Here is a 72,089-nt window from a genome sequence, read left to right as displayed (position 1 = left end):
AAATAACTGACCAACAAGAATAATTTCTTCCTGATTTACCAAACGGAGCAAATCCATCAGCACATAGACATAATCTAATATTTCTAGTCTCCTTTGCAAAATCTGGATATGTTCTATCAAAATTTTTCCAAGCATCTGCATCTGATGGATGACACATTAAACCCTCTTCTGTTTGATGAGTTGCATGCCAAGTCATGTGTTCCGCAGTTGCCTTTGATGCATACAATCTTTGTAACCTAGGAGTTAAAGGTAAATAAAACAATTGGCTGTATGCTTTACGTCGGTGTTGACTCGGTTGTCTTATACCTATCTTGATTACGAATTTACAAACCTCTGCATCATCTCCCCAATATAACATACAACCATCTCTGCAAACATCAATTCTTTCAACTGGAAGACCTAAATCTTTCACCGTTTTTTCATACTGTAAAAATCAAGAGGCAAACTGTGATCACGTGGCAATGTATCGTCAAACGCTTGAACAACATCATTAAAACAATCTTGCGACATATTATGATCCGCCTTTATATTTAATAATCTGGATGTGAGAGATAATTTAGTCGATTGTCACAACCGGAATATAATGGTTCATTTGCAGCACTCAATACTTCTTGAAATTTGTAATATATTTCATCCAGACCTGGTACATCAGGCTCCTCCAACGGCAATGTATTAGTGGCAAACATTTGTTCACTTGTTGGAGGAAAACTAGAACTTGCACCAAGCGTCTCGGGAATATAATTCTGACAACTTGCATCAATTACCATCCTCTGATATGGATTGAATTGTTCATAATAACTCTGATCCCCACTAGCAGAGGCTTGAAAATTCCGTCCATAATCCTCATCAGATATGAACGGTTCGCCATGACTTGTCCAATTATAATAATTCGGAGTAAAACCAAATCTACAAAGATGTTCTTCAACTTTATCGGTGGATAAAAATTTCCCATTGTGACATTTTCTACACGCGCACCTTATCTTCTTGCCATCCATATACATAACTTGAGTAGATGCAAAATTTAAAAATTGCCTCAGTCCAGTGATAAACTCAGGAGTTAACCCCTGACGATTAGGCAAATTTTTGTTATACATCCAACTTCGCTCATTCTGCATTTTACCTGAATTCAACTGTTTAGTTAAACATTATTAAAAGTTACTATACATAAATCTTATCATTGAAGACAAAACAAAAAACAACAGCTAATTAAAAAGACGGAACGCAATTAATCAACTATAATAAAATTATTTAAAGCTAACTTTATATACAAAGTAAATGCATAATAACGAACTTAAGAATACCGAAAAGAAGTCAACAAATACAGGTCTTCAACTACACTGAGATCACGCCAAAATGAGACCTGCACAAAAGAACATTATCAATTCAGACAGTAATTTTTGAATATTAACTTAAACAACTGATAAAATGGTGCACGGCGACAGGCATAAACAGTCCAGCCAACTGCCAAAATGGTGCACAGCGGCAGCCATACGCCGTCCAGCCATCGCCTAGCAGCGGGCAGCCACACGCCGGCCAGGCAGCGGACTGCCGGAGGCCAGGCAGAGGCTACCGGAGGCAAGGCAGAGGCTGCCGGAGGCAAGGCAGAGGCTGCCGGAGGCAAGGCAGCCCCTGCCGGAGGCCAGGCAGTGGCTGCCGCCGCTGGCCAGGCAGCGGCTGCCGCCGCTGGCCAGGCAGCGGCTGCCGCCGCCAGCCATGCACAGTGCCTGGCGGCGGCCAGGTTACCAAACGAAAACCTTCCACCGCCGATCGTCGTAGATCACGCCGGCATCGGTCGGAGATGGGGCCGAAACCTGGAAAGCGCAGATGGGAAGAAGGGGAACGGGGGAGAGAGAGGAAAGAAAAGAGAGAAGGGAAAAAGAATCGGGTTGGGAATTAGATCTAGGGTTTTTAGGAACAAATATTTTTGTTCCCAATTTAATCCCTATATTTGGGACAAATTTCTGGATTCGTCCCAAATTTTGGGACGAATCCAAGATTCGTCCCAAACTTTGGGACGAATCCAGGATTCGTCCCAAACTTTGGGACGAATCCAGGATTCGTCCCAAAACTTAAATTAATTTAAAATAAATTAAATCAAAGACCGAAAGCTTATATCTTGACCTAGATACATCGGAATTTGATGAAACAAATTTCTATGCGTTCGTATCATTGCCTTGATCATAAATATGTCACCATCCATAATTTTTAATTAATAATTTATTTTATTTAAATTTTTAATACCAAATTAGGTCAAATTGGAATTAAAAAATTCCAAAAATAAATATATTTGGTAAAAAATATTTTTATGGATATATTTACGATCAGGACAATGATACGAACGCATAGAAATTTATTTCATCAAATTCTGATGTCTCTAGGTCCGTATATGACGCGTCCCATTTTGTTTTTTTTTTAAGATAATTAAATTTTTGGGACGAATCTCTGGATTCGTCCCAAAACTTAAATTAATTTAAAATAAATTAAATCAAAGACCGAAAGCTTATATCTTGACCTAGAGACATCGGAATTTGATAAAACAAATTTCTATACGTTCGTATCGTTGCCCTGATCGTAAATATATCACCATCCATAATTTTTAATTAATAATTTAATTTATTTAAATTTTTCATACCAAATTAGGTCAAATTGGAATAAAAAATTCCAAAAATAAATATATTTGTTAAAAAATATTTTTATGTATATATTTATGATCAGGACAACGATACAAACGCATAGAAATTTGTTTCATCAAATTCCGATGTCTCTAGGTAGATATTTTTTAATACATATATAGGTTGCTATTAACTAAAAAGGTGTTGTGCAGTGAACGGTTGTAAATTAGTGTCTGAAAACTTAAATATGGACCTAGAGACATCGGAATTTGATGAAAAAAGTTTCTATGCGTTCGTATCGTTGCCTTGATCATAAATATGTCACCATCCATATTTTTTAAATATTATTTTAAGTGATTCAAATTTTTAATACCAAATTAGGTCAAATTGGAATTAAAAAATTCCAAAAATAAATATATTTGGTAAAAAATATTTTTATGGATATATTTACGATCAGGACAACGATACGAACGCATAGAAATTTATTTCATCAAATTCTGATGTCTCTAGGTCCGTATATGACGCGTCCCATTTTGTTTTTTTTAAGATAATTAAATTTTTGGGACGAATCTCTGGATTCGTCCCAAAATTTGGGACGAATCCAGATATTCGTCCCAAACTTTGGGACGAATCCAGATATTCGTCCCAAACTTTGGGACGAATTCCTGGATTCGTCCCAAATTTTGGGACGAATCCAGGATTCGTCCCAAAACTTAAATTAATTTAAAATAAATTAAATCAAAGACCAAAGCTTATATCTTGACCTAGAGACATCGGAATTTGATGAAACAAGTTTCTATGCGTTCGTATCGTTGCCCTGATCGTAAATATGTCACCATCCATATTTTTTAATTAATAATTTAATTTATTTAAATTTTTCATATCAAATTAGGTTAAATTAGAATTAAAAATTCCAAAAATAAATATATTTGTTAAAAAATATTTTTATGTATATATTTACGATCAGGACTATGATACGAATGCATAGAAATTTATTTCATCAAATTCCGATGTCTCTAGGTCCGTATATGAGGCGTCCCATTTTGTTTTTTTTTTTAAGATAATTAAATTTTTGGGACGAATCCTGGATTCGTCCCAAAACTTAAATTAATTTAAAATAAATTAAATCAAAGACCGAAAGCTTATATCTTGACCTAGAGACATCAGAATTTGATGAAACAAATTTCTATGCGTTCGTATCATTGCCCTGATCATAAATATGTCACCATCCATAATTTTTAATTAATAATTTAATTTATTTAAATTTTGTATACCAAATTAGGTAAAATTAGAATTAAAAATTCCAAAAATAAATATATTTGTTAAAAAATATTTTTATGTATATATTTACGATCAGGACAATGATACAAACGCATAGAAATTTATTTCATTAAATTCCGATGTCTCTAGGTCCGTATATGAGGCGTCCCATTTTTTTTTTTTTTTTAAGATAATTAAATTTTTGGGACGAATCCTGGTCCCAAAACTTAAATTAATTTAAAATAAATTAAATCAAAGATCGAAACTTATATCTTGACCTAGAGACATCGGAATTTGATGAAACAATTTCTATGCGTTCCCCTGATCATAAATATGTCACCATCCATAATTTTTAATTAATAATTTAATTTATTTAAATTTTGTATACCTAATTAGGTAAAATTAGAATTAAAAATTCCAAAAATAAATATATTTGTTAAAAATATTTTTATGTATATATTTACGATCAGGACAATAATATGAACGCATAGAAATTTATTTCATTAAATTCCGATGTCTCTAGGTCCGTATATGAGGCGTCCCATTTTGTTTTTTTTTTTTTAAGATAATTAAATTTTTGGGACGAATCCTGGATTCGTCCCAAATTTTGGGACGAATCCAGGATTCGTCCCAAAACTAAATTTAATTTAAATTACATTAAATCAAAGACCGAAAGCTTATATCTTGACCTAGAGACATCGGAATTTGATGAAATAAATTTCTATGCGTTCGTATCATTGTCCTGATCGTAAATATATCCATAAAAATATTTATTACCAAATATATTTATTTTTGGCATTTTTTAATTCCAATTTGACCTAATTTGGTATTATAAATTTGAATCACTTAAAATATTATTTAAAAAATATGGATGGTGACATATTTACGATCAAATTAATGATACGAATGCATAGAAACTTGTTTTATCAAATTTCGATGTCTCTAGGTCAAGATATAAGCCTTCGATATTTGATTGTCGTTTTTTAAAAATAATGTCATTTTTGGAACAAATCCTGGATTCGTCCCAGATTTTGGGACGAATCCTGGATTCGTCCCAGATTTTGGGACGAATCCTGAATTCGTCCCAGAATTTGGGACGAATCCAGTATTTGTCCCAAAATCTGGGACGAATTCTGAATTCGTTCCAGATTTGGCGACGAATTTAGCAACGAAATGTTCTATTGTTGCAAATTTGAAACAAAACTTTTTTGTTGCAATTTTCGTTGGTTATTTGGGTCGAAATTTTTTTTCGACCCAAAATTTGTCGCAATTTTGGGACGAATAATTTTCGTTCCAAATATTTGTCCCCAAATATATGTTTTTTTGTAGTGTCTATTTCTCTATTTAAGAAAAATATGTAATTGCTCCGGGGTAGCCGGGTAGGGTGTCTTGTAGGACTGTAAATAATTAATTGAATATTCGTGAATAAGTTTGGTATTCAATTTGGTAAGAATTTATTTATATTCATTCAATATACGCAAGATCAATTAACCGAACAAACTTGAACAACTAGTTTAACTAAACGATCAAATTTTTATATATATATATATATATATATATATATATATATATATATATATATATATATATATTCAGCTCATTAATGTTCGTGATTAAGTCCATGAACAACATTCGTGAACAGTGTTCATGAATTATATTCATCAATAAAACTCTTATCAACTTGCTAAATAAATAAAGAAATGTTTAAAATGAACAAATAAGTTTGTATTAGAAAGTTCAATATTTAATCAAATATGTTTAAAATGTAAAAGTTTCAAATAATTAAACCAGCTTGAATTAAAAGCTCGATAACATTTAAATAAATTAAGTTCAAGCCAAGCTCAAACTAAACTCAAGCTCATCAAATAGAAACCAAACCAAGTTTGAACAATCATTTTAACGGCTTAGTTCATTTTATGATCGGTTTGACTTGACTCGGTTATATTATCAAACAAGTTTGAACATCCTAAAACTCAACTCGGCTTGGTTTGTTTTCAACCCTAATATCTTGGTTATACCCTCCAATGATAAATCAGGCTGATCCTATCCAGAATCTGAGTCAGACGAAGGTCGGATGAGCTGTTACGAGTGCTGACGAGGAAGCGACTAGGACACCCTTGTCGTATATGTCCTAGAGAATGGATCCCCACGTGGTGCTGACGGACGACGGTAACTAAGTTGGTGGTACTTGAGCTTTGTGCACACTCAGACAAGCACACGGAATGTTAGAGGTCAGAAGCAAAGGAAAAAGTCTCCGGAGTAGGTCCTCCGACGCTCAAATCAAGTATTTTTTTCTCCAGAAGAAAGGTGTACAAAGGAAAAAGAACTATAAAGGACAAGTGCGAAAATGTGTGTGTGCGTACCTGCTCAAGGGAGAAGACCTCCCTTTTTATATGACCATGCGTACCTCTGGAGCTAGATCGATGTCAAAGGATGTCGAGTGTCAGGATCTGTTGGGTGGTGAAGGACTGGGAGAAGGTTCCACTCACAGATGACCGCAGACTATTGGAATATTCCATGACATGTAGTAGTTATTCTCTGACAGACAGTTACGATTCCCTGACCTTGTTGTCGCCTAGGGTCTTCTGTCTCGCCCAGGTCTTCCTAGGGGTAGCTCGGGATGATCGTTCGGGTATAATACCTGGCTCCAGCCTTGAGGAGAAGGATGAGTTGTAATGAGGGGCCTTATCTTCCTGTTTGGACTCCTAAAGAGCCGACCGGGAGTTGCCAAGTGAGACTGAAAGTATCAGACCTGTATATGCAGATCGGGTTAAGGAAAGTGTTGGAACCCCAAGGTTGTTTTGGTGTGATCAACAAGTTAAATTAGGTCATGTGTTGTTTTAACCTTGTGTCTAAGTGTGCAGGAGCTTAGGAGCACAGGTACTCGAGCAGAAGACGCAGCTAGCGAGAATGACGACACGCGGTGCGTCCGAGGGACGAGGTGCTGCGGAAGAGTACCCCGGTGGACGAGAGGAAGCGTGCGGTGGTTCCGAGGGACGAAAGCCGGAGTGGAAGATTGCTCGGGGAGCAAGAGACGCAGCTAGCGAGAAGGTCGGCACGAGGTGCGACCGAGGGACGAAGACTGCGGATGAGTACGCTGGTGGACGAGAAGGAAACACGCGACGATTTTGAGGGACGAGAAGCCGGAGCGGAAGGCTGCTCGAGAAGACCGGAAGTCGGGTTCAGGTGAGCCCTTTTCCGGATGGCAGAGATCACCCAAGTGAGCGGATCCGGAGCAAAAGACTCGGACTGAGGCAAAACTGAACTAGAGAAGAGGTCCCGGACAAAAAGTCAACAACTATTGACTTTTTGCTCCGGGGCGTCCGGAGTAGTCCGGGGTGCCCGGAATGGCTCCGGGTGCCCGGAATGGCTCCGGGTGCCCGGAATGGCTCCGGGCGCCTGAAATGGCTCCGGGCACCGAACCATTATTGTTGACCAGAACGCGTCATTCGCGTTCTAAACATTGGGGGATAAAGCTTTATCCCCCTAGGGCGCCCGAAACCCTTCCAGGCGCCCCGATCAAGGCTATAAATATAGTCTTGGTCCAGAAGCTTTTCAACAATCACGAGCATTTCATTTCCAAACACTTGTACGCTTTAGTTGTAGCTAAGCTTCTGTTCCTGCGCTTCAACGTTGTAAGAGGCTTCTCCGCCTGAAGGAGTTTTTAGTGCTTAATCTTCCTTGGATTAACAACCACATCGGTTGTAACCAAGTAAATCCCTATGCCTCGTTCTTTATGTTTTTTACTGCTTTGCTTACTTTAATTTACAAGTGTTAGCTTAAAGACTTCGAGAAGGGTTGTTTGTCTTTTATTTTACAGGACTATCCAACAACCCCCTCATAGCCGACCGCAACGGTCCTACAGAAAGACCCAGACCAATCGGGAAAGGTAAGACCTTATTCCAGGTCGCATCTCATATTCCAGAGTTGGTACCCTAATCTATCGATACCCAACTGGGAATTATGCGGTTGACAACATCCAACCACTTAACTCCTTCTGAACTTCTGACTGTCACGTTCCCTTGACTTCTGACCGCCACGTCTGTTTGACTTCTGACTATCACGACCCCTTGACTCCTGACCGCCGCGCTTGCTTGACTCTTGACTGCCACGTCTCTTGACTCCTGACTACCTGACCTTATTGGACTCCACCTTTATGCACTGTATCACAAGCATTTGAAGTTTAAGACTCAACTACGACATATTATTATAGATTTTTCTTCTTAATGGATAATGTGTTGATACAGTCTGACCTGGCTGTTGTTTTGATGTTGACACTGATTTAAGTTTGTATCAGATGTTAATTGAACTCGGATTGATTACTGATCAAGGTTGATCATGTGGAAGGGAAAAGTCCAAGTTGGAAACTTGGCACGCGAAGTCGGAGGGGGCTCGGTAGCTCGTTCTCCGGACTAGGTCGGAGAGGGCTCGGTAGCTCGTTCTCTGGACCAGACGAAGTCGGAGAGGGCTCGGCAGCTCGTTCTCCGGACTAGGTCAGAGAGGGCTCGGGAGCTCGTTCTCTGGACCGGATTAGGTCAGAGAGGGCTCGGTAGCTCGTTCTCGGACCAATCCTAGTATCACATAGGCGTTGGATCGGTCAACAGACCGATCCAGTGATACTTTGGATGACTGATCGGTCCGCAGACCGATCTAGTGAAACTCAATTTTCTGATCGGTCTGGTGACCGATCAGGAAACACTCAGTAGGGACCCACTCCCCAGATCTACCTAACCCATATGGGGCTCTGCAACCCATTATCTACCTTTTAGTTACCATTGAGCAGACAGGGTCGCAAGAGGCCCCAACCCCGATCTCCTATTGAGGATCCGCTCCCGCTCTATACCGATCGGCTATTGTCGATCAAATCGTCCCGACCCCAGATTTTTAGATTGCATGGCATGCGCTTTCTCTGATATTTTCTGATTCGCACTTCTTTTTGCCCATCTTTGTTTAACCTTCTGCTGTGAGTCTTTTGGAGATACAGGTTGCAGGTACCATACCAGTGCTTAGTTTCAAATTAAGCCTCATCAAAGGAATGAGACAAAGTGATCTTTCCACTGCTTTCTCTGCGTCAAATGCATTTGAAGCAGCAACGGCTACAGGTTGCGATTGGCTGTGTTTCTGGCAGTGATCAGGCGGCGATTGGCTTAACTCCTGGTGATTGGTTCGAGCTCAGAGGCACCAGTGAAGACCGTGGTTCTATTGGTGTGAGCTTAGAGAATCAGAAGAGGAAGAGAAGCGATTGGCGATGCCGTAGCTTGCAGCAGGGATTCGGTGCAGGTTGGCAGCGATCCGGTGCAGGCTGATCGAATGCAGAGACATAAGAAGCAGTGTGTGCTGGAAAGAAGAAGAGAACGAGAAGCAAGTGAAAAGCTGTGTGTGTTTCGGTTGAAAGCTTGCTGTGTTCTTGGACTCTATCTTCATCATTTTCGTGGTTGTGAGCTTACTTCGATTTTCTTTGAGCCACTGTGATCTGTAAGTCTTGTGTGCTTCATTTTAAATCTGTTCGAAGACTTTGTGGAGAGGTTTCTCCACCGAAAAGGAGAGCTTCATTAGCCGGAGTCATCCGGGGTGTGATCTACCGAAGATCAAGGGCTCGTCCACCTTACGGACACGGCGAGGAGTAGGGGCAAGTTATCCCCGAACCTCGTATATCTTGTGTTAGTGGTGCTTGGTTCTTTTCTCGTATAATTTCTTTTTGTTTGCTTATTTTCCGCTGCGCTAACAAACTCGCTTAGAATTTTTGTGAAAAGATTAAGATTTTGGTGGAGGCTATTCACTCCCCCCTCTCTAGCCATCCAAAGGATCCCAACATAATGGACCCAAGAATATTGACTATCAGGATAGATCCTCACGTGTGCTTCCTGAAAGAGCTGGATAGTTGAGTTACCAAAAAAAAAAAAAAAAAATTTGAAGTATTTTGTTGGTCATGTGCGCTTATTGACTTGAGAGGCAATCGAGAGATATGATATAGCCGTTATTAGTATCAATTCTTATAATTGAAAAGGCGTGAATGAAAGTAAATAATAATAATTATTTATCTGAAAGGAAATTTAAAATTTTAATTCTAATGAGGTTCCCAATTTTACCATTTTAATCAATTTTCTTTTTAAAAAGAAAATAGAATTATTTTTTTTTACTTTAGTCAGTAAAATATATAAGTAAAATGAGTATGAATAGGATTAGTTTAGTTCCAGATTAGAAATTGGCCCAAAATCACATATAATCGAAACTAAGTATATCAAATTCTATGAATTTAAGTCAAGACCGATATTCATTAGATTTGATCTTTTTCTCCGCCTTATATCAACTACACCGGGCAAAACTGTGTGCGTCATGATTCGTTACGTTCATCTTGCATTTGACAAACTCCTTTGTGATTGACACCCACGGCGTCAAAATTTTGTAATTACATTGTTATTATATTATGCCTCCAAGTGAGGACCGATTTATATGTATAGGGCCCAATCCACGTGTAAATTATCTGAACCTTAATAATTAATTAGGATTTAAGATTGTGGTAGGTCTAGAACGTTTGGTATTGATAATGTAAAAATTCCAAACAAGGAAATTAAACCAGAAGATACATGCTGTAATTAATACACGCTGTAATAGTATCTGTAATTAATAATTAACTCTTTTATGGAATTAATAATTCCAGAGGGTTTGTATTTTAAAGTTATTGCGTCAAAGAAAATTATGGCCTATCAAAATATACTCTCTCAATTGTGCAGTGTAGATCCTTTGGCCCATTTTTTCTGGTTCGCTCTTGATTCGATTGTAGTCGGATTTCAACTAGAATTCAGTTATAATTGACTACGATCTCTCATTGGGTTCATCTTCCCACTTAGGTTGTAGTTTAGGTCAAGCCAAGCGGGTAGAGGCCGTCGGTGGTTGTTACAATTTTGATTTGAGGTAGCTAAATTTACTCTCTCCCAACCAAATTACCCCAAACCCCTTGCTACTACTTTCACCATTAATTGTGTAGCACAGATCTTTTAGTTCATTTTTTCCTAGTCCGCTCCTGGTTCGTTTCACAATTGTAGTCGAATTTTGACTTGAATTCAGTCATGATTGACTGCAATCTCTCACTGGATTCACCTTCTCACTTAGGTTATAGTTTTGGTTCAAGCCAGGTGGCTAGAGGCCGTCAGTGGTGGGCGGGTCATCTCCTACTCGGCACCATACTGTCCGCCCATTGCCGGCGGCTTCCGATTGTCTGTCTTGATTCAAAACTATAACCTAGGTGGGAAGATAAACTCAGATAGAGATCGTAGTCAATTGCAGCTGGATTCCAGTTGGAGTCCGACTGCAATTACAGAGCGGATCAGGAAGATCCCTCCTCTTGATTGTGCCACCGTCCATCACCACAATTCGGAATTGATTGCATAAACAGAAAGTTTGTGACCTAAGCTTTCTATTAGTAGTTTAGTATCAAAATTTTGAAGTAATATCACGACCTTGAGACAAGCCATTGACTCCTATTTCGCATCAGCGCTAGCTGCTCGCGAACTTATTCGCCATCATCGACCACCGTGCAATTTGGGACGGTAATTTTTAGAAAGTTCTTCACTTGATTATAACCCTAAATATAGAATTTGGAGACTATTTAAGAGTGAGCAAAATTTTGGACTGATTTGTGGAATTTTTGTTCGATTTTGTTATAAAAAATTGATATTTGTTGTATCTTTGGATATATGTATGAATTTTACAATGATTTAAGGTATCGAATGAATTTTCAAATTTGTTTAGACATTTTATTTTAAATTTCAGCTTATTCAATTGGAGATTTTTGAATTTTTAATGTCATATAATTTGATATTTAAATGTTTTGGTACATTAGAATTGTAAATACCAAGTTTTGAAATCTTGGTTCAACTTTTGAAACTACGTTCATGGTATTAGGAAAAATAATCACTTGAATCTTAGTTTAAGATTATTTGAAGCTAAAAAATAGAGTTTATGATTGATTTAATGTTTGGTTTAATATTATTGTTATTATTTATTTATTTGAAATAATTCGAATTTTTCATTGTCACAAACTTCATATACTGCAAATGAAAAAAATCTATTAAGACTAATCAGCTTTTTCATAAGGAAAAGAGTAAATGAACAGGATGTAGTTACTTCCATAACTTCATCAACAATATCAAATAATAATCATCTTCCATCTAAAATTCCTCATAAAATATTCAAAAATATAGAAATTGAAGAGGTTGATCTCAATTCTATGGATGTCATTGACCTAGGTTTGATGGAGTACGATCATGATTTTGATATGTGTCAAAGAATTTAAGTTATATTTCATATTGGTTTGATATATGTGTTTGAGTTTTGCAGGACTTGGTAAACCACATATGAGAAGCTTGGTGCGGCAAGCTTGGGAAGCTCATCCTAAGGCTCGGGTCCTTGAGATCGATGAACAATGATGTGGAAGGCATTCGAGGAACCATCGGACGAGGAGCAATGAAGTGAAGCCGAAGGAAACAGACTTCAAGGCAATGCGAAGGATACATGGAGAGGAGCAGCGAACTTGAGTGCATCTGAGGGACAAAGATCAAGTAAAAGGGTTTCAAAGGGAAACTCTAGAGAGGATGAGAGTTAAGTGTATAACGGGGAACAGACAACTGATGGAATTGGCAGTTAACTGCCTAGTCGATTGTCAGTCTACTGGGAGTGAATAGAAGCATTCTATTCACTCATCCAGCAAGGACCAGTCGACTAGTATCTTTACCAATCGACTAGTAAGTAGCTGTTGGCGATCATTGACAGAAACCCTGATTCTATCAAGTAGACATTGGCTGTGTCCAACGGTAGTATCAGTCGACTGATGTTATTATTAATCAACTGGTGCACAAGAATCGAGTTGATTAATGATCAACTCTTTTTACTCTATTTATAGGGAGCTTAGGGCATTGAAGGAGGTTACTGTTTTGATCATATACTCCTAGTCTTTGCCTCCAAGCTTCCAAAACCTTCACTCTTCTTCCTACACCTAATTCCCAATCTTGTAAAGAAGAAGAGTTTCCTTGTGGGAGGTTTTGCTCCATGATATAGCGTAAAATCTATATTAAATGTCACAAATAGGCTTATCAAATTAACAATTTAATATTTCACTGAACCCCTTAATTTCACAATAACGTTGTAGTAACGAGCCCAGGATCAATCCGAGGAACCAACAGTATGATGTAATTTAGGATTGTCTTTTATTCCTATTTTTTTGGGGTTTTCGATATAAAAATGGAGTTGGGGGTTTTAAAGCTTTGAATATAAATCTACAAAGGAAAACACAGCAATAAAGAAATTAATCTAAAGCATAAGAGTGAAACCTAAACAAATAAAATCTACTTATGTGCCAACAATCAAACCATAATGCATTGTCACCCTACATTATAATTTAATCATCACCACACTTAAACTACATATGAAGTTACAAGACGGAAATAAATCTAATCTAAAGCATGATTTAAACCCTAACTTAGAACTTAAACTCTAAACAATTAATCAAGCACAACTTAAACTCAAATTAAACTACAACAAGATAAAGAAATACTAAATTACTTACATAAAAACATAACAACCATTAAAAGAAACAAGTTCTAAGCTGTTGAACAGTAAGAAAAAGAACTAGAAAGAAATAAAAACCCTAACCAATCCAACTCACAACCAATCTCACCAAAGCTTCACACTCAAGCCGTCACACAAGAGTGCCAAAGTCGAAACCACCCAACTTTGGACCTCAATGGATCGTCTTAGCTGCGTATAAGCTCAAGGAAGGTTCAACAACACCGACGGACCACCCCCGACGAGCTGAAACAACCCTAAACCCAAGAAAATGCCGAAAATCTGGAAATCTGCCATCCTTGACCTCTGAATCTGGAATGGGAGCTACGGAATGTGAATTGTGGTCGGATGAAGCTCAGGAACACCGGAGGACCACCGCCGAGCGTTGATGATGGAAATCGGAGCTCAGATTTGGAAGAACACCTCCAAATCTGAGGTGAACAGAGGCATCGAAGAAATGGAGATTGCACCGGAGGGAACACCCAAATCGGTTCCAGAGAATCGGGATGAAGCTGCTGGGACGTCCTTCACCGAGGTTGAAGCTCGGAAGAATGATCGGAGAAGAGAAAGGGGCCGGAATCCGGAGAAATGCCGCGGGGACAAAGCTGCTGTGCGTGGAGGATTCGACACTGGAAAACACTGTAGCTTCTGTGTTTTGAATCTGTTCTAGATCTGAACCGATGGCTGGGATCAATTTGGAGCTAAATCAACGGTAAAAGTTTGCCCAAAATCCGATCTGAAGGTACTGATGTTGATCTAGGGTCTGGATCTACCCTCCCGTAGGTCGGATCGATCAGATCATCACTGGATGACCCAGATCGGCCTAGTCTTCATTGAACGGCCCAGATTAATTCGGGCTGGATCAATGGCTAGATGAACTCAAATCTGGATCAAAACTTCTGGATCTTCATCAATGGCTCGGATCTGCTCCCCATTAGGTTGGATCGGCCAGATCTTCAACAGACGGTTCAGATCTCTCCTATTCTTGATAAACGGCCCATAATGCTTCAAAGCTTGATCTTCTTGTTTCAACTCTGATTTGAGCCCAATTCTGGTCCAAATAGATCCAAATGCAAGATCCTTTGATGCCTACAAAATAAGAATCAAATATTAGCATCAAATAACACCAAAAATAATATCATTTGCAATTAAGTCCAAAAATACACACTATGCACAAAATGTGATGTAACCATGATTTACATATAAAATCAACCTCAAAACCATGCATAAATGAATTAAAATAATGCAGTAAAATCATAGTTATCACTCCACCAAGAAGGAGTTCATTTAGGTAGAGATTGTCAGGGACTAATCCATCGAAGGATTGAGGGTTAGTCCACCTCAAGGATAAGCTGTGGAGTAGGAGAAAACAATCTCCGAACCATATTACATTGATCTTGTTAGCATTTGTATTCTTATTTAGTTTCATTAGTTCATTAAGTACTAACAAGTTGTAGGAGGAAGAATTCGAAGAATGCCTATTCATCCCCCTCCTTTTAGCTGGCCTAAGATCCTCAACAAATTCTTTAGAGCATAATTTAGAATTGCATTGACAAATTTGGAAATATCATCCTAACCAACAAGAGGAGATTTTAGTATGTTTGGTATGAACTATTTCATTAGTTGGAGTATTCATCAACTAATGATAAAGCATATTGCTTTCTATGTTTTATTTTGTTTTTGATAATCCAGGTATACAGTTCTTCGAACTGACTAATCTTGGAGTTGATCGGCATGACCCTACGAAAATTTTCCATCGGCTACCAGGGTAAATCGTGAAGCGCTCATGGAGGCTCATCCAAATACTAGCATTTTTAAGCCCACTTCTCACTAGAGAGAATCCTCTGCAGTACATCATAGCTGAGATTCAAATATTAGATTCTTTAATTATCCATTGGAGGGCTTAACCATTGCCCTAAGGGCTTTCCATGGTTTATTTTCAATAAACCATCAAGATGCTCAAATCAAATAAGCATAATGATGAATTAAAGAATGATCATGTGGATAACATTGCACATTTGATTTCTGATAATGAACTCGAGATAGGGCATGAACTTAATCATATAAGTATTTTACAATGAGATACTAATACGTGATGTGCATGGATTATATATGTTATTTTGTATGGTTTAACGCACACCTTCTTGCATTCATCGCATATGATCTATGTGTTTGCACCTTTTTTTATCATATCTCAGCATAATTACTACTTTTCGTCCAGAGATCTACTCGGTATCTATTTACATTTTTAGGAGCAGTATGAAGCGGAAAAGGATTCTAAAGGTGTAAAAGAAGATCATTTTACGAAGATCGGGGCCTAGCTTTATCTTCCCGTGGAGAGAAAAGCCAAGGGATTGAGTGCCCAAGATAAAGAAACAAGTAACAACCTAAAATAGTCTTGCCCACGCCTTGAGGCACGGGTTGGAGGAGGTGGCCGTGCCATCGGGCACGACTAAGGAGCAAGGAAGGAAGCTGGCCGTGCCTTGAGGCACGACGAAGGAAGAAATCCAGAGTATAATTGGCTTTGACCATGCCAAATGGCACGACCGGAAGCTAACCCATGCCTGCTACTAGAGAAGAATTAAGCTTGGACGTGCCTTGAAGCACGACCATGCCTCCAGGAAACCAGAAGATCTCTAGTTTTGAAGAATTAGTCGTGCTAAAAGGAACGACCAAGAAGTTGATCCGTCAAAAGGCACATCCAAATGCCTAGGGTGCGGCCTGGCCATGCCTAGAGGCATGACCAGCTCGTGCCTCACCTCTATAAAAGGGGAACTTCATCCCCTTTGAAAGCAGAAGGTTTCAGTGGACGGGAAGAGACCCTTTAGGTCAAATCCTTATATCCGGAGTCGTCATCTGGACGATCCGAGGATGCACAACTGCTCCATTCTCGTCGGCACATCAAGATCTGCATCAAAAGGGCTTCACACGACTTCAAAGGGGAGTTTCTACCCTACTTCTTCTAGATTTTGGAAACTTCTATGTATTTGAGTATTTTGATTGTAGTTCTTTTTATTATGGAGTTGATTTCTATTGCTCTAGGACGTAGGGAGTAATTGTGATGTGTGGATGATGCAAACCCTATTTAATTGCCAATGCCTTAGTTTGATGAAGCTTATATGCATTTGTTCTGTTTGATGAAATACTTGCATAGAGACTTTCCCTTATGACCATGAGTTTTGTCTATCTAGATTGCATATCTTGTGCATATATCTTATTCCTGAGTTAGACACATTGTTGTGTGTCTATAATTGGGACTGTACGTGAATCTAAATTTTCGTTGTCCAGATGCATGGATCGTTGTCTCATTTGAGTGCACACTTCGATATAGCTCAGCATAACTGTAGGATACTTGTTTGGAGTTGAGTATCTAAGGTAACTATCCTTCTATATGAAACATAACCTTCTAAGGGAGAACGATTCTATGTATGGACGAGTCTATCACTCGACCTAATGGGCTTTTCCTAATCATACGCTACGCAAGTGACCTACGTAATCTAGAAACGCACACCCGAGGGAGACCTTGTGATAGGAGGTACTCTACTGAAAACCCGGATTCTCTAAGTTACTTCTTCACTTGATGACGTACATGGTTACTGGTAGGGAAAGTACTTTGATGCACCCTCGCGGGGTGGTATTAGGTAGTAACTTAGACTGTCCTACAAACGTATGAGTAGAGAACTAGGAATGAGCTAATTCGTAGTACAACATCCACCATTACAATGAAACTAACGACCTAAAACACTTTCAAAATTAAGGACTTTCTCAAATTTACTTTCTGTTTAATCTTACTTTGCAGAAAAATATAAATCAAACCTTTATCAATTTTTGTCTAGTCTAATTCGAAGTATAAAACAAACTAGAATTTAATCTTCAGTTCTTGTGGGATCGACTTATAAATTTTATTACTTGACGACACCCGTACGCTTGCGAGTACAACACATCAATATGCACTGGAGTCTCATTTGAGATCATTGGTAGACCTAATTAAGATATTTAGTGCATCGTGCACGGTATTGCTCAAGGTTATGGAGGATGAGCTTCCTTCTTAACAAGCAGATGTAACATCTGTTTATGATGAAATGACTTCTTTTGATTTTGTATTCATCTTGCATCTTATGAAAGAGATTATGATGATCACAAATATTCTTTGTCGGGCTTTACAAATTAAGTCTCATGATATTATAAATACAATAGAACTTGTATTATCTATCAAATATTTAGTTCCACATATGAGAGATAACAAATTGGATTATTTGCTTGTAAAAATGAAATTTTTTTGTGAACTTTGAAATATTGACATTCTTGATTTCAATGTTCTATATATTAATAGACAAGGCTGAGTCCATCATCATCAAGATAATTTCACCATTTAATATCATTATCAAGTAGACCTCTTTTATGCTTCCATAGATTTAGAGTTGCAAGAAATTAATAAATGCTTTAGTAATGATGCTATGGAGTTGCTCATTTTTAGTAATATCTTAAATCCTCAAAATGAGGTGGAGCCTTTCAGAGTTATGGATATATGTAAATTAATTGAAAAGTTTTATGTTCAAGATTTTACAAGACATGAAAAAGAGCAATTGAAGATGTAATTGGAGTATTATGAGCATAATGTAGTCAAAGGACCTGATTATAAAAATCTTTCAACCATTTCAGAGTTATGTCAATGGTTGGTGAAGACTAACAAATCTGGTTACATACAACCTCATTTTTAGTGTTATCCCTAGCACTTGACCTCCTTTTGGTCTTGGAGGGACCCAAATTGACATTTTTAGGTCTTTGACTATCCAAACAGATGTCAAGTCCTTTAGGTCTAATAATGAACCTATCTAGGACTTTCTCCATTTCCTCAAGCCTTGCCTTCAAGGTTTGATTTCCCAACTCTAGGGTTCTAACTCTAGAATCAACATGCCAACCTTGGACATTTCTAGACCTACCCACCTTCCTAGGCATGCCTCTCCTTCTTGGGATTAATGCCTAGGTTTTCACCCACTTTCCTTCCCTTAGGTAAAATGATTTGGGTCTTATTAGGTTCACCCTTACTAGATTTTGCATAAATAAGTCTCCTAAGGTTATCATCTACATTAACCCTATTCCTATCATTATATCTAAATCTATATTTATGCTTGGGTAAATAATCTACATTATTTATAACAAGCATATAAGAATTAGAGCTTGTATTAAACTTCAAAATAGGGATTACCTTCTCTTTTACCTTTGAAGCTCCTCCTTGATTTGAGCTTTTCTTCTTTTCCCATTTCTTCAAGTGCGCCAATTTCTTGAGCTCTCCTCTCCTTGGGCACTTAGTGTGGTAGTGACCATACTCACTACACATAAAGCATCTAATATGCTTCTTCTCCTTCTTCTTCCTACAACTCACATTAGTTAAATCAATCTTAGTGAGTTTAGGGTTTACCTCCCTTACCTTTTGGAGTGATAAACACATACTCTTATAGTGCCCCATCTTACCACACTCAAAGCATTTGATGTGGCTCTTCCCGCTCTTCTTGGTGGACGAGGTGGAGGATTGAGCTTCCAAGATCTCTTCTTCCTTGGATGGCTCCTCTTCCTCTTCACTTGAAGATGTGGACGGTTCCACTTCCTTTTCCCTTGAAGATCTGGATGACACTTCCTCAACTTCTTCTCCTCCTCGGATGTTGAACACGTGTTAACATCTGATTGGTCCTTCTCCTTGGGCTCCTCCACTTCTTGTGTTTGTGTAGGGTTCTCATGAAGCACGATTACTTTGCTCCATAACTCATGAGCACACTTGTACTCACCTATATGTGACACAATATTAGGAGGTAATAAATTCAATTCAATTCTAGTTACCTCCTTATCCGTCTTCGTTTACTCCCTTTGCTCCTTAGTCCAATACTGAGGTCGGAGGCACTTCCCCTTCTTGTCCGTCAGAGCTTCGAATGGAACTTCCAATGAGGTCCAATGGTCCCAATCCATTTGGAACCGAGTCTCTAACTGCTTCCTCCAATACTCAAAATCATCTCGATCATATGGAGGTGGAATTTAGATATCCCATCCTAGAGGTATTTCGGACTCCATCTTCCTCTAGCACTTTGCTTCCTCGGTGATTAATCCGTAGAAGAGTGATTCGCTCTGATACCATTTGTTGGGGCCTTGACGCCGCTAGAGGGGAGTGAATAGCGTCTCACCCAAATCGTTCGCTTCCTATAATGTTAGTGTACAATAGAATACAAAACAAACTAACAAATAGAAAGCTAAACTAAAACAAGAAGAATAAAGACAAGCAAACCACAAAGACATGATCATCTACGTGGTTCGGAGATAAAACTCCTACTCCACGACTATCCGTAAGATGGACGATCCCAATCCATCGGTGGATGACTCACTGGAAAACTTCGGCTCACTCAAACCTCTTTCTTGATGGAGAAACCTCACCACAACCTTGATCCAAACATGCTTAGATCACAAGGGAAGCTTGGAGCACTTAGGATACTTCTAATAGACTTTAACTAAGTCTATTTCGTCAACTATGGCCAAGCACCCTGAGCTCTCTTAAATAGAGCTTGGGATAAAACACAAGTTGTGTTTCCCACCACCAGTCGACTAGTGTATACACCAGTCGACTGGTCCTAAGTGAAATTCAACAGTTACAGGCCAACGAATCGATACCAGTCGACTGCTATAGTGTACCAGTCGGCTGCTGCAGTACTCAATTGACTACTACAGTACCAGTTGAGTGCTATAGTGCCATCTGACTGCTATAGTACCACTCGGCTATTTTCGCAGCCGTCGGGCATAAAAACATTCTGTGTCCTGCCTCAGTCAACTAGTCAAACTCTAATCTTAGGATTTGACCCCCGAGTACATTCACTAAGCACTCGTCCTTGCCTGACCAACCTAGACCAAGTCTTCTAGCCTCCTCCATCATCCTTGTGTCCCTCCGATGCCTCTCCATCCTTCATGTCTTGCCTTCTGGAGCTTCCTTCAACCTTGTCATCGTTGTCAAGTCTTCACCGCCAAGAGGCCACACCTCCAATACTTCATCCATTGACAAGTCACACTTGGACTTATGTTACTAAAACTTTATGCTTAGGCTTACACCGTCAAGATTTACACTTGGACTTTCCTCCTTTGTTAAGATCGCACTTGGACTTTCCTTATTGTATATGTATCTTGCACACTTACAATTCATATCAAATACAATAATAAATCTAACTTAAATTTTTACCCAAACATCAAAATCTAAGGTACCTAAATTGTTACAACAAATTGGACCGATGACTAAAGTCCAAACTTTGACTCATCCTCACTAGAACTCTCTCCTCCAGTGACTTACCTTCACTTACCAATTTACAATCTATTGACTAGCCTCTCGACCCACCAAGTCTTCTCTCCAGTTGTTAGGTCTGTAGACCCAATTAGACTTAGACTAGTTGTCAGGCCCCACGGATATAGCCGGACTTCCTGCCAGATATCAGGTCGTCCCTTTAACCTATCTGGGCTTCGCACCAACTATCGGGTCCTCAGACCTAGTTGGGTTTCATCCTGATGTCAGGTCCCCTAGACCTGCCAATCTTTGCAAGCTCGATAAATGCATTAGATTACAAAAATACCTAAATTAACTCACTTGTCATTCATCAAAATCTGAGTTAGACTGTTAGTGCAAATTACACCAACACTATTCATATAAGTGTCACTATACAAGGTTGTCTCAGAAATTAACTTTCGCTTGATGGTGAAAGATATATCTATATGAGGAATGGAAAGAAGGCTAAAATAGAGTTAATTAGTGTTTTTAGCTTTGTTTAAGAACTAATGTCTTTCTAAATTTTGAAAATATATTTATTGTACTATCTTTTTAATAAAATTTAATTTTAATTCCTTATTTAAACAAATTAGGTTATTCTTGTTCATTTAGGAAAAGAATTTTTAATATTTTCTTAAATTTGGTGTTGGAGCTAATATATACAGACATTTGTGGAGCATTTCCAAAGGCATCTTAGAATGGTCAAACATATTTTATTAGCTTCATAGATGATTACTCTCAATTTAGCTATTTATACCTTATTCATGAGAAATCATAATCACTAGACATGTTTAAAATTTTTAAAGATGAAGTTTAAACATACTAGGTAAGAAAATAAAAGCCATCCGATCCAATCATGAAGGTGAATATTACAGTCAATATAATAGATTAGGTGAACAACATCTAGGACCTTTTGTGATCTACCCTTCTGAGTGTGAGATTGTGCCTCAATATATCATATATAGTACACATAGTCAGAATGATGTGGCTAAGAGTCACAATCGAACCCTAAAAGACATGGTGAGAAGTATGTTGACCTTCACTTCTCTATCAGAGTCTTTATGGAGTGAGACACTAAGACTGCAGTTTACCTACTCAATAGAGTATCTAATAAAACAGTAACTAAAATCTCATTCGAGATGTGGATGGATAGATAGCCTAGCATTATACATTTACACATCTGGGGTTGTCCAATTGAAGCTAGGTTTTATAGGCCTAACGAAAGGAAACTAGACTTAAGAATAGTTAGTTGTAATTTTATAGTTACTCTAAGAAATCAATGAGGTATAAATTTTATCCATCTAAGAGATACTTCTTTGAAACGGAAAACACCACATTTATTGAGGATAGTGGGAGTGATAAAATTAGGGAAGTATCTTTTGAGAAAAGCATTGATGATCCTCTTGTAGTCATTACTAGTGCAATCAATAGCAGTATGGTTACCATATCACATATTATGGATATTGCACATCTAGAGAACGTAATGAACTAAGATATTATCACAACATCTCTAATGTAATTGGAGGAGCTTACCACTTAAATCAAGGTATTGCCTCATATTGATGAGCAGATACCTCAATTACATCAAGTACAAGTGCCTTTAGATGATTCACAAGGGAATGGAGAACCATGACTTCTTGTGATTATGTTTATCTCCAAGAGTATGATTTTAACATAGGGTTCGAAAGTTATTCTATATCCTTCCAAGAGATTGAATAATGCTCTAACCCTTAAAGCTAGATTAATGTCATGCAAGAAGAGTTGAAGTCTATGATAGATAATGATGTTTGGAAACTAGCTGAATTGCTTGAAGATTTGAAATCTGTTAGTTATAAAAGGATATTTAAAACCAAGTTGCATTCAAAGGGCAATAAAAAAAAGTATAAGGTTCATCTTATTGCTTAGGGATCTACTCAAAAAGAAAATATTGATTACAAGGAGATCTCACCTGTGTCGATGAAAGACTCCCTTAGAATAATCATGACACTGTAGTTTATTATAATTTAGAGTTCCACCAAATCAATGTAAAGACTGTGTTCCTCAATGGAGACATTGAAGAATCTATATATATAGTGCAACCAGAGAACTTTGGGTCTCAAGACTCAAATCACCTAATATGTAAATTAAAGAAGTTCATTTATTATTTGAAATAACATCCCATTAGTGATACCAAAAATTTGATCAAATGGTCGTCTCTTTTGGATTTAGAGAAAATCCTGTTGATCAGTATATATATCAAGTTTACTAGGAGCAAGTTTATTATACTTGTCTTATATGTGGATGACATATTGCTTATGAGCAATAATAAGAGTTTGCTGCATGAAACCAAGTCATTTTTATTTGATATTTTTGAAATGAAAGATCTTGGTGAAGCATCCTTTATTTTAGACATACAGATTCATCATAATCATTCAAGAGGCATTCTTGAACTTTTATAATAGGTCTATATTGAAAAGTGTTTATAAGATATGACATGCAAAACTATGCACTTGGTAACACACCTGTGACTAAAGGTAACAAATTCAATTTATAGCAGTATTCACGTTTTGAACTTGAAATAAAGGAGATTGAATAATTCTCTTATGCGTCAGTTGTGGTAAATCTCATGTATACACAAGTTTGTACTTGATTAGATATAACGTTTATAATGAGGATGTTAGACATATATGTTAGTAACCCATGACCGTCGCATTGGAAAGCAGTAAGAGAGTGGTGCGATATTTGTAAAGAACTAAGGGATACATGCTCATGCATCAAAGGTCAGATTTGTTGGTATGGTTAGCACTAACGGTTTAACCCAAGTTTTGATGAATAAAAAAGTAGGTTAAGTTAGTTTCATTGTTATCTAACGCTCTGACCGAGTGTGCAGGAGAAGGCCAGACAGGTCGACGGGCTGACCGGATGTCTGGCACGAAGCCCAGCTAGGTCGACGGGCCGACCAGATAGTTCGCACGAAGTCTAGATGGGTCGATGGGCTGACCAAACGTTTGGCACGAAGTCCAGCTGGGTCAAAGGGCCGACTGGATAGTTGGCATGAAGTCCAGATGGGTCGACGGGTCGACGGGTCGACGAGCTGACCGAACATCTGTCAGGTAAGTTGAGGTAAGTCATTGAGGGGAGTGACTATGAGGACGCGTTCCCGGGAAGGAAACTTAGGCACCGATCCGACTTAGAACAATTTCAGAACTCTAAGTCGAGATCTTGACTAGATTTCGGGCTCGGTGAGATGGAATCTAATTAATACTATGTTTAATTATAAACTGTTTTAACATTCTATTTTACAGGGTATATAACTTATATTTGCCTTCGGACTAACGTTTTCTTGCAAGAAGGGAAGTGCTGGAAAACAAAGGTCCGGACGCCCGGAAGGGATCCGGATGCCCGGAAGGGATCCGAGCGCTCGGAAGTGATCCGGGTGCCTGGAGGCAAATTTTATCCTCCAACGCATATCGACACGTGGAGCTTCACGGTTGACTCGGCTACATCAGAGTCTAGGCGCTCGGAAGGGATCCGAGCGCCTGGAACCTCCTATATAAGGAGGGTCGATGCTGGAGCAAAACACAATTTACTACAACGTCTTCCAACTCTTGCGTTGCCGTGCTGTGCTCTTGCGACATCTCTCTGACAAAGTGTTGTCGTTTTATTTTTCTTATTGTCGGTATTATTTTCTTTAAAGCAATTGTACTTTTACTTGTAATACACATTTCGAATTGCTAGTGGATTGTCCAACAAAAGCACTAAACGTGTGCGGACCTTGGATTAGGAGTTGACAAAGGCTTCAAACCAAGTAAAACACCTTGTGTTAGAGTTGTTATTGTTTTCACTTTTTCCACTGCTCACTTTCGATATTTTTTAAAATCGCTATTCACCCCCTCTAGCGAATTCTCGATCTAACAAGTGGTATCAGAGCAGGTACCGCTCTGATTTGGTGCAACCACCAATTAGACAGGGGGTGAAACTCTTTTCCATTTTTTTTCGATTTTCAATTTTTTGTAATATTCCAAACTGGTATTGTTACCTCTTTGGAAATCCTTTCATTGTAATTTAATCTGAATTGGTTCAACACCAATTCAGTTGTTTTTAGATTTCTTTTATTTTATCTCGCACTACTAATCCAAGACCAAGTCTTGGGACCCTCATCTATTTGTTTAATTGTGTGTAGGTTAGAAAATGTCTCAAGTCGAAGGCCAATTCAACGGGGATGATTTCCCGTACTGGAAGAAGCGAATGGAGGTCAACCTGAAGACCGATTTCGACCAATGGTTCAGTGTCACAAGAGGCTACAAAGTACTGATCGACAACTCTGGAATTCCACTGGACCCGGAACAGTGGACTCCGGACATGAGGAAGAAAGCGTCAATGGACTTCAAAGCACTCAACATGCTACAATACGGGTTGACAAAGGAAGAGCTAAACCGGTTAGGACCGCACCAAAATGAAAAAGAATTGTGGGATAAACTGATTGAACTACACGAAGGAACAAGCGACGCCAAGGTAACAAAGCGTGATCTCCTTTTAAATAAATTAAAATGCAAGAGGGAGAAACGGCGAGTCAACTGCATGCGAGGATCAAAGATATCCTCAACGGACTCCACATGATAGGGCACTAAATGGAGAATCGCGATCTAATCAGGTACGCGTTAAATGCTTTTCCGTGTAATACTTTGTGGGTGTCTATCGTGGATGCCTACAAAATTTTAAAAAATTTATCCAAATTAAAACTCGATGAATTATTTTGTGAATTAGAATTACACGAGCAAACTAATGTTGGGATCGAGAAAGATGTTGCCTTGTTTGCAGGTTCCTCTAAGGAAAGAACGAAGACAAGCCTGAACATGAAGACGAGTCTGACCAGGATTCTGAAGACGAAGAGTACCTGGTGAACCTGGTAAGGAAAATGTTCACCAGGAGAAAGAAAGACTTCAGCAAGAAGGACCTGCAGAAGATCAACTCCCCAACCAAGTCAAAGAATGTGACATGCTTCGGGTGCAACAAGAAGGGTCACTACAAGAACGAGTGCCCGAGATTGAAGAGCGACAAGACGAAGATGACCAAGAAGAAGGCTCTCAAAGCGACGTGGGACGACTCGTCCTTAGAAGAATCGGAGGCTGAAGATCAGAAGTACCAGATTTACCTCGCATTGATGGCCCGCGAAGCAAAATCGAAGGACGAATCGAAAGACGGGTCCGAACCCGAATCGAGCCACGAGTCCGTACTCGTTTCCGAATGTCTCGAAGAGGTATACTCTAGTTTGAATAAGAAGGTCTTTAGAATTATTGTGTGTTTAAATAGGAAATTAGTTACAATAGAAAATGAAAATAAATTGCTCTTTGAGGAAAACCAAAATCTCAAGGAACAAATCACAAATGTTAATCCAACTCAAGACTTAACGCTTGAGGAGGAAAATTTAACATTAAAAACAAAAATTAATAAATTAAAAGACCTTTTAGAAAAATTTACAACAAGATCCAAGAATTTAGATTTAATTTTAAATAATCAAAAAGTAATTTATAACAAAATCCAACTTGGTTACAAGTTAAGTTCTAATAAAACATTTAAATCATTAATAACCCAACATAAACAACAAAACAAAGCGTGGGTTTTGAAAGCATGTTTAACCACGCAAGTAGGAATTAATCAATATTACATACCAAAAGATAAAATAGATTATGTAAAATTAGATAAACTAAATCAAACACCAAAATACAAACCTAAACCAATAAGTTCAAAATCTAAATATTTTAAAACCCACTAAAACTTAGAATATCATCAAGTTAAATTTAACATAAAAGTAATAGACATAAACCAAGAACTAAAACTTAAAAATAAAGGCCAATAATCCAGGGGAGATTCCAGAATAGCTAGCACCTCCAAAAATAATCTACTCGATAGGGTAACTGAAAATAATCTATCCTGCAGGGTAACTAGAACTAGTTAAAAAGGGACAAAGTTTAACTTGACTTACGGTACTGATGAAATTTGGATGATAGTACGTTAGGGAAGCTTAGTCTATGTATGTCTAGGAAGATATAGCTTCGACCTGGTGCATTTGGTTAAGTGGAACTAACTGAATCTACCCCTTACGGATCCTAACTAGTTAGACCAAGGTTTTGTATTAAGTTCAGTGGATAGAACTATTTGGAAAACCTCGAAGGCATGGTTACTCTAATGATATACAGGTGACTCACCATAGCCCAGAAGTTTATCCAAAGAATGCCTATTTGTTGAGCCTAAAACTAAACCTGAATCTAACACAAAGTTAAACCAAACCCAAAAATTGAACCTAATTCATCTCACAAAATTATAGGATTCCCTAATTAAAAATTTAGATCGGGTGAGATGACTAAGAATTAAAAATTAAAATTAATTAAATTTAATTAAAATAAAAAATAAAAAATAAAAAATAAAAAATAAAAAATTTAATTAAATTTAAATTAAATTATAATTAAAATTGTAATTAAATTTATTTTAAAATCAACTTAATTTTTTTTTACTTAAAAATTTATTTTAAAGAATTCATTTTAAAACTAACTTAAATTTTTTTTAACTTAAAAATTTATTTTAAAAATCAACCTTTTTTTTTTTAAAAAAAAATTATTTTAAAAATTCATTTTAAAAACTAACTTAATTTTTTAAAAAAATTTACTTTAAAAATCAACTTAAATTTTTTTACTTAAAAATTTATTTTAAAAATTCATTTTAAAACTAACTTAATTTTTTTAACTTAAAAATTTTTAATTTTAAAAATTAACTTAAATGTTTTTAACTTAAAATTTTATTTTAAAATTAACTTAATTTTTTTTAACTTAAAAAATTTATTTTAAATTTATTTTAAAATCAACTTAAATTTTTTTTAACTTAAAAAAAATTATTTTAAAAAATTATTTTAAAATTTACTTAAATTTTTGTAACCTAAAAATCAATTTTGTTTTAACTTAAAAAATTATTTGAAAATTTTATTTAAATAAAAAAAATTACTAAGGAGTTATTTTTTCATAAAATAATCAAATTTAAGAATTATTTTTGAGAAGAGATTAAGCTTAGACTAATTCTAGTTCCTACCTATTGTAGGAAACTAAGTGAATTTTGGACAGTGGTTGCTCCAAACAAATGACTGGATATCTCACCAAATTCACCCAACTTACTTACAAAAGCTTAGGATCAGTTGCCTTTAGAAACAATGGCAAACTAAAGGTAATTGGTATAGGTAATATTGAGCTAAAAATTGACTTTATTATTACAAATATACTACTTGTTGAAAATTTTAAGTATAATCTCCTTAGTATTAGTCAATTGTGTGACACTGGATATAAGGTTAGGTGTTTATCTTCGGAATGTTTAATCAAGCACCTAGATAGCCCTACAATAAGTCTAAAGGGGTTTAGGAAAGACAATATCTATACAATTAACCTAACCACTTTTTTAATTAAGTGTTATTTAACACAAAAAGAAGAAACTTGGTTATGACATAGAAGAATGTCACACACAAATTTCAGAAATATAAGCAAATTAAATTGATTAGTTAGAGGTTTACCAAAATTACCTAACTTAGACTCAACAATATGTAATGCTTATCAACAAGGTAAACAAACAAAATCCACTCACAAACCAACTAATCAATCTCAATCTAATTCAATACTAGAACTTTACATCTAGACCTATTTGACTCTCATGGGGTCAAGTCAATAAATGAAAGTCTATATTATCTAGTAATAATAGACGACTATTCTAGGTTCACTTAGGTAAAATTCTTAAAAAATAAGGATGAAACTTTTGAAATTTTTACAAACTTTTACAAACAAGTTGAAAATGAAAAAGATCTTAAAATTAAAAGAATTAGAAGTGACAATGGAGGAGAATTTAAAAATCATAATTTTAATAAATTTTATCTTAAAAATGGATATCATCACGAATTTTCATGTCCTAAAACTCCAAAAAAAATGGAATTGTAGAAAGAAAAAATAGAACTCTACTTGAAGCTTCTAGAACTATGCTTAACGAATATAATCTACCTAAATACTTTTGGGCAGAAGCTGTTAGTACAACTTGCTATGTACAAAATAGAACAACACTAAATAAAACACACAACAAAACCTTTTTCGAAATATTTTATAATAAACGACCCAATATAAAATACTTTAAATTATTTGGGTGTCCAACCTTCATTCTAAACACAAGAGAACACCTAGGAAAATTCACCTCTAAAGTAGAAAATGAAATCTTTGTAGGATATTCACTAAATAGTAGAGGTTACAGAATATATAATAAAGTTACTTTAAAAATTGAAGAAACCACTAATGTAAAATTTGAAGAATCTAAACAAAATCTAGAATAAACCCAAATTCAACCAATTGAATTTATTCAAGGCAACAATAATCAAGAAAGAACCAATGAATGTTTCAATCACGAAGAAGAAGAAGAACCTCTAGAGAATCAACCTCCTAAGACCATAAGAGTCAACCAAAATCATCCAATTGACCAAATAATTGGTGATCCAGACTTAAGGGTTTAGACTAGGTCATCTTTTAGAAACCTAAGTCAAATTTCTCTGATTTTAAAAATTAAACCCAAAACCGTAGCTGAATCTTTACTTGAACCAGGCTGGGTCATAACTATGCAAGAGGAACTAGCTCAATTTGAGCGTAATAAAGTTTGGGACTTAGTACCACCACCCAAAAATAAGAAAATAATAGAAACAAAATGGGTATTTAGAAATAAATTAAGTGAAACTGGAGAAATTACTAGAAACAAAGCTAGACTAGTTGCTAAGGGGTTTAATCAAGTAGAGGGACTTGACTATGATGAAACTTATACCCCAGTAGCTAGATTAGAGTTCATTAGAATGTTACTCAGTTATGCAACACATAAAGGGTTCAGACTATATCAGATGGACGTTAAATTTGCCTTTCTAAATGGACTAATAAAAGAAGAAGTCTATGTAGGACAACCACTTGGGTTTGAAACTATATCTTTAAATTAAAGAAAGCCTTATACGGACTTAAGTAAACACCCAGAGCATGGTATAAACAGTTGACCTCTTACTGGTATCTAAAGAATTCAATCAAGGTCAAATTAACCCAACTCTATTCGTTAAATTTATAAAAGAAGAAATATTTATAGCCCAAATATATGTAGATGATATAATTTTTGGCTCAACTGACTTAGAATTTTTAGAAGAATTTAAAAATCTAATGGAACAAGAATTTGAAATGAGCTTAGTAGGAAAATTGACTTACTTTTTAGGTTTACAAATTAAACAAGCAAATGAGGGAAATTATATTTATCAACAAAAATATAATAAAGAATTACTTAAAAAATTCAGAATGAAAAATACTAAAGAAATAAAAACACCTATGGCAGTTAACACTATTCTAGATGACGACCCAAATGGAAAACTAATTGACTTAAAATACTATAAGAGTGTCATAGGTAGCCTACTATACTTAACTACAAGCTGATCCGATATTTTATTTGTAGTTAGTATGTGTGCTAGATACCAAACCTGTGCTAAAGAATCTCATTTGACTCAAGTCAAAAGAATCTTTAGATACCTTAAAGAAACAACAAATGTAGGAATTTGATATCCTAGAACTAGCAATTTTGAATTAATAGGGTATTCTGACTCAGATTATGCTAGATGTAAATTAGACCGCAAGAGCATAAGTGGCGGATGTCAACTACTAGGTCTATCACTTGTCAGCTAGTTTAGTAGAAAGCAATAATGTGTTACTCTATTTTCAACTGAGTCAAAGTATATAGCCATAGGAGAATGCGTTGCATAACTATTATGGATGATGTACACTTTAAAAGATTTTAACTTAAATCTTATAAATGTAAAAGTATTAATTAACAATATTAGTTAAATTAATTTAACAAAAAATCCTGTGCATCATTCCAAAACCAAACACATTGAAATTAAGCACCACTTTATCAGGGATCATGTCACTAAAGGAGATATTAAACTCAAGTACATTGAGTACAAATCTAATTTAGCTGACATATTTGTTGGGACCGAAAATGTAGCTAGAGGGGGGGGTGAATAGCTCGGTGCGCTCGTCGTGCTCTTCGTTGCTTGTTTCTTCAAAGATATGCAGCGGAAAATACAAAGAAAACAAACACAATGCTAAGACTAAGGATTTACTTGGTATCCACCTCAAGAAGAGGTGACTAGTCCAAGGATCCACACACTCACGCACCCTCCACTAATAAAATACTCCTTTTCGGTAACTACCGAAGGCGGAGAAGCCCTACAAGTTCACACTACAAGAAGAAAGGAAAGGGTACAAAATACAAGCAATAGCTTACAAATTTGCACAAGGAAACCCTAACCCTAACTTTCTTCTTCAGCTGTAGATCCGTCTCTTGACTTGGAAAAACCTCCAAGAACCTTCAAGAATTGGCTATCTGAACTTTTTGGAGAAGCTGTGGAGTTGCTGTGAAGATCTGAAATGAAATATGGAAGTTCTGCCAAAGGAATCGAACGCCTGCAGCTAAATATGATGCCAACGGTCGGATCCCGATCGATTGGATTACTCCCAATCGATCGAGGAGGCTTTGGATCGATCGGTCGATCGATCCAGAGCGCCTCTGTGCTCTCGGGAAAACGTCTGGATCGATCGGTCGATCGATCCAGACCCCATCGCGCGAAATCGCAGCTTCCCAATCAATCGCCTGATCGATTGGGGGCTCTGGATCGATCGACTGATCGATCTAGAGCTGTTCTGTTCACGCGATGCTTCTCCCCAATCGATCCACTGATCGATTGGGAGAAGGCCTATCATGAGGACTCGCCCAATCGATTGGCCGATTGATTGGGCATGTGCCAATCGATCGGCTGATCGATCCGACTCCTTGTTTTTGCCCAAAAACAAGTCCAAAATCCCCTAAACCAACATCCGGTTATCCTTGACCTATTAGTTCATCGTACCTAGCATTTGGTCACCCTTGACCTGCTAGGACTCGCTCACCAAGTGTTCGGTTAATCCCTTTGACCCACTTGGACTTTTCTCCTCGTGCCAAGTATCTGGTCAATCCCTTTGACATACTTGGACTTTCCAACACCAGATGTCCGATCAACCTTGATCCATCTGAATTTTCTCATGTCAAGTATCCGGTCAATCGCTTTGACCTACTTGGACTTTCCAACACCAGATGTTCGATCAGCCTTGATCCATCTGGATTTCCTCGTGCCAAGTATCCGGTCAATCCCTTTTAACCTACTTAGACTTTCCATTGCCCGGTTTCACTCACCGGAACTTTCACCTGGCTTTACTCACCAGGATTTCCTTCTGCCTAGCTTCACTCACTAGGTCTTTCACCTGGCTTCACTCATCAGGACTTCCTTCTGCCTAGCTTCACTCACTAGGACTTTCACCTGGCTTCACTCACCAGGATTTCTCCTGCCTAGCTTCACTCATTAGGTCTTTCACCTGGCTTCACTCACCAGGATTTTCTCCTGCCTAGCTTCACTCACTAGGTCTTTCCAGTCAAGTATCCAGTCAACCTTGACCTACTTGACTCTTCTTGCCAATCTCCCCACATGAACAATCGCACCTGCAATCTCCATGTGTTGTTTACATGTATTATCAAACATCGAAACTCAACTATCATGACTCGAGCTTGAACCAATTCAAGCTTAGTTAACCAGGTCAACCTTGACCTAGGGACTATTGCACCAACAATCTCCCCCTTTTTGATATTTGACAATACCTCCTTTAAGTTAGGCTAATCCCATAGCCTCAACTTCCTTCATGCCAATATGTGAATGATGCTTCCCTTCATTCTCCTCCTTTTCTAGAGGGCAAACTCCCCCTTTAGGTAATGAAGGCCTAATTTAACTACACTCATTCTCCCCCTATTGGCACACATCAAAAACTCTCCCCCTGAAGAGTTACCCAAACGTTGTTCACAACTTCACTCGTTGCTCACAACCAAATAACGAAGGTCCCATACCCTTCATTATCATTTAATGCTCATCCTTGAGCAGACACCATTTGAATAATGAAGATATCCACTCTCCATTATATTCAAATGCCCAACCTTGAGCATATTCGCTAAAGAAGGTTAACCACCTTCCAAGGTGTATGGAAAAAATATTTTTCATGTCCTTAAAGAGTAACTCCCCTTAAAGACATGCACATAACTTCTGTCATTGCATCAACAATGACTTGGAATCCCTAAACCTTTAGAAAACCCAAAATTAGAAGTTTTGAGGTTCATAAAATCAATAATGAAACCAAACCTCAACCTAAACTTCGACTTAGTCTTCCTTAACCAATCCATCCTTGTTTTCATCATGAAAACTCCCTTTAAATGTGTATAAATATGTTTGAGGGGTTAGGAATGGTTACCTAGACTAAAGATGGTCCAAAATGCTAAAATCAGGCTTTACCAGCCAAAATCAGCATTCCCAATCGATTGAACCTACTTGAATCGATCCACTGATCGATTCAGAAGGGCTGGATCGATCAGTGGATCGATCCAGGAAGCTTCTGTTTATGAGAAGCTTGCTCTCAATCGATCGCTCGATCAATTGAGACCCTTCAATCGATCGGGTGATCGATTGAAGCTCTGAAAGAGCTGAAATTCCATTTCAGTCAATTTCAGAAACCCCTAGAAAAATTTACACAACTTCAAAAATCATAAAAATCGTTGTAGACATTGTTCAGGGCATATAGTATCATGGAAAAATAGTTTCCTAAGAAAATACTTCATATTTTCAAAGATTGACACAAACTTAAAAACTTGTAAACACTTTAGTGTTTTCTTCAAGTTTGTGCTCAACTATTCAATGATGATTACTATCAAACGATAACCTTCACCAAGGTTTTCCAAAAGCATTTTAAAATCATTTTCAAAATCAATATTCAACCATATTCTTTGGGCTCAGTGCACATGACTTGTACATTAGCTTTCCCAATAATTGGAAAACACATAACTATGTGTTTTGATGAATTTAAAACTCAAAAGAATGCACTAAATCAACATCTTGAGTTTTGTTCATCATCCTAACATCTCACTTGTATTTAATGTGTACGAAATCACATACAAGTCACCTTATAGTTCTTTAGTGAGATGTAAACTTTGATTTTGCCTTAAACTAGGGATCATACATATCTATCTAGGCATTTTAAGATCATTAACATCCACCTAGGATATTACTTGTTAATGAATGTCATTTGTCCTTAGATTTGCAAGAATTTTAAAATAATGCATATGTTATGGCATACATCAAACATAGATAACTTTTCAAAAGAAAATTTCCTATGACTACATGATGTATGTATGACATGACATGGTATTTTTGTGCTTTTCATAATAGAGCATGAATGCAAAAATAAACATGATGTCATGACATATAATGAGCAACCAAAACATGACAAATTAGCATAAATAAAATACCTAGATTACCTATCTAAGTATCCTAAAAACTTTAGCTAAATTAAAATTAAACCTAGATTGCCCCTATTTCTCAAGAAAATGCCAAAACCCGATTTTGACATTTCTTTTGCTTTTCTTAATTTGTGCCAATTTGAATTAAGCACATTTCTCAAATTTTGGCACCATTTACTCTTCCAAGAGTAACCAATTCAAATTAAGGCTTAAATTGCCTTTGCTTTCCTAAGAACATACCACAATCCCAACTTGGTAGTTCTTATGATTTTTCCAAATGTGCCAAATTGATTTTAAGATCAAACTTCTCGCATTATGGCACATCTTACTCTTTCCAAGAGTAAGCCATTTATCCTTATCATTTTCAAAGGTTAACAATAACCTTGAAAATACCCTTAGAGTGTCAACTTCATCATGATTAGGTTAACTACCCTTTCAATTAGAGTTGACACTCTCTAACCCTTCTAAGGGGTAGAGAAAATGCTCCTAGGAACCCAAAATATATTGGTGCTCCTTGGACGCTCTAGGTATTCACTAGGGATAACTTCCCTAGATACCTTCCTAATGACCTTGTTAGGCTTCGTAGAAGCCTTGGTCACACTTTTTAGGTCAACCCTAGGGATTTCTTCCCTTGTGACCTTCTTTGTGACTTTCTTGGACTTCTTAGAAGTTTTAGTCACATTTGTTGCAAAAATACTCTTAAGAATACCCTCCCTAGTATTCTTGACTTGACCCTTAGACCTAGACTCGGTTCCACAGCTATATGGAACCCTATGGTAAGAAATTACATCCTTCTTAGCCTTAAGTTTGTATCCCAAACTTCTATGACCATTGGATGACTTTTGTTGTCCTAAACCTAGGTTTTACTCATTTTGCCCTTTTAGGATATTTTCCATCCTTTTTAGGGTCTTTTTCATTTTATCAAGTCTTGACCTCAAGACTTGATTTTCTTTCCATAAATCCTTAGTTTTTGATTTATCATTAAGTCCATGAGCATTTCTATTTCTAGGCTTATAACTAAAATCCTTAGAGTTATTGCCTAAATTCTTATCTACCTTCCTAACCCTAGGTGTGGTAATTTTAGCATGCAGAGCCACATGTTTTTCCTTAAAGCTCTCTTGCTTTCTATATTTATGGTAAATAACATTAAAATGATAGAAATTAGAACTAGCATGCTTTTTACCATCATTTAAGGGGATAAGCTCAATAAATGATACATTTCGTTTTACCTTGGAGGCTCCCCCTTGAGATGTGATTCCTCCTTGAGCCTTGATCGCTTTCTTTCCCTTGGGACATTGGCTCCGGTAATGTCCTTTTTGATTGCAAGAGAAACACACAATGTGCTCCTTGCTCTTCTTTGTTGTGGGGACGGTCTCCTTGGGCTTCACTTTGTCCTTTAGTGCCACTTGACCCTTCTTCTTGGCCAATTTAGGGCATTTTCTCTTGTAGTGCCCATACTCCCTACACTCAAAACATATAATATGATTTTTATTCTTAATTAAAACATTTATACCTTCATGTGTAGGGATGACATCTTCTCCTTTTGTTCCGGAGGTAGAGACTTCCTCTTGATCCGATAATGATGCTCCTCCAATAGATTTGACTCGACTTGTGGAGGTGGAAGCTTCTTCATCCTCTTCTTCTCTTGACCCGGATGTGGACACTTCTCCTTCTTCTTGATCCGGTGTCACCGAAAGTTGCTCTCCCTCAATCCTAGAGGTGGAGGCTTTTTCATCTTCATCTTGTATATGGAACAAAGAGTACACTCCCTCTTTGCTCTTTTCATTGTACTCCTTTGAAGATGAGACTTCTTGGACTTCTTCTTTTGAAGTTGAGCATCTCTCAACTTCGGAGTCCTCTTGCTCTTGATCTTGCTCCAATGAGTCGCCCTCTTTGGATTCTCCATTATTTTGTATAGTGGAGGGGATCTCATGAATTGTTGCCAATTTGCTCCAAAGCTCCTTGACATCTTTGAATTCTCCGACTTGAGCCAAAATATTGCTTGGCAATAAATTGACCAATAGTTTGGTCACTTTGTCATTTGCCTCGCTCCTTTAAATTTGCTCTTGGCTCCACTTGCTTCTCTTGAGAGTTTTACCCTTTGAATTTGTTGGAGCCTCAAAACCTTCCATAAGAGCAAACCATTGCTCTATCTCCTTCATAAGAAAATTTTTGATTCTTGATTTCCAAGAATCAAAGCTTGAGGATACATATAATGGAGGCACCCTCGTGTCGAATCCAAGTCCGTCTTGGAATTCCATGTCGAAGTTGAGCTTGATGAAATCTTTGGCTTGAAGAATTTTGCTTCAACTTCTTCACCCTCTAGCTTTTTGCCCCTTCCGGCGATGATTCTGGTGAAGAGCGACCTCGCTCTGATACCACTTGTTGGGACCAAAAATGTAGCTAGAGGGGGGGTGAATAGCTCGGTGCGCTCGTCGTGCTCTTCGTTGCTTGTTTCTTCAAAGATATACAGCGGAAAATACAAAGAAAACAAACACAACGCTAAGACTAAGGATTTACTTGGTATCCACCTCAAGAAGAGGTGACTAGTCTAAGGATTCACACACTCACACACCCTCCACTAATAAAACACTCATTTTCGGTAACTACCGAAGGTGGAGAAGCCCTACAAGTTCACACTACAAGAAGAAAGGAAAGGGTACAAAATACAAGCAATAGCTTACAAGTTTGCACAAGGAAACCCTAACCTTAACTTTCTTCTTCAGCTGTAGATCCGTCTCTTGACTTGGAAAAACCTCCAAGAACCTTCAAGAACTGGCGATCTGAACTTTTTGGAGAAGCTGTGGAGTTGCTGTGAAGATCTGAAATGAAATATGGAAGTTCTGCCAAAGGAATCGAACGCCTGCAGCTAAATATGATGCCAACGGTCGGATCTCGATCGATTGGATTGCTCCCAATTGATCGGGGAGGATTTGGATCGATCGGTCGATCGATCCAGAGCGCCTCTATACTCTCAAGAAAACGTCTGGATCGATCGGCCGATCGATCTAGAACCCATCGCGTGAAATCGCAACTTCCCAATCGATCGCCTGATCGATTGGGGGCTCTGGATCGATCGGTTGATCGATCCAGAGTTGTTCTGTTCGCGCGATGCTTCTCCCCAATCGATCCACTGATCGATTGGGAGAAGGCCTGTCGTGAGGACTTACCCAATCGATCGTCCGATTGATTGGGCATGTGCCAATCGATCGGCTGATCGATCCGGCTCCTTGTTTTTGCCCAAAAATAAGTCCAAAGTCTCCTAAACCAACATCTGGTCATCCATGACCTGTTAGTTCATCGTGCCTAGCATCCGGTCACCCTTGACCTGCTAGGACTCGCTCACCAAGTGTCCGGTCAATCCCTTTGACCCACTTGGACTTTTCTCCTCGTGCCAAGTATCCAGTCAATCCCTTTGACCTACTTGGACTTTCCAACACCAGATGTCCGATCAACCTTGATCCATCTGAATTTTCTCATGCCAAGTATCCGGTCAATCCCTTTGACCTACTTGGACTTTCCAACACCAGATGTCCGATCAGCCTTGATCCATCTGGATTTCCTCGTGCCAAGTATCCGATCAATCCCTTTTGACCTACTTGGACTTTCCATTGCCCGGCTTTAGTCACCGGAACTTTCACCTGGCTTCACTCACCAGGATTTCCTTCTGCCTAGCTTCACTCACTAGGTCTTTCACCTGGCTTCACTCATCAAGACTTCCTTCTGCCTAGCTTCACTCACTAGGACTTTCACTTGGCTTTACTCACCAGGATTTCTCCTGCCTAGCTTCACTCACTAGGTCTTTCACCTGGCTTCACTCATCAGGATTTTCTCCTGCCTAGCTTCACTCACTAGGTCTTTACAGTTAAGTATCCAGTTAACCTTGACCTACTTGATTCTCCTTGCCAATCTCCCCACATGAACAATCACACTTGCAATCTCCATGTGTTGTTTACATGTATTGTCAAAAATCGAAACTCAACCATCACGACTCGAGCTTGAACCAATTCAAGCTCAGTCAACCAGGTCAACCTTGACCTAGGGACTATTGCACTAACAATATTTACCAAACCCTTCCCTAAAAGTGAGTTTAGCAATCTATGTAGAAAATTAGGGATGTGTTTAATAGATTAGGATCCTTAAAATTCAAAATTTGTTTTCAAAAATGGTTGTTTTAAATTCTAGGATAAAACTTTTATGTTTTTAAAATGTCCCATTTTTAGAATTTTGAAAAATAGTTTTAGCCTTAGACTAGTTCAATCCCCTAGAAAGCATGTACCTATAGGGCTAGTACTTGAGCGTCTTACCAACACCCTAGGTTTACCTTGCTTGTGATTGACGAACATAGAAAGAGTGAGATGTATAAGTAAATTGTCTGGACTTAAAATGCTTATTTCAGTGCATCGACATAAGCCTGGGCGTTAAATACAAAACAGACATTAATCAGGTTAAGTTATTCAGTTTAGTCAAACACTAACTGATTACATTGAACTTAACTTGACTAACCAAGTGAAAGCTACTATCCTCTGATAGTCAGTAAGTAACTAATTGGTTAGACGGTTATTTTTATGTCAGGTTCAGGGGGAGGAATAATTATTTTCACACCTATTTTTCTTTTATTAAAAATATTTTGAAATTAGGTTTTTGGAAAATATTCTTTTTTAAAAAATATTTTAAATATATTTAAAAATCTATTTTTTGAAAACTACCCTTTAAAACTAAGTTTTTTGTAAAAAGTTGACTTTTGTAAAAACTTAGTCTTGAAAATTGAATGTCACAAACTTAGTTTTAAAACATTAGGTTTTACTTAGTTGTGAAAATTAAATTTTTAAACTCAATTTTAAAATTTAGATTTTACCTAGTTTTGAAAATTTATAAACTAAGTTTTTGAAAGTTAGATTTTATACTCTTATGGATTGAAAATTAGAGTTTGTAAACATATTTTTTTAATCTAAAAATAAATTTTATAGAAACTTACTTTTTGAAAATTTATAGCTATAACTTTAAAAATTAGCTTTGGGCTTTACAAAATTAGCTATAAAATTTAAGTTTTATAGAAATTGGCTTTGTTATCCATTATAAAACTTATGTTTGAAAAGTGGTTCAAGTTCAAATTTATCTTGAAAATTAGGCAAAATTTATATTTAATTTGCAACCTAATCTTTCTAAGTTACTTTTCTAAATTAATTATTTTTCAAAACTTAGCTATTTTGAAAAGATTGAAAGATAAAATATAAAAAACCAAAACCTTTAAAAAAAATGTTTTCTATGTTTAAACTTCCCCAGTCAATCGAACTTATGTTTGATTTCATTCTTGAATTTTGACTTAGTCATTTATATAATTTATTTTATGTTTATTTTTTATGAATGCCAAAGGGGGAGGGTTAGGTTTAAGTTAGTCTTTAAGTTAGTCAAAGCAACAAAATCAAGGCTAAAATCAAAACTAACTTACCATAATTGCTTGTTTTCTCTGAATGTTTTTTTACTAACTTAACCCAGGTTGTCATTACATCAAAAAGGGGGAGATTGCTGGTGCGGTTAACACTAACGATCTAACTTAAGTTTTGATGAATGACAAAGTAGGTTAAGTTAGTTTCATTATTATCTAACACTCTGACCAAGTGTGCAGGAGAAACCCAGACAAGTCGATGGGTTGACCGGATGTCTGGCACGAGGCCCAGCTAGGTCGACGGGCCGACCAAATAGCTGGCACGAAGTCCAGACGGGTCAATGAGCTGACTGAACGTTTAGCACGAAGTCCATCTAGGTCAAAGGGCCGACCGAATAGCTGGCACGAAGTCCAGACGGGTCAATGAGCTGACCGGACGTCTGGCAGGTAAGTTGAGGTAAGTCACTGAGGGGAGTGACTGTGAGGACACGTTCCCGGGAAGGGAACTTAGGCGCCGATTCGACTTAGAACCATTTCGGAACTCTAAGTCAAGATTTTGATTAGATTCTGGTCTCAGTGAGATGAAATATAATTAATACTCTATTTAATTATAAACTGTGCTAACATTCTATTTTGCAGGGTATATAACTTATATTTGCCTCCGGACTAACATTTTCTTGCAGGAAGGGAAGTGTTATAAAACAAAGGTCCGGGCGCCCGGAGGCAAATTTTATCCTCCAACGCACGTCGACACATGGAGCTACACGGTTGGCTCGGCTACGTCAGAGTTCAAGTGCTTGGAAGGGATATGGGCAACCGGAACCTCCTCTATAAGGAGGGTTAAGGCTGGAGCAAAACATAATTCACTACAACGTCTTCCAACTCTTGCGTTGCTGTGCTGTGCTCTTGCGATGTCTCTCCGACAAAGTGCTGTCGTTTTATTTTTCTTATTGTCAGTATTATTTTCTTTAAAGCAATTGTACTTTTACTTGTAATACACATTTCGAATTGCTATTGGATTACCCAACGAAAGCACTCAACGAGTGCGGGCCTTGGAGTAGGAGTCGACAAAGGCTCCGAACCAAGTAAAATACCTTGTGTTAGCATTGTTATTGTTTTCACTTTTTCTGCTGCTCACTCTCGATATTTTTTAAAATTGCTATTCACCACCCCCTAGCGAATTCTCGATCCAACAAGATCAACTGGAGGTGATATCGATTGAATATTCAGACTCTGATTTTATGGGATGCTTAGATAGCAGGAGGTGCACTTCAGACTATATTTTCATATTTGCTAGAGGGGCTATATCTTGGAAAAGTGTCAAGAAGATGTTGATAGCCACTTCTACTATGGAGATAAAGTTGGTAGCATACTATAAAGCATCTAATCACAATATTTGGCTACGAAACTTCATCACAATATTGTAGATTATTGACAGACCATTGAAGATCAATTGTAATAATAAAGTCACAGAATTGTATATCAAGAACAACCACAGTTTGTTGAAGTCCAAACACATTGACATTAAATTTCTGGTGGTTAAAAAAAGAGTTTTAGAGTCGTTAGATCATAGTAGAGCACATCAGCATATATTCCATGTTGGCTGATCAATTGATCAAAGGCTTGATGCCTAAGGTGTTTCATATAATGGTGTGGATATGAGAGTCCTTCTTATGGAAGGAGAATTGATCTAGTAGGAGTTTGTACTTATGACTCTATATTGATAAAAACAAATATTTTGTTTTGATTATAGTATGTACTTAAAGTTCAAAATATTAATGAAAATTCTATTTGTTTATTTTACTCTCTAAATAAAGTATCATGATTTACTATTATTGGTTAACATTTGATGTTCATAAATATAATATGAATTCCTTTTAGAATCATAAGATTTATATCATGATTTAATTTTGCAGTTAAGCATATTGTATTTACAAATATGATTAGACTTTAGGTCACTTTATGATCAGTTGGAAATTGATATATATTGATTATATTTCATGTAATTTTCATACTATACATCTGCATCTTAATCTATATAATTAATTGCATTGGTATTGTGATTACTGTTGAGGCTTGTTATAGACATATATAATAGTTATAATCTCTTTAGTCATATCAATGAAGTTGATAGACTAGATTGTTTGGGGGGTATTTTGTACCTATAAAGTTTGATATTAACTAAAGTTATATTTGTATGTCATGTACACATCACATATAGTTTAAGTGGGAGATTATGAGATTTAATCTCTTAAGGCGGGTTTAATTATAATCTATATAAGTGAATACGATCTGAATCCGTTAAAGTGATCTAACTTATGTTTATTGGGTTTCAGATTATTAGATATGAATTTAATGTGTAAAACCTTTTAGACCAATTTATTATCATTTATGAGCTGATAACATATTAGAGTGTATATATAAGAGAGAGGTCCCCAAGGGGTTATAATATTGTGACATTTTCTTTATTTCCCCATTATCAACGAAAACCTTGTTTGATTTAGGTAATCAATGATTCCTGAGTAATGTTCCATGCCCGACATGTCAGCAAAAGGGGCATGTAACCCGAAATAAAAAAATCTCGAAAAATTGAGATTTTTCTTGATTCTGGGTTAACAAATTTGTTTTACCCAAAATACCCTCGGATAAGAGAAAAATGTGACAAAAAAAAACATAAAAAAATTGAAAAATATAAAAAATAAGATAAAAATAAAAAAAAGAAACGTAAAAAAAATAAAAATAGGAAAAAATTAAAAAAAAATTAAAAATAAAAAATAGAAAAAATGTAAAAAAATAATAAAAAAGTTTAAAAAGTTAAAAAAACATTAAAAAAATAAAAAATAGAAAGAATTGTAAAAAATGTAAAAAATAAAAAAAATAAAAAAAGTAAAAAAATAAAAAACAAATAAAAAAATAAAAAATATATAAAAATAAAGAAAAACGTAAAAAAGAAAAAGTAAAAAAAACATAGAGTTTAAATAATAATAATAATAATAATAATAATAATAATATTATTATTATTATTATTATTATTATTATTATTATTATGTATGGTGGATTTTGTAACTAAGAGTAATATAGTAAAATATTAAATAAGATTATTCATTAAAACCTTTAAACAAATAAATTTTTGTTGCATTACTTAAGTTGAACCAAGCAACATTTGGTTATATTTTATTCCCTATAACTTTGAACCAAAAACCCCCTAATTCTTTAGAAAGATCTTTTTTTCCTTAGTGATTCTTATATGACGCTAAAGATAAAAACATAAGTCTTTAATCAGGTTCTTTATCGCTTTGATTTAATACTTTCATGTTCTTATGCTACGATACGATGAACTAGATCTTTGTTTATAGGATTGTTTTCTTGGTACAAATTTCTTTTGTTGTTAGAATTCAAGCCATTAGGAGAAACAAATTCTTTTCATCCCTTTCTTAAACTCATTGAAACATGAATGATATGTGTCGTATGCATTGGTGCTTGGTATCAAAACTTAAGTTTCCCTAAACAAATTTTAGGGCTTAAAATGGAAGGTGAAATTTAACTGAACGAGTCCTCACAACTATGGAAGAGCCTTAGCAAAGTAAGTATGACTCACCGGTGCATTTCACCATTCGAAACGATGCATGAGACCGAATTAAGCCGAAACATTAGTTTAAACCTGGGCAGTCGGCCCAATTGAAGCCCACTATTAGCCCACAGACCGTAGGCCTAATTAAGGCCCAACAAGCTAAGCAAGCGGGGCAGCGAGCGAAACCGAACCAGCTGGCCGGCGCACAATAGCCGCTGCCCCTTCCCTTCCCTCCCCCCCCCCGTCGAACCAAATCCAATACTTCCGCTACGGCACACGCTCGCCATGCAATTTCCCTTCCTCGCACGTGCCGACTCGTCTCCTCCGCTTCTTATTCCTCCTCCTCCTCCTGCTCCTTCTAGGCTGATCCTAGGGTTTCGCCGCGACGCCGCGACGTCGCCTCGCCTCGCCTCGCCGCCCCATGGAGCCGCGTCGGCACCACTCCAAAAACGGCCTCTCCTACTCCAGCCTCTTCAACCTCGAGGTAACTGGCGCCGCTCCGTCCATTCCCTTTCCCTCCTCTTCGCTTGATCGTGCGGCTCGAGATTGCTTCCCGTCTTCTGAGGTTGATTTCTATTGGGGGATTTTTGTTGCTCTCGACTACTTAAACTTGATAGCATTGGGACTTGCAGTGGCAAACACCTTAGGATTCTTCTCTTCCGCATGGTTTTAGGTTATCGGTATTGGTGTTGTGGCGGTATCACCAGCATCACGAGTAGTGTTATTATTGTTGAGTTGTCTAGTTTCTTCGTGTTTGTTCGGTTTTTGCTGCTTTTTTCGGTGATAAAAATTGTATTTTTTTTTTCACTTAGCTGAGGGTGTCCTGATAGGTTTATTGCTTGTGGTGCATCGTTATTGATGTCCTTGGGTTTTCATGTAGCCATTGATGACCTTTCGTGTTCCACAAGGAGATGATGATTTCCACAGTTACGGGGATAGCAGTCAAGATGAGAACCGAAGCAGCCAAGGTTTTTCTCCTTCTATACTCTCTGCTTGTTCTTATTCTTATTTTTTTTATTTACTGTTTGCAGTTGGAAAGATCATAGAACAAGTTCTCAACTCAGTTACTTGAATCCAGTGTCACACATTATTTTGATGTGATATTGGGTATTTCTAGTCAATCATGTTCTAATTCTTCATTTTTGTACTCTGTTTTTAAATCAGACCAAGAGCACCTCTATGAGCAGTGCAATGGAGAAAGGTCACCAGGGATGATAAGGAGGAGACAGAGGCGTGATATTCAGTTTGAGGATCTTCCAAGCTCAACCATGAGGAATGATACTGACAGCAATGATGAGATTGATGAAAATTATGAAAATGGAATAACAGAGGAGCAATACAGAGCCATGCTTAGTGAACACATGCAGAGATATAGGACAGTGATGCCTAAAGACTCATCGGCAGGGTTGGCTTCCACACGCATGGGAATGCCAGGTTCTAAGCGAAGTCATGGTAGTAAAAGAAGGAAGTTCAATTCTGAGCCTCTGGTTTCTGCTGAGGAACCAATAGTGCGTGAGATGGAAATATCACCCGGATACTATGGAGCTGATTTTGAAGCTGATTATTATGTGGGTAATAGGTACACTTTGTCCATGGAGTCCAGTTATTTGGACATTGGTGAGGGCATCACATATCGAATTCCTCCCACTTATGATAAACTTGTGAGTTCTCTGAACTTGCCAAACATTGCTGACATTATAGTCGAAGAGAACTTTCTTAAAGGCCCTTTAGATTTGAGGTCTCTAGCAGCCGTGATTTCTACCTATAAGAGGTTTGATAATTATGACCGAGGCGGATTGGGGGAGCCTCAACCACAATATGAATCTCTCCAGGCAAGGTTGAGTGGACTTCCATCTGGAAATTCAGACAAAAAATTCACACTTCAGATATGTGACATTGGTCTGAATGCATTCTCAATACCAGAAGGTGCAGCTGGTAGGATTCGGCGGCACATTATGTCAGATTCTGGTACTTTACAGGTTTATTATGTCAAAGTCTTGGAGAGAGGAGACACCTATGAGGTTATTTTTTGCCTAAGAAAATGATTATTAGTCTGGTGCACTCAGGTAAACAGGTTGCTTTTTCTTATTTTGAATAATCTTTTGTTTGATTATAGATTATTGAACGGAGTTTACCGAAGAAGCTAGTAGTGAAGAAAGATCCGTCTGAAATTGAGAAGGAAGAGATGGAGAAGATAGGGAAAGTTTGGGCTAATATGGTTAGAAGAGATATTCCAAAGCATCATAAGATATTTACAAGTTTCCACAAGAAACAACTTGCAGATGCTAAACGCTTTTCAGAGACTTGTCAGAGAGAGGTAATGTTTCCCTTGTTCTGCATCAACTTGTTTCTGTCATTTTCTTAATCATGAGATCTGTCCTCTTTTCTTCATTCCTGATTGAATGTACATAAAAATTTCAGGTAAAGTTGAAGGTCAGTAGGTCACTCAGATTTATGAGAAGTGCGGCAGTTCGCACTAGAAGGCTAGCCAGAGACATGTTGATATTCTGGAAAAAAGTAGATAAGGAACAGGTAATGTTGCTCATCTCTTCCTTGTTATAAGTATCTTTAGTGTGATCTTTGGTGAACATTTACCAGACTGGTTATGCTCTTCTTATCTTTTTCCCTTCTCCTTGTATGACTAACTATAGCTTGAACCTTGTTCTAACAAGTTAATTCATTAAATTGTCTTTTGAATAGTCATAAAGTTTTGATTGGTTTCTTGTTAAAATTTTCTTTACCTCTTTAAGTTTGAAAACTTATTGATATTGGTTTATATGGCATAGTTTGTGTAGATTTACGAGGTTTCATTAATTTTGTAAGTAAGAGATGTACTTTAAAAGATGTTGCATGTACATTTTTGTTGTTTATATATGCCATATTTTCACATCATCAGTCTTGAGTTCATGAACACTTGACAATTGGTGTTGCTAACCATGGCTAGTTATTTATTGTAAACTCCTAGAATTTGGGGCCAAGCCAGAACTGGTTGTAAATTTGATTAAATAACTATTAATTTTAGAGAGAGTTGGCTGTTGGATATTTTATCTTTTTTGTTCTTGGATTTGTTACTTTATATTTTTGTTATTAATAATTAGGATAGAGTTCCTTTGATTCAAGTTCCTAGAAGATCTGTTCTACACTCCAATAAAATAAGGGGCAAAGATCTTTGGTTTTTCTTGAGAGTTGGAGTCTTTGCTGCTAGTCAGTACAAAGATAACTACTAGAATATTTTTTGGTTCATAGAATGTTTAATAGGGCAACTATTATTTTTTTTTTTACTTTTTACTCTATAAATTTAGAATGTTATAACTAAAATCATGTAGCTGACGCATGGTTTATTGATGGCGATCTATGTGCTAAGTAGTCTCAGTTGCCATTATTTTCTTTAGATTTTAATTTTTTATGGCATGTAATGTTAGTTGTCCAAACTAGTGATCTTGTATTTGAGATGAGGGAACTCAATTTTGCTTTTAAGTTGTTAGGAATACTACAACAACAATCAAGCCTTATGGGGTCGGCTATATGGATCCTTATACGCTATTGGACTCTATTCCCTATTATATCATCATCTATATTTAAATAAATTTTATCTTATTTTATTGTTACTAACAAAGTCTTTTTTGGCCTTTCACTTCTTTATTTGATTTGTGTATCTGTCACAATTTCACATCACCTAACTGAGATAATTATTGATCGTTTAAGTACATGTTTATATCATCTTAAATGTATTTCTCGGAGTTTTCCCTCAATAAATGTAACTTTGTCTTTCTCTCTAATGCTCTTTTTTCTTATTCTGTCTATCCTCGTATGTCCATACATCCATCTTAACATCCTCATCTCTACAACTTTTATCTTCTGCTTATGTTCTCGAGTCATAGCTCAACATTCAATGCTATATAACATAGCAAGTCTTCTACTCATGTGCTCTCATTTTTTATTCTGCTAATGTACTAAATTGTCGTTTGTAGAATAAATTTTAGAGATACTTTATGATCACATACAACACTCAATGCTAACCTTCATTTCAATCATCTTGCTTATATTCTACGTAAGACATCTCTTTCAATCCCTATATTGTTTTGCAAAAATAATCCTAAATACTTAAAATTCTCAGACAACTCTCCTATCTTAATAATTATTTCATTATGTCTGATATTTCTAAACTTAAATTTCATATATTCTATCTTTACTAAATCTAAAACATTTCACTTCTAGTGTTTCCTATAAAGATTCTAGTTTAGCATTTACTTTTTCACGTGTCTCATTTACCAAAACAATATCATTTGCAAATAACATGCACCACAGTACTATCTTTGGATGAGTTCGTTCATGATTAGTGTAAAAAGATAGGGACTTAGAGTTGATCCTTGATGTAATCCTATCTTTATTGAAAATGCTTTAGTTAATATGCCTGAAATCTTCACTTGATCGGTATATCCTCGTACATATCTTTAATTAGTTCAATATATGCTATGTAACACCTCTTTTTTTTTAGAATTTTCTATATACTTTCTCTTATAACTCTATCATAAGTTTTTTCTAGATTAATAAATACCATGTGTAGATCTTGCTTTTGCTCCCGATATTTTTCAATTAGCTGTCTGATAAGATGTATAGTTTCTATTGTCGATCTTGTAAGCATTTACCCAAATTAATTTTTGGTCACCATGGTCTCCTTAATCTTATTTGTATTACTCTTTCTCAAAGTTTCATGGCATGACTCATTAGTTTAATACCTAAAAGAATACAATTTTATATGTCTCCCTTGTTCTTATATAAGGGAGCTTGAGTACTTATCCTCTGATCAAGTTTTTTTTTTTCCTTTTAAATATCATGTTAAATAAATTTGTAAGTCATTTAATACCTTTTTTCCTTAAACTCTTTCATACCTTTATCGACATCATCTAGTCTAACGACTTTTCTATTTTGTATTCCATTTAAAGCTTGTAAACTTTTATACTCATTTAACCTACTTAAGTTAAGTTGACCACCTAAACCTGAAAATATATCTTCCACCGCACTTTTATTTTTCCATCATTTACTAATACTATATTGCATTTATCTTCAATATATCTTATTTGGTCAAATTTCTTGTTTTCCTCTCTCATTTCAGCTATTCTCTTTTTTCTTCCTTTTTATCCAATTTTTGATATAACTGTTCAAAAGTTTCATTTTTTTTCTTCATTTACTGCTTTATTAGCCTCTTTCTTAGATATTATATATATTTTTTAAGTTTTCTCATTCTTATAAATATATAATGTTTTATAGGTTATTTGTGTTTCCTTCACTTTCTGTTGTACTTTTTCATTCCACTACTATGGTTCCTTACTTGGTGGTGCATGCCCCTTTTACTCACTGAGTACATTGTTGCTATTATTTTTTAACTTTGATATTATTTTATCTCTTGTTGTATTAGAGGCGTGTTCCTACCTTTTCCTTAACTATGTTTTGCTTCCTATCCTTTAACTTCTACCACGTAATTATAGGAGTTGTGTATATTTTTCTTCTATTAATATTGAGGCATATATCCAACACTACTAATCAATCTTGGGTAGTTAAGATTATCAAGGAATGACCTTGCAATCTTTATAAATCTTTTTATCCCTCTTCCTAACCATAAGAAAGTCAAATTGTGATTTATTATTCGACCAAGCGTTCTTTTTTCTTAAAAAACGTATTAGTTAGTATAAAGTTATATGCTATTGCAAAATCTAATATATTTTTCTCTTCTTTATTTCTTGTTCCAAACCCATAACTCTTATGTACCCTCTCATTATCCTCATTTTTTACTCTTACATGCTCATTTAGATCACATATTAAACATTTCATTGAGTGGAATGTTTTGTAATACTTTATTTAGGTCATCCCAAAACCTCCATCTAATCCTACTTAGGTGTATATATATACTAATTATGTTCATAGTTTCATTCGTCATTACTATCTTAAAAGTTATAATTCTATTCCCTTTCTAATTACTCCAACAATTTTATTCTTTAACGAAGTATCTACAACAATATCTACTCAATTTCTTGTTTTACTTTTTCTTGCATACCATAATTTAAAACCTGAGTTTTCTATCATCTTTGTCTTCTCATTTTTTCTCTTGTACACACAAAATACTAATTCTTCTCTTAATCATCATGTCTACTACCTCAATTGTTTTACTAGTGTTCTGTTCCATGTTCCAAATCTTAGACTATTAGCTTTCTTATAATATTTATTCTTATCCAACCTATGGTGTGAAGATTTTTTGCTTATTTAATACTATACCCAAGTTCTCATGGAGATATAGCAACCCTTGCCGCTACAGTTGGACCTTGCCACCCAAACTCTTGCATATTTAACACTATACCTAAATTCTGGAGATGTAGCGGTACTTGTCGAAATGTTTGGATTCTGCAACGTGTTCCTTCCTAGTAACACTTAGCATTAGCATAATAGTATAATGGATCCATTCATTGAACATTTGTTATAGTTTAATGCTATTGGCAATCTAACACAACCGTTCTCCTTTATCCAGCCTTGGGACCGGCCATGACGGAGTAATTCGTCATTGGCGGAGTTAAGTTGTTAGGAAATGATATTTAATACTATGTGATTTTTGATTCTCTGATAAATTATACTAGTTTTTCTTCATCTGTTTATTTTAATAAAGTAACATTCTGTCTTTTATGAACATATACTTCTATGAGGTTTGAAATTAACTGAAATAATCTTTCTAGGCTGAATTAAGGAAGAAAGAAGAAAGAGACGCTGCTGAAGCTTTGAAGCGTGAGGAAGAACTTCGCGAAGCTAAGAGACAACAGCAGAGGCTTAACTTTCTCATATCACAGACTGAACTATACAGTCATTTCATGGGGAACAAGTCTTCGACACAACCTGCTGAAACTGCATCTGTTGAAGAAGAAGAAGAAGAAGCTGAACCTCAAGAAGAAAAATCAACTGTTTCTGATTTCGAACCAGGGGAGGAAGAGGATCCAGAGGAAGCTGAACTAAAAAAGGAAGCTCTCAGGGCTGCTAAACAGGCAGTCTCTCAGCAGAAAAAGATAACAAATGAATTTGACAATGCTTGTTTAAAACTTCGACAAGTTGACATTGGGGATCAAGCAAATGACTCTATTGCTACAGGGTCCAGTAACATAGACCTCCTGAACCCGTAAGTCACTCTCTAAGCACCAACTATTTAGTGGCCCAACATTTTTAAAAGTTGTTTTGAACTCCAGCCTTTAATATTCTTGAGTTGATATCTTTTACTTTCTGGTGTCACATCAATAAAAACCTTATTTGCAGCTCTACAATGCCTATATCATCAACAGTGCAAACACCAGATATGTTTAAAGGGCATCTTAAAGAATATCAGTTAAAGGGATTACAATGGCTAGTTAACTGTTATGAGCAGGTAATGCATATGTTTGAAGTGCTCTCTCTAAGATTATATTTATATTACTTGATTTTTCAGTTGTATACAGGGTTTGAATGGAATTCTTGCTGATGAAATGGGGCTCGGAAAGACAATTCAAGCTATGGCCTTCTTAGCTCATTTAGCTGAGGTTTGTGACTGATTATGAGGTGGCTAAGCTATTTTGAATGCTATTCCAGATATCTGTTATTGAATTTGACAATGAACTTCTGGGATGATGGTAACCCAATGCTTATTAGTTATGACAAATTCTTTAATGACAAAGGATGATTAAGGTGACTAGTGGAGAGATAGTACGACCTTGAATAAACCAACTTGCAAAAGGTTCCTTTTGCATAGAGGGACAGCCAAGACGTGAAACATTCGGTTTTAGTTTAGGCATAAAAGGACATACGCAAGATGTGAAGTGTTTGGTTTCCTACTTAAACAACAACAACCACAATGGCAAAAGTGAAAAAGAAAACTTAAGTTGGGTCGTGCAACAGGTTGAGCAAGACTAAATGAAACCTAAATGAGCAAGACTAAATGTGCCTTGCTTAGTTTAGGCATTAAGGGACATAGTCAAGATGCGAAGTGTTTGGTTTCCTACTTAAACAACAACAACCACAATGACAAAAGCGAAACAGAAAACTTAAGTTGGTGTTTTAATATGTTGAGTCACGGTTACTGGTAAGTCGAGAGGGACAAAACAGCATTTGAGTTCCTTATTTGGTTCAGGGAGAGGTCGGGTCATGCAACAGGTTGAGCAAGACTAAATGAAACCTAAATGTGCCTTGTTTGGTTTGTGAAAATGTTATACTCTGGTTTCACTTTTTAGAAACTAGATTTTGAGAATTTAAAATGAAAAACCAAACAAATATTAATCATTTATTTTTTTTTACACCTTCGTATTTATTAGAGGTTAATGGTGTCAAAATGCTAATGAAAAATATTTAAATTTTCAAGGAAAAATGAAAACTGATAACTGACACTATAGTAACTTTGCCACCTAATAAGCAAATACCATTTGTGGGATTAAACCTGTATTTTCCACCACCCTTATAATTTTTAACTTAAACACAGCCAAGCTTAATCTTTGGCTTGTTTGTCTTGGGTGGATAAAAAGGTGAGGATGAGACAAGGAGGGGTGCAAAAAAATCACAAAATTGTAAATGAGCGATCCAGACTCTGTCCAATTTTGTTTTCTTCATCTTCATCTGGTCAAGTTAAATGAGCCTTGAAGTTGTATTTCTTGCTTTTGTAGATTTGGTTCTCTTTTATATGGTTTTTCTGTTCGTCTATTAGATGTATTTAAAATACTATTTTTTTCTCTAAAATTATTTTCAGATTCTTGAAATATACTTTAATTTCACATAGCTACATTCATTTCGTGTGTTTTGATATTTAACTGACATGTGATCAGGAAAAAAATATTTGGGGTCCTTTTCTGGTGGTTGCACCAGCCTCTGTCTTGAATAATTGGGCTGATGAAATCAGTAGGTTTTGCCCTGAATTTAGAACACTTCCATACTGGGGTGGAAATCAAGAGAGAGCAGTACTTAGGAAAAACATCAACGCAAAGCGTTTGTACAGAAAGTAAGTATGCCTTTGTTATTGCATATACATTTTTTTTCATGTCTAACCTTTCATCCTCCGACTTTGCATTGTGGAACCAATAATAACATATTTATCTTCAGGGAGGCAAGATTCCACATACTAATTACCAGTTACCAGTTGATTATAGCTGATGAAAAATGTTTGCGGCGTTTGAAATGGCAGTATATGGTTTTAGATGAAGCTCAGGCAATAAAAAGTTCACATAGGTGATTTTTTATTTGTATACCTGATATTTCTTTTTTTGCTGGTCACTTATAGATTCTGTGTTTTTTAGTCATTATGTAGTTTCTGTTCACGCTAGCATTCTTGCTGCAGTAGTATTTTTTTCTTGTGTAAACCCACCTATAAACTTGTTACATTTGCCTTCTGTAGTATTCGTTGGAAGACATTACTCAGCTTTAACTGTAGAAATCGCTTGCTTCTGACTGGGACACCTATACAGAATAACATGGCCGAGCTGTGGGCTCTTCTCCATTTTATCATGCCTACTTTATTTGACAGCCACGAACAATTTAATGAGTGGTTCTCTAAAGGGTATATTTTCATAGGATTATCATTCTTTTTAAAGCATTTTATTCTCCCTATTGTTTAATTTATGTTCTTTTTCAGCATCGAGAGCCATGCAGAGCATGGAGGCACCCTGAATGAGCATCAGCTCAACAGACTGGTACGTGCTTATTGTTACTTTCTATAAGTTAATTTGTCCAATAGCTCTATGTTTAATGGGAGGAAAAAGTGTAGGTTGCCAACGTTCAGTCTCATTCTTTTTTTTTTCTGAGACATGCTTTCATAATAAATCAAAGTTTTTTTTAAGTCATTCAAGATGTAATTTCTTATTGTCTATTGAGTTATTCTCCATTATCTATGAAGTTAATATGCTGGTTTATCAAGTAGTCCTAATCAGTAAAATTTATTTTCAAACTCATTTAATATATAATTCTCCACTGGTAAATTTACATGCTAACTTAAAATGTGAGATTTTCTCTAATATTTGATGTCTAGATTATTGGCTATGCTTCTTGGCAACTAGTTTTATGTTTGTTTTGCAGCATTATATCTCACTAGTTTTGTTAACAATCAGTTGTTTTACCAACTGATATATAATATATATACTATAGTTAATGTGTTTATTAAAATAAAAGATAATTGCAATTATGTCCTAATTGATTATGTTTAATACCATTTATCTTCAACTCTTCTTTCAATTTTTCAGTCAGATTTTGTCTTTAGTAATAACTCCTTAACTATTGTTTAAATATGTTTAAATAAGTTACTGCAAGTGGAAAGAAATAAGAACTAAAAACCAACGCTTTATCAATCATTCCTTAACTGTTATCTTGATAGACTTAATAAGTGAATGCAAGTGACAAAAACACATGATCTGAAAATTTAACAATTTGTTTCTGGCATATCTCACTAAATATTAAATAATATCAGATTTTTTATATATGACTCTTATATCATATGTATATAATTAATGAGTAATATTGATTAATTGATATAAATTATTAATAAACAATATTGGACTATTATCGTATTGGATTATTAGTATACACTTCCAAATTTAATTAATACTAATGCATTTATTCTGTTTTCTTAATATTGTTAGGTATCCAAAGTTATTACTTAATAATAAGTGTTAGCTATTATTATCTTTTATTGCTTAATAATATAGTACGTTATATAAATTACATGTCTTCTCTACCTCTTCCTTCCTCAGGCTCCACCCCCACTCCACTCCACTGCGCATAAGCAGTTTTGCATCATTGCACCTGCCTCTCCTTCTGGACACTTTGAGTCTCAATGTCCCTTCTGTATTACCCACATGGCATCCTATTGCTTCAGCAGTAGATGATCTACCTTTTTTTTTTTGCTTGAGCACATGGCAAATGACAATTTTTTTTTTTAATGTGCATCTTTTTTTTTGTGCATAGAAGCTACTTATTGGTCAACTTCAGATGCATTTGGCATGATTTGGAAGTTTTTCATCAAATTCCTTGATGTTCTTAGTGGGTGTGCACTTTCTTGACAAATATCAGATCACTCTTCACCAATCTGATCCAACTCAGCTGATCCTGATTCTGATCAGCCAAAAGAAACTTCCTCTCTTCGGGCACCTTTTTACAGGGATAAAACCATGATGGTTTCTTTCCATAAGCAAAAAATATCTGGATAATCCATGATATGTGTATTTAGGTCAATTCTCACAAAATGATTCTGTCACATACTTTGTGAGGGTTGAAGATATTATTTTATCTACTCGTTATCTAAATTCAAAATAGATCATTTTATGTTCATCATATCTGGTTTTACCTTTTCTCCTTTCTCTATATAGCCATGTTGTGTAATCAATATGATTTTTATTTTTATTTCTTTAGCATGGAGTTTTGAAGCCTTTCATGTTGAGACGTGTAAAGAAAGATGTTATATCAGAGATGACAGGGAAGAAAGAAATCACAGTTCACTGTAACTTGAGTTCTCGACAGCAGGTCTTTTATCGTGCTATAAAAAACAAGATATCACTTGCTGAACTTTTTGATGGTAGCCATGGCCATCTGAATGAGAAGAAAATAAAGAACTTGATGAATATTGTTATGCAATTACGGAAGGTAAACTTTCCATCAAGTTCTGTCCAGTTATATTTTTTTCTATTTGTGTTTTTCCTTTGTTATCCTGTGGTATATTCCCTACACCACACTACACTACACTGTAGATTTATAACTGAATTCTGGAACTGTGCATGCAGTAGGGATCCTCTGGTCCGCAAATTGTGGACCAGGGGATGGTCCACTGATGTGGACCCTTGATTTGAATGGATCCCACCTATTTAAAAATGGGGTCCATCTAAATCAAGGGTCCTCATGTAATGGACCATCCTCTGGTCCGCAATTTGTGGACCAGAGGATCTGCTCTCCTGTGCATGTAATATGTCATTGCCTAATGATGAAGGACCTCTGAGTATGTTTTCCATTTTTTGGAATTGTAGGTGTGTAACCATCCAGAGTTGTTTGAACGTAATGAAGGAAGCTCATATTTTTGCTTTGCAGAGATACCAAATTCACTTCTTCCATCTCCATTTGGAGGAATCGATGTACATTATGCGGGAAACAGGAATCCCATATTGTATAAGGTGCTTTTTCATAGCTTTCTTTTTGGGGATTGTTAGGTCTTCATCCTTTTTCATGTTTAGATATTATGTTCTGTATTTTGCAAATTTCTCATCTTTAACTGCATTTGTTTTTTTGTTCTTAAGGTGCCAAAACTGGTCCATCAAGAAATGCTCCATAATTCTGGAGCACCTGTTCCTTTTGCTCTACACTGTCTTAACCGTGGAAGTTTTGGCCGATTTTTTGATATATTTTCTCCAGATAGTGTTTATCATTCTGGAGTGTTACAACATAACCTCTTAAATGAGACTTCTGAACTTAGTGGAACTTTTGGGTTTACACGACTGCTGAATTTATCACCAGGTGAAGTTACCTTCTTAGCCAAGTGTTCACTACTCGAGCGGTTGTTGTTTTCTGTAATAAGGTGTGATAGGCAGTTGGTCGAGGAAATCTTAGACTTGTTTATGGAAAAAGAAGGCAATGATCTCGAAAGCACTCACCTGGATAAACAAAATATTCGAACTGTTGCACGGATGTTGTTGTTACCAGCAAAATCTGAATCAAGCTTACTTAGAAAAAGGTTTTCAACTGGTTCTAGTGATGCTCCATATGAGGCTTTGGTTACTTCCCATCAAGATCGGTTTATAATGAATGCCAGGCTTTTGCGTGCTATATATGCATTTATTCCACGGGCCAGATCTCCACCTGTAAGTTTGACAGTCTCTCTTTTTTCTTTCAATATAAAGCAGATATCCATGTTTATTGTTGCTACTCTGTGTAATTTCTTTAATATTTTTTCACTTCCACAGATACATGTTCAATGCTCTGACAGAAGCTTTGCCTACCAAATGACCGAGGAGCTTCATCACCCTTGGATGAAGAAATTGTTTGTTGGATTTGCTCGGACCTCTGAATTTAATGGTCCTAGAATGCCTATTCATTCTCACCCTTTGATAGAAGAGATTTCAGGGTCAAATGTCATTGAGCCCGTTTTTCAGCTCCCTTATAGGATTTTTGGTTCTTCTCCACCCGTGCGAAGCTTTGATCCTGCTAAAATGCTTACGGTACTTGATTTTCATTTTCAGGAAAATTGGAATAATTGATGACTCATTGGATCTTTTTTGTAGAATGTCTTTTGGGCTTTCTTTCTTTTAGATATTTCAGCTAATACTGTTTAAGTTAGCCATTTGATATATATGTTGATATGCATAATCTTTTTCTAGGACTCTGGGAAACTTCAAACTCTGGACGTGCTATTGAAACGTCTGCGGGCTGAAAATCATCGTGTTCTTTTATTTGTGCAGATGACAAAAATGTTAAATATACTTGAGGTATTTATAGCCTCTTGTCTTCCTGATATATATATGCACTATTTCTTGGACCAAATTTACCTTTCTTTATTTTGTATATACTTTCTGCAAACCATTAGTGACTACTATTAGATTATAGAAATTGTCTTTTAAGTTCCCTGAAAGTAATTGCGAGATTTGAAATATAATTGTACTGGTCCTCATTTAGGTTGATTTTAATCATTCATTTAAATCGCCGCTATTTTAACTTTCTGCTTAGAACAATCCTGTTTTATTTGTAATGTTCTTTTCGATATCATATATAATTTTCTTCTAGAAGCTTCTGTCAATCCTGTTTACTTCATTTTTCACATAGTATCTTCTAGTTGACTCAAGGATATGCAAGGGATGCTGGTTTTTTTCATATTAAAGTTTTTTTTCCTTGAGATACATGATTTGTTCTCGAGTAGCATGCTGTTTTAATAGCTGTCAATGAAGGGACAAGGATAGTTGACATTATCAAGATCAATGCTTCTATTACTACAAATGTAGTTTTGAATTGCAAAAATTTCTTTGCCTTTTTTTACTGATTATCAACTTATTTGGCATATGTACTAGGGATTAAGCTATGTAGGTTTTTTAACTGAATGCCCTCAATGAAAGATGTTTTCAGTATGTTATAAACTTGCAATAACATTCCTTCAGCCTCTTGTTATCACAAACTTGTAACTTCTTATGAGGATGTTATCAAATATTTTCCAGGATTATATGAACTACAGGAAATACAAGTACTTCCGATTAGATGGATCATCTACTATTATGGACCGTCGTGACATGGTGAGGGATTTTCAGCGTAGGTATGTAATCCCTCTTCTAATAATGTAGCATGAGCATGCATTTAATCTTTACAGGTTCTCACTGTAAGATAAATTAATCTATATATAGCATACTACTTTCAAGATTATTTCAAAAATAGCACATGCTTCAAATTTATTAAATTGTATTTGCTTGTGCAAACTTTGTTAATCTTCAAAATGACTTACCATAATGTTACTGGTGAAGGTGACTTTATACATGATGTATATATCATTATATTATGTGGCATGCGACATCAGCTAGAATTACCATAAATTCAAATCTTACATGTTTTTCTTGATGATATGTGGCATGCTATGCTAGCATTTCGGATATCATTATAATTTAGCTATACAATGTCAAATTATATAGTGATTGAATAACATTGGATTCATCACGTATATTATTTTTATTACTGGGAGATCTTAATTGAAACAAGTAATACAAATGAAGTAATTTAAACTTGTAGCTGGACATGAAATAATCTTTAAACTTAGTATATCAATAATTACTCATAGATATGATGATGAAGCTTATTACCACTTTGGTCTTGATTGTCATAGTACCCTTTCCTTGCAGGAATGATATATTTGTTTTTCTGCTGAGTACGAGGGCTGGAGGTCTTGGTATTAATCTAACTGCTGCTGATACTGTGATCTTCTATGAGAGTGACTGGAATCCAACATTGGACTTGCAAGCGATGGATAGGGCACATCGGTTGGGACAAACAAAGGATGTAAGTAAATCAGCAAAATCTCCATTTTCATATTATCTGGAAATATTAGCTGTTAAGTGAAGATGATTGGTTGTGATTTTTTTCCCTTCATTTTTCATTTAAAAATTGGAAATTGAAAGAGAATTGCAAAAAAAAAATTATTTATCATGAAAAATTAGAAAAAAGAGAATAGAAAATAATGGATCTATTTGTTAGAGACATGAAATCTATGCATCTGCTAAGAAATGAGACATGAGGATTCTGCATACTACCTTTTATTTTTTGGATAAATTATTTTTCATGTTTTCTTTTGTTTTCCATTCTGCTATGTAAAATGTTTTGCGTAGCTGAGGATTAGACATTTATGTTTTCTTGGCTAATGAACTTCTCTGTCCCTTCTGGAGCAAATTTAATGAACGCCAACTGGTTGAATTTTGAACATATCCTTGTAATGTTTATAGCAATTTGATGTTAGAATGTAAATATTGTTGGGACTGAGCTATGTTCTTTGTCTTGGTAATTCAGTCGGTCCCAGTTGCTACATTGCAACCTTGTGGTGTCCATTACTGAGGTGTTAACAAAATGCTTGCCTTGATTTGATTTCTCTACTCAGGTTTCTGTGTATAGATTGATTTGCAAAGAAACAGTCGACGAAAAAATTTTACAGAGAGCGAGCCAAAAGAATACGGTGCAGCAGTTGGTCATGACAGGTGGCCATGTTCAGGGTGATCCTCCGCCCGAGGATGTAGTTTCCTTTCTCCTTGACGATGCACAATTGGAGCAGAAGTTGAAAGAAGTACCGCCACAGATGGTACTTCCTTTTACTTTATTGTTTTCCTGTTAAAGAATCAACCTTCTCACATTATTTAAATGCGAATTTTTCGAAGTAATTCTCGCACCCAAATTTGGATAAGCATTTCTATAATCAGGTTCTGTAATGTGGAAGAACCTATCTCCAGCTTATGAATTTTGTTGTAGATATCATCGCATACATTTTGCACCGACTGTTGGCTTTTGCCGCCCTGATGTGCTTTCTGTATCTCTGACTATAGTTGTCATTTTTCGTTGGCAGCCTAAGGAACGACAGAAGAAAAAACGATTGAAAGGGATGAGAGTAGGCGCAGATGGTGATGTATCTCTGGAAGACTTGACAAATGGTGTTCCAGTGGAAAATGATTTGGTAAAAAGTACACATAACAGAAAGGTATCGTTCGGCTACTATGACTTCAATATTCTATGGCATGCATCTCTAACTTTTGTGATGAATAATTAGAATTATTTATTTTCTGTGTTTATGTTTCATTTAAGTTCAATAAAATGATTCTTAGCTAAGATAGAAATGATGCAATTAGTTAATATCATAATCAGAATTCTATTTCAATTAATCATGGAGAATATGTTCAGAAGTAAATTGATTTGCTGTTCTAACTTCGGTTTTGGTGGTTCTCTTGAATCCTTCACCCAGAGGAAATCGAGTTCCCAGAAACATAATCCTTCAAAGCTGCAGAACCCTCATAAAACTGCAGGTGATGTAGCCGAAGCTGATGAATGTAGTCCAAGTGGCTACGAGGAAGATCACCCTCCTGACCAGAGGCGAAAAAGAGCAAAAAGACCGACAAAGAGTGTTAATGAAAACCTCGAACCTGCTTACAACTCTGCAGCCAATACGGCAGTCGACTAGAACTCCTTCGAATACCAGCTGTCTTCACACAACTATCATACTGGCAACTACAGCTGATTTACAGGAAGGCACACCACCTTAAGCTTCACCAATTTCATCGTATCTAAACCTTCTGTCGTGGATTCTTTGGCAACCCAAGGTTTCTGAACTGTCGTGCATCGAAAGTGCGGCGCTGCCGCCTGCCGCGTGATCTAGCGCGCTCGAGCTTTATAGTGGAAAGAGATCCAATTACTTGTGCAAATTGTTGATAGTTTATCCTCAAATGCATCCAGGAGAGTTTTGATATGGGATTCAGCTGCCTACCAACTATCAGACTTTGACACTGAAAACGGAGCTTTTGGATCATGTTAAGTTGTTTGTTTTTTTTTTCGATAATATATTCTTTTGTTGGAGAGATGAGATATCGTCTTTTGCTGGAAGAACTTTAAAAAGTGTTGCAAAATATGATGCACTAAAGAACATCAGTGTAAATAAATTGTTGCAAGGCTTTTGTTTTTTGTTAACTGTGTAGTTTTGGGGCATGGCTCATGGAGCGAGTGGCAGACAAAAAGAGATTTCGAGGTGCCTTTAATTTGTTAAAATTTAATATAATTTAATTTAATTTTTAAAAGTAATATTTTAAATAATAATATTACTTTTTAAATAATAATAAGAGGAGTATTAATGCAATAATAAAGTTATTGTGCCTTGCTGATAAGATTATATATAATAAATTATTAGATAGTATATAATAAATTTAATGTGATCCGAGTCTTATTGCTATCTTAACGGTTTATAGAAAAGGGTTTGTCTTAAAAACATAACAAATTTCCACGTCGATTTAAAGTGCGCAGAGCTATTTTTTAGTTTTTTTTTAAAAAAAAACTAAAAATTCTGAGTCCCTTTCTATTGGAACCTGCTCACCGGTTGAAATTCTAAGCAAGCGCTCCACCGACTATTCTGGGGTATTTTTGAGGGTTTGAAAAATTTTTTGGATCTTTTTCACACTACAAGAGGACGGTAATCACACTGGTAGGTCTACCTTTGCAGTTCGGATCCTCTGGACCAACTAGCCTTGGACCATCCCTGGACCACAAAACCCATATAAAACGTGTATCACATGCAAGGCACGTGCACACCCGAAACTCAACTCACGCGAAACGCAAGCATCGCGTTATAGGACTCTGACTTACAACGAGGCATTGTATACATGGGGGTGTAGCTTAATTAATCATCTTGTTATAGGACTCTGACTTACAACGAGCCACTTAACGTGAGGATTATCTTTGGCACGTGCAATATTTGAGGCGGAAACTTCTTACCTTAATGCTTTAGTAGTTTGACCTTAATACATGAGCTATATTTTTGGATAGTTACTGTATTTACCTTGACTCCACTCATATTTACCTTGCTTTGCAGTTCGGATCCTCTGGACCAACTAGCCTTGACTATCCCTGGATCACAAAACCCATATAAAACGTGTATCACGTGCAAGGCACGTGCACACCCGAAACTCAACTCACGCGAAACGCAAGCATCGGCAGTGTTTCTCACGAGCCCTAGCATCCATCCTCCCCAAGTTCGCCGAGACGAAACGTGTAGCTGCAAAACAGGTGGAGCCCTAACCTCACGCCCAAACGACGAGAGGTAGCGAGCTCTAGCCTTAAGCCGGGTACTGAAGCCGGCGACGGAAAACGCCATCTTCCACTTCTTCCACGCGAAACGCAAGCTGTGCCCTAGCCGCAAGTCATCGTCCCCGCATCTGCGATCCGCCGGCACCATCTTCCACTTCTTCCTTTCCTCTCACCATCATCCGCCGGCTTAGTGACATTGTCAGTCTTCTTGCTCTTTCGCTTAAAACGCATGCCATCGTTATGTCCTTGATTATATTATTGTCAAATTGCTTTGAGGGTCAGCCAACAATTCTTGCAATAGAGGCCTTTTTACAGAATAAAATCCATCCGGAACTTTCTGCAAGTAACTTGTGCCAACGAAAGCTTGTTTTCTATTTTACTGTCTTTGCTTGCTTGAATTCCTTCCTATTTAATTGTTTGAGTTCTGCATATGCCAATTTTAGTTGAATGTTGTTGATTAATTCCCTACATGATACAACACATGTTGTTGCATATTACTCTTTACAAAAACAAAATATAACTGACATTGTTTGAAACATTTTACATCTTTATATTGTGCTATTATATATTATGGATTGCCATATGATATTGGAATGTGGTTGTAACAGTGATTAGCCTGTTATATATGTATCTGTGTATATTCTGTGTTTGTGTGTTTGTTGCATGCACATGAAAGTAGGATTGAATGCTACACATGCTTAGAGAGATAGGTTTCTCCCTCACTGTTATATACTTATACTCTTAAGTATAAGTATAGGTTTCGCCATATAAGAATATATGACAACAGGGACATTAGGCATAAGAAAATTTAATGGCCAATAACATAGTTATAGTGAGTTCTAGAGAAATTAAACCAAGATTTCCCACACCAAGCATATCATTATAACTTGAATATATTGGACATTCTTGCATAAAATAGAAAATATGCGACTGTTTTTTTCCCCCTAAATAGAATTTATTAATAGGATCAAAGAAATTATCATGGAGGGTGAATCTACAAGTTGTCATCGTTTGAATTTTGAAGGAAATGAGGATATGTGGGAAGTTGACTTTGATGATATTGATGAAGGTAATAGAAATCATATTGGGAATGTATTGAGCTTCAGTATATCAAAATTTCCTTTTTACCCATCTTGCTTTGTTTGTTTGCTTGTATAGGCTTGAACATTGAAATCGATTTGGATATACCACAACTGGGATTGAAATTTGAGACAGAAGAAGATGCATATCAATTTTATTTGGCATATGCTAAAAAGGTTGGATTTGGTGTAATGAGAGGTAGAATCCACAAGGATGAATCGGGTAAATTACTTGATAGGGTCTTTTATTGTTGTGCCCAAGGTAAAAGAGGAAAAGACAAACGAGATCTTTATGTCAAAGCAAGTCGTGATGAAACAAGGTTTGGTTGTGAGGCTAAAATAAAGATTTGTAATCGAAAAAAAAGTAAGTTTACTGTGGTACAGTTTGTTAAAGAGCATAATCATTATCTCTCAAGTCCAAACAAAATGTACCTCTACGAAGTCATAGGAATATATCTTCTTCTACAGCGATACAGATTGAGATGACAAGTGATGTGGGAATCCCCCCAAAAGCATCTCATGATCTTATGGTGAGGCAAGTAGGTGGGAGGGAGAATTTAGGATTTATTCCTCAAGATTATAAAAACTACTTGCGATCCAAAAGAATAATAAATATGAGAGTTGGGGATACAGGGAGTGTATTGGAATATCTGCAGAAAATGCAATTCGAGGATCCTAATTTTTTTTATGCTATCCAAGTTGATGAAGATGATTTGCTTACTAATATTTTTTGGTCTGATGCTAAAATGAGAGCTGATTATGCAAATTTTGTAGATGTTGTTTGCTCTGACACAACCTACAAAAAGAACAATGAAGGTCGGCCAATTGCATTGTTTGTAGGTGTTAATCATCATAAACAATCCATATTATTTGGTGCCGCTTTATTATATGATGAAACCAGTTTGACTTTTGAGTGGTTATTTGATACATTAACTAGAGCTATGGGTGAGAAAAAACCAACTACTATTCTTACAGATTAAGATGCAGCAATGGCAAAGGCGTTAGCTTCCAGATGGCCTGAAACACATCATCGTTTGTGCATTTGACATATTTATCAAAATGCTGCCATACATTTGAATAGAGTTTTTTCTATGTTTAGAGATTTTGCTAAAGATTTTGCCTCATGTATATATGATTTTGATGAAGAAGAAGATTTTATTTCGGCATGGAACATGATGTTAGCCAAGTATGCACTTGAAGACAATGATTGGTTGAGGCGCATGTACAACATCAAGGAAAAATGGGCTTTAGTATATGGACGACAAATGTTTTGTGCAGATATGACTACAACCCAAAGAAGTGAGAGTATGAATAGTATTGTGAAAAAATATGTCACTCATAAACACAAGTTTTTAGACTTTTTCAGTCACTTCCAAAGGCTTCTTGATGATCGTCGATATGAGGAATTAAAAGCTGATTTCAAATCAAATACAACTGTTCCCTATTTAATGTTTCCAATTGAGATTTTAAAGCATGCTAGTGAAATTTATACTCCTGAGGTATACAAGTGTTTTCAATAGGAGTAGTGCTTATCTCATGATTCTAATCTTGAAATTTGTGAGGATGTTGATACATTTGCAAAATATAAAGTTACTCCTCATCTGAATGTGTGGTAAGTTGTCTGAATGTACTTTAATATTTTTCTCATTTGATTCATCCAAATAAGTAAGAACTAATATTTTGTTGGTGCACTTGCGTGGGATATTTAGAACACAACTTAATGTTCCAAATTATTTACGGTCATCGGCGGGAGCGCATTGGTAAGTGTTTAATGTTTGATTATGAAAAGTTTGATTTTTTTTTTTAATGGTGCAAATCTACTTATTTTTTATGTTTGTCTGTATGAATACCTTTAATTGCATCTTGATTTAGAGGAGTTGAGAGTGTAAAACCAGATCTGACGGACTAACAAGCGGTTTGGAAAACAAATCGGACTAACAAGCGGATTGGAAATAAGTTTGGAAAATTTTGGAAATAAGTTTGGAAAATTTTGTTCCAACTATAGGACAAGGCTGTGTTTGTTGGACGGAACCCTGGCGTTTATAGTACTTGGGAGGAAGCACATATGCAAGTTAACAAATTTAGCAGAGATGTACACAAGTCCTATAAAACTAGTGAGCAAGCAGTAGTAGCATTTTTTGCGAACAAAGAAAACAAGCTACTACTTTTACTCGTGCTGAAAAGAAATGTTCGAGCTCAACTTCTAGATCAAGCTCAATTGAATTCTAATAAACCCGACCAATCTGAGATGCTAGCTAAACTTATGGATGCACAGTTAAAATTAGCAAATGAATATCATACTCATTGTTTAAAGGTTGCAGGGATGTTTGAGGACATAGAAAAATAATTGAAATCTCTCCGTGTTAGAGATGATGCTAAGTAGTTTTTTTATGGTGTAATGAAGGTTGAACGAAGTATCAAGATAAACATATGTGCTCCTGTTATGTTTGAGCTCCTTTTATAGCGACTTTGATTATCAATTTTGGAATTGTTCATCATAATGCTTCACATTCATGATTCTTTTGTTTTGATCACTCTACATATTTAGCTCTCTATGTTTGAGAGAATAAATAATCACCTCGTGGATGTTGGGAGTTTGCTTCTTGTTTAATAATGATAAATGTGGTTTATATTCTGTGTGTACATATGAATAAAATAAACCAATTTTAATTTCTTAAAATGGTCTAAAATAATTGAAATAGTTTATGGTCTTGAAATGGTCAGAATTGAGTTTCAAGTCAGAAATGGTTAATCCTGCAACACTATCCCACGAATTCCAGCAACACATTTGGTATGATATATATATTTCTTCTATTGTATATTTAATTTTAAGAATTAATCCAAAGTTCAAGCCACCCCAATCGAAGATAAAAAAAAGTTAAAAAAATAGTACTGCATCACAACATCTCATGATCCTTATTATATATCATGAAGTTAACAAAATACATAACACCAACAAAGTCTCAAAACACACACACAAAATTTACTGAAATCCTCAACTTACAATAAAATTATCCCAAAACACCACTGCATTGCATCACATCTACTGAAATGCATTAGCTACCAAGTTCAATCCTTCCCAATTGAAGATTCTAAAGCACATGTTGTTGATTTAGTTTTTGAAACAAGCTTCACATTTTCATGGCCTTGCCTTGAGTGACTCTTCTTTCTTTGATCATCTAACGGTGCTCTAAGTCTAGAAATCATCACAAAGTTTTTTTCCCCTTTCATGAAGACAGGATTTTGTACATATGTGGTCTGAGTGACATTGAAGAAAAAATAATTAGAGGAATATATATTAATTACATTTTATTTATTTACATGTATATATCAATTACATTTTATTAACTAACATTCAGAGTGGTCGAGTTCGCTCCAACTCTAGTTGATCTCCCTCCTACATTTTGCCAACCACAAACCGACCTTCTCACCTGTGTAAAGCATAATAATAAATACAACCACGTAGTTTATAAGCTATCAACACGGCTGGATAAAATACAACCACAAGCTATCAACAACCCACGTGACTGGATATAAATACAACCACATAGTTTATAAGCTCACACGGCTGGAAGTAAACACAACCATGCAGTTGATAAACAACCCACACAGCTGAAAGTCAAACACAACGGAAGTCACAAAATAACCAATGCAAAACCATAAAACAACTAACTGCGAGCCGGCTCGGCTTGACACAACAATAACAAACCAAAATACACGCAACCACGAGACTAAACTCCAAATCCACATCGAGTTATTACAATACCAAGTTCACAAATTCAAAGCACAAACAAAGCAGTAAATAAAATCAGAAAACCGTCCTCGAATGTGACATGAGACTGGTAGTCAGGATCCTCCAAGTGTCTTTATATCATCTACATGTTCCCCGGTGAAAGAAAAACTAGATCAAGGGGTAGTGAGTATTGGGACTCAGCGGGTAATAGACTGATAGTTCATGAGCATAATATATATCTAAAGAGCCAAATGTATACAGTCTCATAGAAAAATGTAACATGTACTACAGTGTAATCATAATAAATATTCATAACTAAATCCATATACTATCTAGTAATAGAAAGTCAAAGGTAGTGAGAATTTGCAATAGTACGTGCTCGTAACTATAAGGGTATCATGTGAAGTTTATACATACTACCGATAGGTAAGCCATGTCAAACCATATGCAACAGGTATATAACTCAACATATATAAGCATATCACACGGATATAATAAGAGAACTGCATAAGTAAACAACCAGCAGCATAAGCAAGTAAAATAATAATAGCGTATGCACGGATGGTCACCTAGCCCCCCCAACCTCTTTTCACCACGACCTCTGTATGGTCGAGAGGCCAGAACAATGGCAACTATACAACACTTTATGTTAGCTAGAGCCCTAGAGCCAATCATTTGATGATTGTATTTTGGACTTGTTGTATCATATTCTATATAAATAAAGGCATTTAGTTTTTGGTTATTATACTTACTTGTATTGGTGCCAAATAAACTAAGTATAATAACATCCTTGAGTAGACGGTTCTCACCTATATCAATCGGTTAGTTGAACCGATAGTGAGATGGTATAGGGAACACTACTCTTAATCATTCCTAGTCGAGTATTAACATTCAGGGACAATGTTAATGCAATAAGACTAGCATGTCGGTCAACTCGATGACTTGATCTCACAAGTCATGGATATAGAGATATCAAGTTGACACATGGGTATGCATTAGAGAATGTATACTGAATGACCCGCCATGAGAAAGTATCATGGATCGTTATATGAGTGTCATATACTTTCTCATGTGGCTATTAGTATGACTACTAGTCCTTAGACCTGAAGTCACCATGGTTCCCTACATAAGGAGTTATGTACTTTGGTTTCGTCAAACGTCACCCGTAACTGGGTGGACCATAAAGGCAATTACTGGGTATGTAACAAATTATGCGGAGGGATGTGAGTGATGTAGATGGGATCTATCCCTCCTATATGACGGGAGAGACATCGGTTTTCTTGATAGAGTGAGACCACGAAGTGCATGGCCATGCCCAAATGAGTCAATATAGGATATTGAGCTCATTTGATTGAGTGAGTCTACTTGGAGTTCAAGATTTAGATTGATTAGAGGATGACACGGTCTATGCCTCACATTGATCAATCTAGATGTCTAGGATAGAAGGACACTTGTCATATATTGTGAGGAGTCACAATTAGTAGTCACAAGGTGATGTTGGATCTCAACATTCTTGTAACTTGGGTAGTAATGATGTATTGCTAGATACCGCCCATTACTTATGCTTCTAAATGAGTTTAGGGGCATTGCCAACGTTACAAGAACCTATTGGGTCACACACAAAGAACAAGTGGATGGAGATTAGGTTCATATGATAAACCAAGAGGATTAGATTCATTTGATGAATCAAATTGGATTAAGAGTAATCCTAATTGGGCTAATTGAGTTGGACTCAAGTTGATTCATGTGTTCAATGAGTCTAATTTAGATTATGACTCATTGAATCAATTTAATTAAATGAATTAGATTCATTATATTAAATTAGCTTGAATTAAATGGTTGGATTAGATCAACCATGAGAGAGATTAAGTCAAGTTTGACTTGACTTGAGAGGAAGATGAAGAGTCAAGTTTGACTTGACTTTATGCCACCTCATTGGTGAGTTGGCATTAAGTGGACCAATGATGATGCTCCACATCATCATGGTTACTTAAGTGAAGTGCCACCTCATGGGAGTTACCAAGATTTGTGACTCTTGGTATCCCATGGAGGTTACAAACCACTTAATTAGATGAAAAGAGTTTCATTTTGCAAGTGTAACTCTCATTTCAAGTGATCTTCCTCCTCCTAAGCTCTCTTCTTGCTCCTTCTCTTCTCTTGGTCGTGGGTTTCAAGCAAGGGAGAAGAAAGGAGAGTGAATCTAATCCAAGAAGAAACGTTAGTGAAAGTCACATAGAGATTTTAGAGGAGTGTGTTCTCTTCTTTTCTTTTCTTCTTCTTCCAATCCTACCCGAGAGCCCTAGAGAGTGCTAGCACACTTGTGTTGCTCTTCTTCTCCATATTTGAGTGTTAGAGAACACTTCTTGTTCGTGTGGATATCACTAGAGAGTTGTCTACGTTGACAACTTCGAGATCCGGCGTACCGTTGGATGAGTGCAATTTGCGAGGGCACGCTTCAAAGGTATAAAATATTTTTCCTTTGTAGATCTACTGTAGATCATAGTTTGAAACTCGTACTCATATTTTTGAAAGTTTTCTTCGCACGGATCCAATGGCTAGGGGGTTTCGGGGTTTCCGCGACGCGAAAAAGAGATTTTCGTGGCCCGAAAAACCCAACAGTGGTATCAGAGCCACGTGTACGAGTTTAGTTTTTGTTTTTTATGACAAAAATTCAGTTCTGTGATATTCTGTAATTTTATGGTTTCTAGAGTTTTTATGGGTATTTTTCTCGTAGAAGCGAAGCACAAGTGTTTCGGCACTTGTAGGCTTCGACTACCGAGAAGAATTTTCCAAAAACGGCAAAGTTTCGCCCCAAAATTTTTGGGACAGCGGGCTTAGGCGCTGTTAGATCGTAAAGGAATCCTCGCGATGGTTAGATCGCGGGTAGGGGTGCTGCCCCTGGCCCCGCAAGGGGATTTGTTCCGCGATTGCGCCCGAAAACGCTAAACGGGACCACCGGGAAAAATTTACTCATAAAATTGTAAAAATTATAAAAAAATTACAGAAAATTATGAAAATATATAATTTTGAATTATATATTAATTTTGTGATAGTCATGGCCCAAAAAGACCCAATGTGATTGGATTTGTGTTGTAATTCATAATACGACCTACGTGCCGTCATGTGATGTGTGTGCTGTATTTTGATTCGCGACTTGCGCGTCGTGTCTTCTATTTTATTCTTGTTTTAAATTAGATTTAGACTCGAATGTAACTCGAGTTTCTAAAATTGTAATGTACAAAATTGGAGCGGTGGAAGATCTACTCGAGACGGAGTTACGAGGAAGGCGCGAGCAACACAAGGTGGTCAAAAGGAAGGAGCTTGAGAAGCTATTGACCTTAGGTTGACCATCCGATCTTCTCATTGGCTTGAGAAGATCGTAGTAGGGCCATGACATAATCACAAAATTATTTGATTAATTATTTAATTAATTGTTTTGTGTGTATGTGATGCATGCTAGTTAATTAAGTAATTAATTAGTGCCTTACGATTAGATTAGATCTAAGTCGTGCACATGATGCACCCTTCGATTAGATTAGATCTATCGAGTATATGATACGCATCATCGTTTAGATTAGATCTAAATCACGTCAACTCGTAATGCCTACCATGCCGTGATACCTACCACTACCTCGATCGCATGTTGTTGTTGAATCTGCCAAAGCAGAGCAACACATACTATCTTGGTAGGGTACGGAGGGACAATCTTGGTCCCGCCTATCAACGCATGGGTGAATACAAACTCAATTAGATTGAGTATTCCTAGTTTACTCGGTTGGATCGAGTACAACTATAGGCATTCTTCCAATGATTGGAAAGGTAGGGCAAAATCACGTTTATATTAATTCTCGGGTGTATTAGCCAAAGCTAACTCGAGTTTTAATATAAATGCGGATATTGATCCTATAAACAAGAGTTGCATAGAGATGTAATTAGTAATCGTTACCTACCGATCATACTAAGTCTTGGGCGTATTAGCCAAAGCTAACTCAAGGGTTAGTATGATGTGGATCATGTCCCACATGAATTATAGAATTCAGTGGGAGCATCATTTAGTTAAAGGCCTAATTAAATGATTAAGAATATGATATTTATTTCTGCATTTATTTCTGTTGTAGATTACAATGACGTCGAATACGAACACCTTCTCTTTGCGATCTGTCCTTAGGAAGGACAAGCTCAACGGAGCAAATTTCCTGGACTGGTACAGGAACCTGAGAATAGTTCTCACCCAAGAACGTAAACTGTACGTTCTGGAGCAGCCTATTCCGGAGGCTCCTCCTGCCACTGCCACGCGAGCAGACCGAGATACTTACAAGAAGCATCAAGATGACGCATTAGATGTGTCCTGTCTTATGCTCGCGACCATGAACTCTGAGCTTCAGAAGCAACATGAGTTGATGGGCGCTTACGATATGGTTGAACATCTTTGTCACCTATATCAAGGACAAGCAAGACACTGGAAGAGGAACTCCAAAGAATACCTGGAAGATCTTACGAAGAAGAGAAATAAGATATCTACTTCAGGTATACATGTTATAGAAGTCAACCTCTCTATTTCTTCATCGTGGGTATTAGATACCGGATGTGCTTCGCGCATTTGTACTAATGTACAAGCGCTGAGAAATAGCAGGGCATTGACGAAGGGTGAGATAGACCTACGAGTAGGCAATGGAGCACGGGTTGCTGCTATTGCTGTAAGAACTTACCATCTATCTCTGCCCTCTGGGCTTGTACTAGAATTAGATGATTTTTGTTATGTGCCTGCTTTAACTAAGAACATTATATCTGTTTCTTGTTTGGACAAGAAAGGTTTTTCGTTTATAATAAAGAACAAATGTTGTTCCGTCTATTTAAATGAAATGTTATATTGTAGTGCACCTCTGATAAACGGACTCTATATTCTAGACCTTGAGAGCCCTATCTATAACATAAATACCAAGAGGTTCAAGTCAAATGACCTGCACCAAACCTATCTCTGACACTGTCGCTTAGGTCATATAAATGACAAGCGCTTATCCCAGCTCCATAAGGATGGTTTGCTAAACTCATTTGATTTTGAATCATATGAGATATGCGAGTCATGCCTACGAGGTAAGATGACCAAGACTCCCTTTAGTGGGCATAGAGAGAGAGAGCAACTGATTTGTTAGGACTCATACATAGTGATGTATGTGGCCCTTTCAATGTTATTGCTAGAGGCGGTTATAGATACTTCATCACATTTACTGATGACTTCAGTAGATATGGTTATGTGTACTTGATGACACATAAGTCTGAATCCTTTGAAAAGTTCAAAGAATTCAAGAATGAAGTACAGAACCAGCTTGGCAAGAGTATTAAGATACTTCGATCCGATCGAGGTGGAGAATACCTTAGCCATGAGTTTCGTGACTACCTAGCTGAGTGTGGGATTTTATCCCAACTCACTCCTCCTGAACACCACAGTGGAATGGTGTATCCGAAAGGAGGAATCGTACCCTATTAGATATGGTACGATCGATGATGAGTCACACAGATCTTCCGACATACATTTGGGGCTATGCTCTAGACACGACAGCTTTTATACTCAACCGAGTTCCATCAAAGGCCGTGATAAAGACACCATATAGGATATGGACTGGGAGAGATGTCCAGGTGTCTTTCATGAGGATTTGGGGTTGTGAGGCTTACGTTCGACGTCAAGTCTCAGACAAATTAGGACCCAAATCCGACAAGTGCTATTTTATTGGATATCCCAAGGAAACTAAGGGATATTACTTCTACATTCCCAGTCAGCACAAGGTAGTTGTGGCAAAGACTGGGGTCTTTCTAGAAAGGGACTTTGTTTGTAGAAAGACTAGTGGGAGCGCGTTCGATCTTGAAGAAGTTCAAGATGCGAACAATAGCACTGATGCCTCGATGGAAATTGAACTG

General features: G+C 36.5%; 1 protein-coding gene across 1 annotated transcript; it reads left to right on the top strand.

Moving 5' to 3' along the window:
* Positions 1–43,329: 43,329 nt before the first annotated feature.
* LOC122041367 (chromatin-remodeling ATPase INO80-like) lies at positions 43,330–60,251 on the top strand. The gene is made up of 22 exons (XM_042601011.1): positions 43,330–43,566; positions 43,963–44,050; positions 44,247–45,103; positions 45,199–45,399; positions 45,504–45,614; positions 49,808–50,241; positions 50,376–50,484; positions 50,555–50,635; positions 51,908–52,080; positions 52,182–52,307; positions 52,474–52,635; positions 52,711–52,768; positions 54,480–54,710; positions 55,088–55,231; positions 55,355–55,915; positions 56,018–56,272; positions 56,432–56,539; positions 57,260–57,354; positions 57,932–58,088; positions 58,681–58,878; positions 59,140–59,271; positions 59,533–60,251. The coding sequence occupies exons 1-22, from the start codon at positions 43,504–43,506 to the stop codon at positions 59,746–59,748; spliced, it is 4,560 nt and encodes a 1,519-aa protein (XP_042456945.1). The 5' UTR covers positions 43,330–43,503; the 3' UTR covers positions 59,749–60,251.
* Positions 60,252–72,089: the final 11,838 nt, after the last annotated feature.

This window comes from Zingiber officinale, chromosome 2A (genome assembly GCF_018446385.1).
Source record: "Zingiber officinale cultivar Zhangliang chromosome 2A, Zo_v1.1, whole genome shotgun sequence".
NCBI classification, from domain to species: domain Eukaryota; kingdom Viridiplantae; phylum Streptophyta; class Magnoliopsida; order Zingiberales; family Zingiberaceae; genus Zingiber; species Zingiber officinale.
This window is presented reverse-complemented; position numbering and strand designations above follow the sequence as displayed.

Coding starts and splice junctions, on each gene's coding strand:
- LOC122041367 (XM_042601011.1), top strand. CDS start 43,504: ATGGAGCCGCGTCGGCACCACTCCAAAAACGGCCTCTCCTACTCCAGC. Junction 45,615..49,807: donor AAAAAGTAGATAAGGAACAG/GTAATGTTGCTC, acceptor TAATCTTTCTAG/GCTGAATTAAGGAAGAAAGA. Junction 52,308..52,473: donor GCAATAAAAAGTTCACATAG/GTGATTTTTTAT, acceptor TGCCTTCTGTAG/TATTCGTTGGAAGACATTAC.